Source organism: Macaca nemestrina, chromosome 5 (assembly GCF_043159975.1).
Source record: "Macaca nemestrina isolate mMacNem1 chromosome 5, mMacNem.hap1, whole genome shotgun sequence".
Classification (NCBI taxonomy): Eukaryota; Metazoa; Chordata; class Mammalia; order Primates; family Cercopithecidae; genus Macaca; species Macaca nemestrina.
In genome coordinates this window covers 41931507-42003595 of record NC_092129.1, presented here as the reverse complement: position 1 = coordinate 42003595, position 72089 = coordinate 41931507, and the positions used below count along the sequence as shown (strand labels likewise).

Sequence of the window (72089 nt, the reverse complement as noted above, 5' to 3'; positions counted from 1 at the left end):
TCTGCAGGATATCCTGGAACCAATCCCCCATGACTATTGAGGGACAACTGTGTGTGTGTGTATATGCATACACATATATGCACACATATGTATGTGTTTAATATGTTTAAAGAAATAATAGAAGAAATTAAAAATGACATAGAGAAATAAGAGGCCATTAAAATAGTCCAGTAGATTTGAAATACTGAAATAGAAAATGTAAAATTAATATTTGAAGTTAGAAACTCATTGGATGTATTGAACAGCAGATTAGACATATATATATATGTATACACACACACACACACACACATATATATGCCCTGGGAGAATATACTTTAAATCCAAACATCGAGGATTTCCCACAAAAAATGTTCCAATTTGAATGGAAAGTCATGACCTCAGGCCATCAAGGAATCAAGCTACCATAACTATGAGTCAACAAGAGTGAAAAACAGCAGAATGAAACCCATGATTCCCACTGATAATGAACTTAACAAATACAGGATGTTTCATAAGTGTGTTTAATATGTTTAAAGAAATAATAGAAGGAATTGAAAATGACATAGAGAAATAAGTGGCTATTAAAATGGTCAAGCAGATTTGAAATACCAAAATAGAAAATGTAAAATTAATATTTGAAGTTAGAAATTCACTGGATGTATTGAACAGCAGAAACAGCAGATTAGACACAACTGAAGAGATGATTACCCAAACATAGCCAGAAAGGTGATAAGATGAAAACTGGGAAAGAGAGATTGGAAGGCTTGGGGCATAGAATGAGAAACCATAAAATATATCTAACCAGTTTTTCAGAGTGAGCTAACAGAATGAAGGAGAAATGTTTTTGGAGAAATTGGATGAGAAATTTTCGCAACTTATAAAAGGTAATTCTCAGATTCACTGAGTCCAAGGAAATTTAACAAGATTTTAAAAAAATACCTATATCTCTAGACAATACATTAAAATAAACAAGCCAAAGAGACACACTGAAAAGAGAAAATCTAAAAGTAGTTAAAAGTAAAAGATATTCACCTCAAAGAATCAATGATTAACACTGCCTTCTTAAAAGCAAGAGTGGAAGTCAAAAGATTGTGATACATTGTCTTCAAAATACTAAGAAAAACTCAGTACAACTGTCTTTCAAGAACAAGAATAAAATACATTTGCAGACAAAGACAGATTTTGCTAGCAACAGACTTCACTAAAGAACCTCTGAAGAAAAAGGGAAATGATCCCAAAGAAATATCTCAGATGCAAAATGGAATGGTGAGTGAAGAAAACTGTAACACCGGGCTCCGTCTAAGGAATCACTGATGGCATGAAATAATAATATCAACAGTGACCACTTTTTGCAAGTTTAAAAATTAGGCAGAGCCAAAATATGGAATAAAAATAGCATTGCAGTTGGGTGAGAGGTAATCAGGGTTGAAGCATTCTAAGACCTTAATGTTTAAAGGGAAGGTAAAAGTTTAAGTTGAGACTTATTAAATTAAATGTAAACATTAAAGTTTCTAAAATAACTATTAAATACCTAGACATAGAATGTATAATTTCTTTTTTTTTTTTTTTTTTTTTTTTTTTTTTTTTTTTTTTTTTTTGAGACAGAGTCTCACTCTGTCACCCAGGCTGGAGCGCAGTAGCGTGATCTGGACTCACTGCAAGCTTTGCCTCCCAGGTTCACGCCATTCTCCTGCTTCAGCCTCCCGAGTAGCCGGGACTACAAGAGCCCGTCACTGTGCGCGGCTAATTTTTTGTATTTTTAGTAGAGACGGGGTTTCACCGTTTTAGGCAGGATGGTCTCGATCTCCTGACTTCGTGAGCCACACACCTTGGCCTCCAAAAGTGCTAGGATTACAGGTGTGAGCCACCGCGCCCAGCCAGAATGTGTAATTTCCAAATTAGCAAAGGGAAAAAAATGGAACACAAGTGAGGGAGACTTTAAATCAATCCATTTACGTAAGTCAAAAAAGACAAAACTAAACAATATACATTTTGACATACTTCTGTGATGACATTAGTTCTTTTTAAGCAAAGGAATGATTAACACAAAGTTTAAACTGGTATATACCTCTCTCCCAAGGATAAGGGAGAGCCTCCCCCGGCCCAGCCCAGGGGGGAGCTGGTTGGATCCTTAAAGGAAGTAAATAGAAACCTCAAGTTAATTTGAGGAGAGGTTAAGAAAGGGATTGTGTACAAAAGTAGGGGCAGTGTGTAGAAAAACAAGTTTAATGCAATACTCCATTGGCCAAAACTAACCAGAAGTTGAAAGGCAAAGGAGGGTGCAGATGGTGTCCATAGGCATCCTCTCCCTACAGCCCAGAACCGGTGAGGCAGTGAAGAGGGAGCCAGGTGAAGGGCAAACCCAAGATTACACTCAGTGAGGCTCATTTCATCCTCCTTTTTAAAACAGTGAATGTACGTTATTTATACCAGTTTGTATGCATGATATATTTTACTAGGGAAAAAATACAATAAAATAAATAATGTTTGGGCTTTTCTTTTCTCATTGAAAACTTTTTAAATGTTTCAAAAGTAGGAAGGGGAGCAAGGAAAGTAAAAAACAAAAATTCAAATGACTAGTAATCGCCATTGTTTTTCTTCTGTCGTTATCTATCTTTTTCTACATTTATGTATCCTCTGCTATGGTTTAAGGGTTTGTATGCCCCTGAAACTCACATGTTGAATTCCTAACCCCCAGGGTGATGATATTAAGAGATGGGGCTTCTGGGAGGTCATTAGATTATGAGGGTGGAGTGTTCATGGATGGGATTAGCTCCTTTATAAAACAGGCCCACAGAAAGAGTGAACCAGGAGGAGAGCCCTCACCAGGCACCGAGTCTGCTGGTGCCTTGGTCTTGGACTTCCCTCCAGAACTGAGAGAAATAAACTTCTAATGTTTATAAGCAACTCAGTTTATTGTGTTTTGTTATAGCAGCCTGAATAGACTAATACACTCTTATCTGCCACAAGGATGGCAAAATATTTTAAATGGTCTCAATCTTAAATTGTCTCAAGCACAGAGCACCTGACGCAGCTGAAGCCAGTAGCAAAGTAAGGGGCAAAGAAGCTTAAATCAAGTTTGGCCTACAGCTGTCTCCTTACGTATTTTAAGTTCGGCTTAAAGGCTTCTCTGTACCTACGGAACTATAACCACAATGGATTTGTAAACAGACTGTAACCTACTCTTGTGCCAATCACTGAGTTTTGACCAATCAAAGAGGGCCAACTACTTCAACTGTGTTCAAATAAAGCAGGCGCCACACTGTGACCAATCCGGCTGCTTCTGTACCTCACTTCCGTTTTCTGTGCTTCCTGTTCTCTTTCTGTATATAAATCTCCTTACACCACACAGCTGCACTGGTGTCTCTCTGAGCCTACTCTGGCTTGGGAGGCTACTTTCATTCGCAAATTGTTCTTTGTTCAATTAAATTATGTTAAATTTACTGTACCTAAAGTTTTCCTTTTAACACTCATTTATCAGATCTGTCAGCCAAGAAATAAAGGCAATTTCCAAGTTTCTCACTGGGAAGTCAGGGATGACACTGACCATTTATGAGGAGGTAGTTGGGTAGATCAAAAATGGCAGACTGGAAATGAATTAAATCCCATTTACGTGAAAATAACATATAACATAAATAAAAATTAAACAGAAAAAAAAATTTAAACATAAATAAGTCTAAAGATCATAGACAAAGTGGTTTTCCTTATTTTTTTGTTGTTGTTTCAGTGTTCTTGATTATAAAAAATATTGTATTTAAAAGCATAGTCAAGCAATAATAATGACTAACAACTCCTGGGTGCTTGTTTTCTGTCAGGCGGGGTTCTGAGTGTCATACATGCATTTAGTCCTTTTGTCATGACTGAAACCCACAAAATAGGACTATTAGTACCTTTTTATAGACGAGGACACTGGGGCATAAAGAAATCAAATCACTAGACAGCGGTGGAGCTGAGCTAATGTCCTTCACCCCTGTGGCCTTGAAGCTGCTCGGACTATGGGGCAGGATGCAATGGGGCACCCTAAAAGAGGGCCTGTGGAACTCAAAGAACTATGTGGAACACAGTTTGAAGTCTACTGACTTAGAGGGCAAGAAGAACTTAATAATATTTGGGAAAATATTGGAATTGAGTATTTCATTTGATACAGGGCTTCCCAGAAGCCAAGAAACACTGGGAACTAGCATGGTTTAGATAAGGATTTCTTAACCTATGGCTCATTGAAGGCCCTGAAGTCAAAGGTAAGCTCTTGTTCATGTGGTTACCTAAGTGTCATAGATATCCTTGCCCGTGGAACTAAGTTTCCCTTTAATGTCCAAGTCAGGAATAATCTGAGTCTCCAGCAGGGTTGGGTGACCACAGTCCAGTCTTTATCCAGCTTCTGATAAATGGAATCTGGGAATTTCTAGGCAAGCCCACATGTGCCAAAGATTGTCCTGATTGTAGCTTGCCATCCCAGTCAGACTTCTGGCTCTACAATGTAGTTCCTCCCTTCTGCAGGTAATTTCTTACCGTTTTATATGAGAAATTCTACACATAGAGCATAATTACAATATAAAACATTGGTTAAGGCCACAAACTTAGAGATCTAACAGACCTGGGTTTGAATCTTGTGTCAAGCACTTATTAGGTGTGAGCAAGTTGTTTAACATAGCTTCGGTTTCTTCATATGTAAAGTAAGGATTATAATATACACCTAGAAGACTATAGTGAGAGTTACATTTAGTAAACATGTGCCTGGGACATCCGATGTACTCTCTGAATGGTAGCTCTTGCGGAATTAATTAATTTTTGCAACAGAGACTTATAAAAAGATGCAGAAACTTTAATTCCATAGGACCATTTCTCATATCAACATTCAAGAATGCCAAAGACATTCAAATAAGGCAGATTAAGTTACATTAGTAAAGGCAACTTTACCAAGAGTTACACTAAATAATTCTGGTGATCTAATTTGATACATATGGTGATTTAGTTTGAAACAAGCTGGAACCTGAAATCGTACTAGGGGTGAATGGTTAATACTTTACTTAAACTATCATCAATATCAGTTACCTTTATTGCACTTTTCTCATGAATTAAGTCAACTCAAAACTGAGCTTTCTGGTGAATCGTAGAATACAAACATTATTTGTGGTAAACTGAGACTAGATGCACAGGTTCCAGATGTGTACATGGCAAACTTTACTCCTTATTTGGAAATTATAAAGTATGTTTTGCTTGCTAAATAAATGGGAATTTGTTCCAATCTTATAAGGAGGGGGAAAACAAGGGTAGTGAAATTCATCTCCCAGAGAGCACTTCTCCTTTTGCTTCCTAGAATATCACCAAGCAGGGCATGTAGATCTTCTTTAAAACAGGATGAGAGAGTTTTTGCCTCATAATCAAAACTTCTGCATTCAGTTTTACAAAGCTCACTCACAAACAATTAATAGTGTTTGGGTCAAAATTGAGAAGCTAAAATAGTTTTGAAATAACAAATCCAAAACAACAAGCAAATGTATTAAAGGATTTGTTCAAATCAACCTTTCGTAATCTGTTCTTCTCTTTAGGCTGCGCTTAACTGCTGCAGCACCGAGAAATAATGCTGTCACAGTGGTATGCAGCCTACTCCAACTGTTCATCCAAAGTCTTATTTATTTAGTGATCATTTACTTCGCAGTTATTATGCATTAAATTATACTAACTTAAGTATAGCACATTATATTTTTATATTTCTATTTTTCTAACATAGTTTTTCCTCACAAACAGACTTGTCCTTCATACTACACTTGGTGAGGTAGTCCAGTCAGTGTTCTAGGACAGACGCCCCCAGCCCCCAGGCCGTGGACCAGTGCAGTCCATGGCTTGTTAGAAATCAGGCTGCACAGCAGGAGGTGAGTGGCAGCGAACATTACCACTGAGTTCCACCTCCTGTTAGATCAGCGGGTGGCATTTAATTCTTACAGGTTCATGAACCCTATTGTGAACTGCTCATGTGAGGGATCTAGGTTGCATGCTCCTTAGGAAAATCTGAAGCCTGATGATCTGAGGTGGAACAGTTTCATCCTGAAGCCATTCCCTGCCCTCATCTATGGAAAAACTGTCTTCCACAAAACTTATCCCAGGTGCCAAAAAGGTTGGGAACTGCTGTTCTAAGACATATCTTAAGCATCTTAAGGAGGGGAATATAAAGATGCACAGAGGATTCTAGTTCCTCACCAGATGGTGAACTAAAGCTCAATGCCATCATTCCTCCCCGAACTAAGCCCAGAAATGTCATGGTGAAAAGAAAGTGGATGATGGATCAGGACATAAAGACTCTGAGAAACCCCAGACAAGATGAAAAAAAAAAGCCTGTATCCCAGGGTTGGAGCCAAAGAGACCACAGGTGCAGCAGGCGGGGACGAGCTGTGGAGAGCTTTCTGGTGGTGGCCATTTCTCCACCGCGTGTGCCCTGCTGGATCATCACCAGCCAGGGTCTATAGCACTTGTCAGAGGTTGTGGCATCACATCAGGACACCCCTGAAATCAGGTCACTGAGAAGAGTAACAGCAGGCAAGGCAGACCAAGTGCTTCCTGATCATTCCTCCCCCAGTCCCACCCAGGCCATCCCTTGGGACCAGGAGATGACAGCCCAGGAGGTAGCGTTGGGGAAGGCCTGTGCAAGGTGAGATTCAGAAAAGTCCCCTGAGAAACAGGATAAGGAGTGTTGGGGGCATAATAAACGAACCTCACCTCACATCAGAACCCTCCAAGCCAAGAAAGTACACACACACTCACTCCTAAAGCACACTTGGAAAAGCAAAAGCTAGGACGTGAGCCTCTATCCCTTCTCCCAGGCACACACAGCAGCCAACAGCAATGTGTTAGCTTCTTGGGCAAATAACAGGATGTTTGATGAGCCATGTGCAATTCTCTTGAACTTATCAGTTGTTTCACATAGCTTGACTCTAGATTGATTGGTGAATGAAATGGGTAGGGAAAAATAAAATCCCAATAGGTAACTGAAACACACCCCTATTACAAAACACAGATTAACAAGAGAAAAACAGACAGACATTTATTAACATGTATATTTCATGTATACATGGAAGACACCCAGACAATGGGTAACTCTCAAAGAGGTGTTTGGAATTTCTGCTTCTACAGTGAAGAAGTGAAGGAAACATCATCCCCAAATATAACAAATTGGTATATTTTGAGCTAAAAAACATTGGAAAAATTACAGTTTCAGAAAAAGTCTAGTCTCCCAGTCTTTTCCTGCATGTGGCAAGCCAAAACGATTCCTTTGGGAGGGCTGCCTTCTCCTTACCTGGGTAAAAGAATATTCCTTCTCACTGGAGACTGAGATTTGGTGCTGCAACAGGCCTAGGTAAATAAACTTCTGGAAGTAACCCTTATCTTCCACTAGTTTTACATACTCCAAATATCTCCTAGTGACTCCCCTAGAATTTACTGTCCCTAGCCAGATCCCCTTTCTCCTGTCATTTCTTCACAAATTTATTGTTGTTTATCTAAAAAGCATAAAAGCATCTTACTTTGGCCGCTTATTGAGACTTCCCTCTCTTGTGAACATCCCCGCGTGAATGTAAAATTAATAAAATTCACATGCTTTTCTCTTTTTATTCTTCCTGTCTCAATCTGTTTGGGGGCAGGGAATGTATGTCAAGACTTTTGTATTGAGTGATACATTTTGTAGAACAGAACAACACAACCGAAGTAGTCCCACCAAGGGCTCAGACACTTCAGGAATGAAGGTTTGAAAACAATCAAGGGCCGGGCGTGGTGACTCATGCCTGTAATCCTAGCACTTTAGGAGGCTGAGGCAGGTGTATTACTTGAGGTCAGGAGATCGAGACCAGCTTGGCCAACATGGCAAAACCTCATTTCTACTAAAAATACAAAAATTAGCAGGCATGGTGGTGCGCACCTGTAATCCCAGTTACTCAGGAGGCTGAGGCAAGAGAATCACTTGAACCCAGGAGGCAGAGGTTGCCTTGAGCCAAGATTGTGCCAATGCCCTCCAGCCTGGGTGACGGAGCAAGATTTTGTCTCAAAAAAAAAAAAGAAAGAAAAAGAAAAAAAACAAGAAAAACGATCAAGTAAAAAAATCATTCAATCATATAAAGAATCCCAAGTAGCTAAGGTGCTGGCTAAAGGTAAAGGGAACATGAATGGGTAGGAGGTGAAAGAAAGCATAAATATCAATTAGCTTTGAGATAATTTGCAACAAGAAGTACCAGACTACCCCACAGGTATTGTTGTATGGCTGGGGAGGAGATTACTTGTCATCTTTGTGCATCAGTTACCTGGCCTATAGGATGTAAGCTGAGAATCATCATGTCTACTGTGCGAGGTTATTTTCAGGATTACAATCAAGATATAAATATTTGGCACTTAGTAAGTGTTCAGGACATGATGATCATCCTGTAGATAAGAAGTAGAATGTAGTGTAGAGGGCTAAGAGCAGAGACTTTGAGGTTAGAGATTGGATCTCATAAGTTTACAGATCTGGTGCATATTGTTTAAGTTCTCAAAGTCCTAAATTCTCACTTCTTCAAAATTGACTTAGATATACTTATTTAATGGTGTTCTAAGTAACATACAATAGGTAGAATACAGCACTTGATAGTACTCAAAAACAGTAACCATTATTTTTTAATGAGGTAGAGTCCAAGTTTCTCAAATCAAATAGGGAAACACACATAGGCAGATGTGTTCAATATAATGCCATAAGTGGGGAGAAATTGATAGGTAACCAGGGTGCAGTGGGAATAGCAAGAGTGAAGATAGTGAGGAGCATCTAGCCCAACCTGATGATGCTGTTAACAGGACTGTATCCAGAAAGGTAAAAATAAATGTGCTTATGGACCCAGACATAATCAAGGAGAGAGCTGGGACTGGGATCCAGAACTTCCATCTCTTGTATCAATTTATTTTTTGTAACAAAATGTTATATTTGTATGAAATATAAAATAAATACAGATTATTTATTTTTCCTACTCAGAATTATTATACAGAAGATAAGATATAACCATCATATAATTATACATTTCAGGGAATAATAGCTAAAATATACAATTTTCTTGTTTGGAACCTCCTATCTCTCATTCAAACCCATCTTTTAAACACAATACCCGCATAGTAAGACCCTTAATAGTTACATGAGCTACAATGGAAGAAAAAGAGACTAATTAACTCATTAAACAAAGATTTCAGTGTCTTTTATATACCAAGTACTATTCTAGGTGCTAAGCATATAGAAATTAATAAAAACACACAAAATTATAGGGAGAGACAGTAATAAATAAATAAGTAAAATATATAGTACTGTCTCTGATTTTATGGTATTTATGGTAAAATGGGCCAGTATAGTGATAGCATATATTTCTGTATTTCCAAATCTTACTGCTTAAATCATAATTGCTTAAATATACATTTTAAAGTTAGAGTTTGCACAACTGTGTTTTCTGTAGATCCACCCTCCGAGAGAGGCAACTATGAAGGGACCCTTTAGTATACATCAGGGAAATAATAAAGCTGGAGCTATGGTTGAACAAAGAGAGAGGATTTTCTAATTAGTTAAACTACATATATATTAGCTTTAACGGGGAAACTGTAAAGCCTTTCATAGGCGGATACAATTGTCTCTTTCACTTCCCTGTGGAAGGAATAATAAAGAAATTCCAATTTTCAAATTTCAAAGGGAATGAGATCCTCCGGGAATTACCTTAGAACTAAGACTTGAGGAAGGCTTAGAAAAAGTGGCAAGAATTTTAATATTCAAGAATCTGAAAGTGGCAAGCAAAATATTAGGAATATTGGGTAGAATACTCATGAATTGGGTAGAATCCTCAAAGCCCTGAATCTGTGCATAACATGGGAGAATTTGGGGCAAGAAGCACTGAGATTTAGAGTAAAACTAAACAAATATTTTTTCTAAGGAAGAAATGAAGAATGAATGAAGCACCAGTATCTGTGAAATAGGGATGAGAATGCTAATTATATTTAAATTTTTGTATTTCTTTGATTCTTGTTCTAATTATATTTTTTGATCACAATCCCTGTGCTTAAAGCTTTATGATTTCCTTAGAAGCACATGACAAAAAAAAAAAAAAAGCAGAGCTGTCATCTGAATCTTAACTCTACTATGGCCAGTGGTGACTCCTCATCTGGACCATGAACCAAGGCAAAGTTGATGCTGGTACGCCCTCATTTCAACACACAAGTATTCCCAGCACAGAGCTGGTACATTCAATTTTGCTTTAATCTTTTTTTTTTTTTTTTTCTGTTTTACTCCCTTGTGGGATCCAACGAGCTGGTAAATTCTAGCAAACACAGAGCAATAGCAATTGTCACAGCCAGTCAGGATAATCTACAAGCAAAAAGAACTTCCAGGAAGCCAACCTAATTCTCTATATAAACCCTCATACATTTGACTAATGTACCACAGATACTGTACAAATAAGCACAATCCCGCATTGCCATCTCTGGCTAGATACAGAGCTCTTTCATTACCAGTTAGTAATGAAAACTAAAAGTTAATAACGCAACGTGTGTCCCACATCCTGATCAGCTATTTCTAATAGGCAGTACAGGAGTACTAAGAGAAAGACTAGGTTAATGAACATTCTTTTCTGGTTTTGATAAATCATAACCAGAAAAGTGACTCATGTCCTAGAGATAATGAGTCAATAGTAAAGACTTTTTCAGTGGCAGATAGAACATTTATTTGGGGCATCTTTCCAAAATCTAAAGTTCGTATCTTCTGGAATGTCAAAGTTAATGGAATTTGAATAAGAACCTTTGTCGCCTCTCTTTCTTGATAACTATGGCTGATGTTTTTGAAAAGTTATCCCTAAATATATCCTTGTATAAAATAATAGAGAATAAAGCCATTATCCAGCTTTTGATAAAGAAACATCCAGTATAATAATTAAAGGGTTCACTTTAGAGACAAAGTGAAGGAAATAAGTCATGTTGCATATTCTAGTCTCTATAATAAGAACAGGCTGACAATCTGAAGCATTTCTTGTTCTATTCGAAACAAAAAGTACAGCTGAACAATAATTCAGAAACATGCTAGTTTTTCTCAATACCCAGAAATTTCCATTTTAAACCATACTTTAGGTTATTCAAAAATGTTGTGCTGGCCGGGCGCAGTGGCTCACACCTGTAGTCCCAGCATTTTGGGAGGCCAAGGCAAGTGGATCACCTGGGGTCAGGAGTTAGAGACCCGCCTGGTCAACATGGTGAAACCCCGCCTCTACTCAAAATACAAAAATTAGCCGGGTATGGGGGAATGTGGCGGTAATTCCAGCTACTCAGGAGGCTGAAGCAGGAGAATGGCTTGAACCTGGGAGGCAGAGGTAGCAGTGAGCGAAGATCGCGCCGTTGCACTCCAGCCTGGGCGACAGAGCAAGACTCTGTCTCAATTTTTTAAAAAAAAGGTTGTGCTCCAGCTGGGCTCGGTGGCTCATCCCTGTAATCCCAACATTTTGGGAGGCCGAGGTGAGGGGATCATTTGAGGCTAGGGGTTCAAGACCAGCCTGGGCAACAAAGTGAGATCCACTCTTTACCAAAAAAAAATTTTTTTAACCAGGCATGGTGACACATGCCTGTAGAAGCAGTTACTCAAGAGGCTGAGGCAGGGGGATTGCTAGCCAGGCATGGTGATGCATGCCTGTAGTTACTCAAGAGGCTAAAGCAGGAGGACTGCTTGAGCCCAGAAACTTGAGCCTTCAGCAAGCTATGATTGCACCATGGCACTCCAGCCTGGGCAACAGAGGGCAACTCTGCCTCAAAAAAGAAAAAAATAGTGTTCCTTGGAATGATAGAGAAAATTTCTTGTAAGGTCAGCATAAAATAAAGCACATAGTGTAACTTCCCCTCAACCAAACCACAAACAGTTATAGCATAAACAACCATGTCTTTAGAAAGCAACAACTAAAAATGTTACATTCAAAGTTAGGACTATGGAAAAAAGGACAATTTTTTTTTTTTAATGCAGCTTGAGGTATTTTCTGGTATGGAATATCTCTTCCTGTAAGTTACCAAAATATGAAATACCACTGATTTATGTGCGAGCTGCTAACTGCATTACAGGGGTTAGCCCATTCATTCTTCCCAAAATCCTATGGAAAAGTTATTATTATTATCCACCTTTTACAGGTGAGGAAAATGAGGCATAGAGAATCAGTTTCATGGCTGATAAATGAATAAACCAAAATTCAAAACCATATCTGTCTGATTCCAGAATTAAAGCTCTATTTTTTTTCTTTTTTTTTTTTTTTTTTTTTTTAGCAAATTGTCTTCCCCTATAGCTATGGATATTTTGGAAAGAAGAGGCTTGAAGCTTTCGCTCTTTTCTCTGTATATTCTTTCATTTATTTTAACTATTGCTTTTAAAAACACTTCCCCAAAATGAGTATGTTAGAATTAGAACATTGCCTACCTGTAAGACTTTACGACTGGTGCTGTTTGACACATCCTACACTACTCCTCCATGTATGCATCATGTATCCTTAATTTCTTCTTCTCTCTCTTTTTTTTTTTTTTCCTTTTGAGGTCTCGCTCTGTCGTCCAGGCTAGAGTGCAGTGGCACGATCTCAGCTCACTGCTGCAGCCTCTGCCTCCTGAGCTCAAGTGATCCTCTCACCTCAGCCTCCCAAATAACTGGAACTACAGGCCCATGCCCAGCTATTTTTTGTAGAGATGGGGTTTCACCATGTTGCCCAGGCTGGTCTCGAACTCCTGAGCTCAAGTGATATGCCTGCCTGAGCCTCTTAAAGTGCTGTGATTACAGGCGTGAGCCATATATCCTTAACTTCTGAGAATTTCTATTTTGAATACCATGCTCTCAATTCATAACAGGTAGTATATAAGTTTAGGCAGGCATTTAATTTATTTTGTCTGCAGTTTTTTAATCCTAGAAATAAGTACATTTAAATGCTCTCTGGTCTACCCTGTACAATTCCATGAGTCTATAAGTAGGCCTAAATGCCATTATATTATCTATTATGCCCCAAACAGCTCCTTCCCAATGTCCCTGTTTATCAATGGATATTTAAGCAGACTCCTGATGGAAACGAGGAAATTAATTACACACATATCTAGGCAAAAGCAATTCAAGAACAGGAAACAGAATGTGAGGTTGGAGCCTGACTGGTATGTTCAAGAAATCTACAAAAGGCCTTACAACTGGAGCAGAGAAAGCAAAAGAAAAAATGGCATAAGACGAGGTGTGAGCAGGACTAACTGTGCAGATGTGCAGTCACAGAAAGCCATGGGCATAGAAGGGCACTGCACTTTGTTTAATGCTCTGTCATCAGCACCTTGAAATGTTTCATAATATTTTTAATAAGAAGCTCCGCATTTCATCTGGTACTGGGAAATGCAAATTATGTAGCCAGTCTTGGGTTAGAGCAGTAGCAAGAAGTCAATTGCTGTAGAATCTTTTAGCCATTAACTACTGTAAGGACTTTAATTCTGAATAAGATAAGAAACCATTGAAGGATTCTGAACAGCAAAATGACAAGCTCAGACTGTTTTTTTCTTTTAAATTACTCTGGCTCCTGCCATTAGAATGGATCTAAGAGGACAAGAACAAAAACAGAGAGTTTCAGCAAGAATCCAGTTAGGAGATAATGATGATTTGGTCCACCATGTTGCAGTAGAATCGAAAGAAATGGTCAGATTCCAGGCAAATTTTGGAGGTGAAGCCAGAAACATATGCTAATGGGGATAATGTGGGGTATAAAAGAAAGAGGGACATCAAAGGTGATCTCAAGGTTTTGCGCCTGAGCATTTGGAAGAAGAGAAGAAGACTGAAAAAAGCAGGCTTGGGGTTATGGAGATCGAGAGTTTGGTAGTGGATATGTTAAGTTTGAGATGTTTATTAGACACCCAAGGGGAAGTGTTGAGTAGTTAGGTAGATATGCAAGTCTGGGGTCTGAGAAAAAGGTTTGGGCTAGAGATGTAAATATCTGGAGGTGGGGAAGATGAGGAGGAACCACCAAAGGAGAATGAGAAGGAGCAGCCAGTGAAACAAAGGAATCAAGAGGAAGTATAACAGTACCCTAAGATTCAGAGGGGAAAGAAGAAGGGAGCTTCTTGTGCGTCAGTTAGCCTATGTCAATATGCTGGTAGGTCAAGTAAAATGCAGCTGAGGAAGTGCCTGACCATTGGATTTAGCAAGACAGGGACTTGTAAAATGTTGTTTCACTGTACTATTGGGATCCTTCTCCTTATTGTTTAAATGTGAAACTTCAAGCATGTCAACTCCTTATTTACCCTCATGTCAATATTCAGCTATTAATTCTGATAATCCTTTTATCATTTCCACCCTCTTTATACTTTTTTTTTTTATTTTATCACACCCAGCTTTTACCAATATTACAACATAGTTCAGGCCCCTGTTATTTCAGGACTGGATTCCTGAGTACCGCCCCAAGGTGTCTCCTAGTTTAAGATCACCAGCAACCCATCTTGCTTAGTCATCTGGGAACAAAACTTTCCTTGGGAATTTCCCAGGTTCTTTGGCTCTTAAAAGAAACATAGTAATGTAGGGCCTTCCTCGCCCACTTCCCCACCCCAGTGCACAAACATACCCTCCTGATATATAGCACACTCCTAATACTTGTCAACCCCAAAGGTCTGCCTGAACTCCAAAGAATCCACAGTTAGAATTGCCACTCACAGGAATTCCAAGAGGCCCCTTCTAATCATCAAAATTTAAGGGACTGATCCAGTCTCTGTTAATCTATAAGGAAGTGTGAGAGACTGAAACATATCAACACTGATTAAGTTGGGCAAAGGACAGATGCTTTCCAATAAAATATAAGCTCATATACCTATTAGAAAAAAGTAAAACTTTTAAAAACCTGATAATATTTTACTGCAAGGGCACAGAGCAAGTGGAACTCTCATTTACTGCTGGCAGGAATTCAAAATGGTTCAGCCGCTTTGGACAATAGTTTGGCGGTTTCTTATAAAGTAAAACAAATTCTTGGCACATGATCCAGCAGTCCCACTCTAGGTATCTGGCCCAAATAAACTATAATGTGTGTCCACACACAGAAAAGTCTAAAACTGAATGTTTACAGCAGCTTTATTCATAATCACCAACCCAAATGACCACCAACTGGTGAACAGATCAATCTTTTAAAAATGTTGTACATCCATAAAATGGAAGCCTGCTCTAGAATAAAAAAGAACTAAGTGTTGATGCATGCAACAACACGAATGCATCTCAAAAGCAGTATCCCAAGGGAAGGGGACGGAGACAAAAGGCTAAGTCTTGAATGACTTCATTTCTATGGCATTCAGGAAAAGGCTAACCTGTACAGATGGAAAATAGATCAGTGTTTACTAGAGGCTGGTGGTGGGTGGAGGTAGGTGACTCCAAAGGGACCTAAGGGAACTTCTTGTGAAATAACTTGATTGTGGTTGTAGTTTGATGACTGCATAGGCTGCCAATGTCATAAAATGTATGTTGAAAGTGATGCTCTTGACTGCATGCAAATATAAATAATACCTCAATAAATCTGATTTTAGAAAGAAGTGGCTGGGCGCGGTGGCTCATGCCTGTAATCCCAGCACTTTTGGAGGCCGACGTGGGTGGATCACGAGATCAGGAGATAGAGACCATCCTGGCTAACATGGTGAAACCCTGTCTCTACTAAAAATACAAAAAAAATTAGCCAGGCATGGTGGCGGGCACCTGCAGTCCCAGCTACTTGGGAGGCTGAGGCAGGAGAATGGCATGAACCCGGGAGGTGGAGCTTGCAGTGAGCTGAGATTGCGCCACTGCACTCCAGCCTGGGTGACTGAGCAAGACTACACCTCAAAAAAAAGGAAAAAAGAAAAGAAGAAGAAAGAAGTAAGTAAGAATCATGAAAGCAAACAAGGGCAAGTACTTTGGTTTACTCACTGCTTTCTCCCTAGTACCTACAACACTAACTGGCACATGATAAGTATTTACGGTAAGGAAGGAAGACAGAAAATAGAGAAAGAAAGAAGAAAAAGTGAAGGAAGGAAGTGAGGAGGGAAAAAGGGAAGCAAACAAAATATTTATGTGTTAAAATGTCAACCACTGCATGACTTGTTTGGCAACAATTTGGAAACCATCTAAATGTTCACCCTAAAGGGAATAGGTAAGTACATGATGGTTTATTTATAAAATGACAATATTCAGCCTTTTAAAATGTTTATAAAGTCTTTGATGAAAAATAAAATGCTGAGTTAAGCATGTGGCTCATGTCTGTAATCCCAACTACTCAGGAGGCTGAGGCAGGAGGATCATTTGAGCCCAGGACTTCAAGACCAGCCTGCACAAAAGAGGGAGACTTCATCTCTAAAAAGATTTCTAAAAGTTAGCTGGGCATGGGGGTACGTGTCTGTAGTCCCAGGTACTTGGGAGGTTGAGGCAGAGGATTGGTTGAGCACAGGAGTTCAAGGCTGCAGCGAGCCATGATTGTGCCACTGCACTCCAGTCTGGGTGACAGAGGCAGATCCGTCACTAAAAATAATAACAATAACAATAATTTTTTTGTGCTAAAATATAATATTAAGCCAAAATAAGACAGAATTCAAAGTTAAATACACAGCACACTTAGCTATGTAAATTTTTTAAACATTTCATATAAAAAGTATTCGAAAGAAATAGCCAAAAATTATAATAATAGGTCTCTATAGGTGATGAGATTATGCTTACTGGTTTTCACGTTTTTCTCACACTTCCCTGTATGTTCTAGACTTTCCACATGAGAATAAATTGAAAACAGTATTAAAAAATACTTTAAAAAAAATCAATGTTCAGCAAAAGAATCTAAACACCAGATTACATAAAGATTCCAGATTCCACTTATATAAGGTACACAACAGGAAAAACCAAGCTCTGCTATTAGAAGTGAGGACAAGAGTTCCCTGTAGGCTAAAGAGAAAAGAATAGCAGGGAGTATAAGGAGGACTGGGGGCTGCTGGTTACTTAGATATACTCAGTTTTTGAAAATGAATAATTATATTCACGTATGTGCACTTTTCTGTATGTATATTACAATTCACTCAAAGTGATTTTAAGAAAAAGTATTATAGTTCTTGTCCCAGAAAGAGGCAGAAGTGGATATTTTAAGGATCCTAGAAGTTTCCTAAAACTATGCCCACAACTAACATTGCCCAATTAATTAATCTATTTTCTTGCTTGAGAACTTAATTCATTCCAACAGAGCAAGCAACCAAGTTTCTTTTTAAAAGTCCAGGACTTAACATACTAACCAGTCCTCCAGATTCGTACAGATCATACTAAATACCCATTAAAAGCATTGAAAGGTTGGCAACGAAATGCCTACTAAACAGGTGTACACATTAAAGAATTAGGCTATAGAGAGTGTGCCACTGCACTCCAGCCTGGGCAAAAAAAAAAAAAAAAGCTATAAATATGACTCATCTACATGTTTCTACTGGTGAAAAAACTCAAAAAACTCACTGCCACTTCCTTCCTGTCAAGGAAGTAAGGACACCTTTTATAGCCCTTTCTCACAGGTGGATGGATGGCTGGAGGAGAAAGAGGACCGTCAAGCAGAAAAGGAAAAGAAGAGTGATGAACCTCGGTGGGGTTTGTCCAGTTAAAGCCACATCTGAATATAAGTAAGAAAGGATTCCTAAAAAAATACATGCGTACCAGCTACTTATACAGAGGTAGTCAATTGAGGACATGGTATAGAAAACAAACTGCAATGTTAAGAAATAAAAAATAAATTTTAACCAATAGGTATTTTTAACAAAAAGTTGTTAAAATGAGTAAGAGATGTGGCAAATGGAAAATATAATAGGAAGAATGTGTATTCAAAGAGAGAAGAGAAAATAAATAATTGGGTGTGCTTTCTTCCCTTCCTCCACTTCCTTGTTTTTACCATCAAGAAACACTGATTCCCCTCCTGAAAAGTCCCCAAGATATAAATGCTCTCTTCCTCAATCTTGAAGCAATGACTCATCTTTTTAGCACAGCTCTCCCCTTTCCTCTTCCCACGATTCAAAGTACCTTCAATTGAAAGCAGACCAGATTATCTGGCAACTTTAGAAGATAAGCTTTCTTTCAGGAGTCAGAGCCAAAAGGATTTCCCTGAGGAAAATACTAACAGGAAATGTGCACCAGTAGAAGGAGACTCAGAGACCCAGCCGAGTCCTGACTGCAGGACAGACCAACTCAGTCACCTGGCTTGGGACTTTGGGAAGATAAGTTCGTTGGTCTGCCCCTCTGTGACCACATCTACAAAATGATAATAAACAACACTGGTGTGCTGCCTACTGCTTACAGTTGTGGGAATCCAATAATGCAATGGTTGTTTAAAAGTACTCTCTACATTGTACAGCACACAATGATGAGTTCCTGTTACTATTGTTACATCAGAAGTCAGCATTGAGAGGTAGCCCATAGGCTCAGGTCAGCTGCAGGGTGAAAGATTAACAGAAAAATTAGATACAGTTCCGAGACCAGGGTCCCCCAGCTGGACACCTCTGATTTAAAACCAGGCTGTCTCCAAACCTTTTGCCGGGCATGGTGGCTCACGCCTGTAATCCCAGCACTTTGGGAGGCGGAGGCAGGCAGATGGCTTGATCTCAGGGTTTGAGGCCAGCCTAGGCAGTATGATGAAACCCCAGCTCTACAAAAAATAGAAAAATTAGCCGGGTGTGGTGGCGCATGCCTGTAGTTCCAGCTACTAGGGAAGCAGTGTGGAAGATTGCTTGAAGTCAGGAAATGGAGGTTGAAGTGAGCCGAGATTGCACCACTGCACGCCAGTCTGGGCAAGAGTGAGATCACAAAAAATAACATAAAATAAAATAAAATAAAATAAAACACAACCAGGCTGTGACAAGTGTCACTCTCTACATGTAGCAGAAACTGATTCATGGGTAAAAATCAGAAGCTATACAGTCTTTAACCATGGACATGGCAACAGAAAAACAATAAAACAATCGCTCCGTAGCCCATAGTGCTCTAGTTCCTGCTTCCTTTCCCAAGGCCCAACCTTTGGAGTCCCTGATATAAATTGAAATGCGAATGAATTAAAAACAATATCAAAAATACTTTTTAAAAGCATGGATGTTTAGCAAAAGAATCTAGATACAAAAAAGGGCATACGGTAAGATTCCGCTTATTTCTGCCCCCACAGCCTTCCAACAAATTTCAATTTTGGACTAAAACAATTTATAATTTCAAAGCCTCATAGTGGTGCAAAGGAGGGCCAGACAGAGGATCCGGAACCTAACACTTCCCGCTGCAGTCACTCCCGGTGTGAGGCACTGCAATGACCTGCCTACTGAGGAAGACTAGGCCAAAAAGAACAGACAGTGGAGCTGAGCTGAGAATGCTTTTAGGTTCAAATCCATGTGAGTGGACTCTTCTCTAAGTGGAAGATTTTGGAACTGAAATGGACTGGACATACCATCCATTTTTAAGAGTCAAAGATTTTGATTTAAAAATCAGTAAATCTGGTCCAGTTTGTAGGTTATGAAATGAGATAGACTAAAACTTTTAAAGGTGTTTTAAGAGTCTAGGCTTTCCTTGTCCACAATGATGACCACTAGCTACATGTGTCTTCTGAGCAGTCGAAATATGGCTAGCCTTCACGGTGTTGAACTGTAAGTGTTAAATACATACTGGATCTGGAAGACTTAGTACAAAAGATGAAAGTAAAACATTTCATTAATGTTTTAAAAATATCGATTATACATTGAATGATCATAATTTGAATATATTGAGTTAAATAAAATCTATGACCAAAATTATTTTCACCTACTTCTTTATACCTTTTATACTTATTTAATGTGGCTAATAGAAAGTGTAAAATGATATATGTGACTTGCATTAAAATCTGCTGGACTAGCACATGATGTCCTTCATGTTTGTCATTTTGTCCTCATACCTGTGGTCACTGTGTTGGCCTTGGGCTCCTCTGCTTGGTCACTGCAACAGCCTGCCGTCTGACTCACCAGACAGCTGACCACCAGCTGAGTCTCAGCTTTAGCCCCATGAAATAACCAAAGTTAAAGTCAGGAATGTCAAAGTGGAGTGGGCTTGTGTGTGAAGTGTGCTGGGATTCAGGGCCAGACGAAAGAGAATGAAAATGTGAGCAGATAATGCTGAGCAAAGAGAAATACTAGCCATGATTTATCCAGCACGTTTTCTGTCCCAGGCACTGAACAACTCATATGCCTTCACTGAACCCTCATATCTACTCTATTGAGGTATTACTGTGAATCCCAATTTACAGATGAGGAAAGTGCGGCAAACAGAGATATAATAACTTACCCAATGTTCTAAAGCTATTAAATAATGGGGCTGGGATTTGAACCCAGTGAGTCTGGTTTCCCATACTTTTTTTTTTTTTTCTTTTTAGAGATAGGGTCTCACTTTGTTGCCCAGGCTGGAGTGCAGTGGTGCTGTCATGGCTCACTGTAACCTTGAACTCCTGGCCTCAAAAAATCACCCCACCTCAACCTCCACAGTAGCTAGGACTACAGTTGCATGCCACCATATCTGGCTATTTTTTATTTTTTGTAGAGACGTTGTCTCTCTATGTTGCTCAGGCTGGTCTTAAACTCCTAGCCTGAAGTAAGCCTCCTGCCTTGGCCTCCCAAAGTGCTGGGAGTCACTGCACCCAGCCAGGCTTCTCATACTCTTAATTAACCCCTGCATTCCCTGACAAAGGGACTAGACATGTGCATTATCAGGAAAAGATATCCTTTCTCTTGGATGCTGCTGGGAACACACTAAACAATTTTGTTTCCCTGAACTCCACATTTTTGTCATGTTTCCATCCTAACTATTCCTTTTTGGTGTAGTTTTCTAAAACATACGCTTATGTCCTCAGATGGGTCCCAGTTAAATTGTTCCTCCCTGCTTTGGCCTAAGGAATAGTGTTGCCCTCATTCTATCTTGATCTTAATAAGTAAGCTCTTACAGTCTTCTATCAGACTGCTGATACACTTAACCACAAATGACTAAGGAATAGGATGGAGGTACAATAACTGTGGCTGGCCAGTGCAGGAGCTAATAAAAGGCAAAGCCAGGAGAAGCACAAGCTGACCATGCTTAGATTTGTCACATGCAATTATTGGAATTGAAAGCTGTAAACACGCTTTTCAAAAATACAGTCATTGCTTATTAGTCGATAGGAAAATACACACTTTCTAAAAATGTCTGTTTTATTTTCTCTACCACTATTTGGTGGTTTCTAGGAGCCCAAAGTGAGAGTAGAAAGTGGTTTCAAGATTCAGTTCAAAGGTCTCCTCCTACTCTAAAAAATTTTCTAACCACTCCCCACCACTTTGAGTAGAACTCTCTGCTCCCTGTGGCATTCTTGCCAGAGCTGGTCCAAACTTCCATTACAAGTCAAAGAAATAAAACTGTGATGCCCTTTTTAGTTTACAAATCTCTCCCTCTCTCTTTCTACCATTTGCTATTAGAGAATAAGCTCTCTTTAAATCACAGAGGAGCAGGGAGGTGATGTAGCAAATAATAACACAGCTAACACTTATCTAATAACACAGCTAACATTCATCTAATAACACAGCTAATGTTACTTGTCAGGCAGAGGACTACAGATTTTTCATAACTATCTCATTTCACCTTCACGAAGATCCTATGCGCTATACATTATTCTATCTCCACTTTACAAGTACGGAAACTGAGGCAGAGAGAAGACAAGTCCCTTGTCCTAGATCACATGATGAAGCATTGGTGGTGGGAGCCCTGAACGCAGGCAGTCCAGCCTCAGGGGCTTCAGGCTTGATCACAGTGCTGCACAGTCTCACTCACAAAATGCCTGACTGACCAAAGACTGTCTTGCTCACTCCTAACCAGCAACTAGGATTTCTGTGACAAAATGAACCCATTTCTCAGATGACACATTTCCATGCAGATACAATTATCCTCTATATAATTTGGAGTAGTAAGAAATTACATTTTCATTTTTGAATGATTTCCTGTCTGAAAAGACATATTATAAATTTTTCATTCACACAAACGGAGTGTATTTCAATTCTCTTTTTAAAGGTCTAGATGTTAGCAAGTATACGTTCTTTGACCAAAGTATTGGTTGTTATAACTTGATGATATAGGGGAGAAGAGATTCTTTCCTCACCCATTGTTAGGTTCATGGCCAAGGCACCTATAACAAAAGACAGATTAACAAGAGAAGTGCATATAAATGTATTTAATGTAAGTGTTTTTTTATACTGAGTTTTGATAAAGAGTGGGCAGCCATGCAGAAGTGTGCTTGGAAGACAAAAGGCTGTGATCCCATGGTCATAAAATGAAGGGAATTTAGCAAGCATGCTTCTGAGCTACTTCTCTGTGTCCCTGTGTCATCAGAGATAAAAAAAAAAAATTCCTTCCTTCCTGATATAGAAAGTGCACTCTGTAATGTTGCCTTGTGACCTCCTTCAGACAAAGGCCCATGAATTTCTTTTTTTTTGAGATGGAGTCTAGCTCCCATCGCACAGGCTGAAATGTGGTGGTGGGATCTCGTCTCACTGCAACCTCTGCCTCCCAGGTTCAAGAGATGCTCCTTCCTCAGCCTCCTGAGTAGCTGGGATTACAGGTGTGCACCACTACACCTGGCTAATTTTTGTATTTTTAGTAGAGACGGGGTTTCACCATGTTGGCCAGGTTGGTCTTGAACTCCTGACCTCGGGTGATCCACTCACCTCGGCCTCCTAAAGTGCTAGGATTACAGGCATGAGCCACTGCACCCGGCCCCGAGGTTTCTTTTATAACCTGCTTCAGGGGAGAAGTGTGGGAAAAAGTCAGAGAGTCACCTTCTCAGTTCTGCTGTTTCTCCAAATGCCGGAGTACCATATTTTCAGGTAGCGTGTTCTAAATCCCATCATTGACAAATGCCTACATGTTAGAACCAAAAAGGTAACAAAAATCAAGCTGCAGAATGTAAGACAGTTGAGATGTAAGTGTGTGGTTCAACTGTGGAACTGTGGGCCATAGAGATAATATTTTTACATTTCTGAACAGTTAGGGTTTTCTGAGCCCATTTTACTGAATCTTGGAATCTGAGCTAAAAGGACAAGCCTGGCATTAACTTTGAAGTGATTAGTGAGAATGCCAGAGAAATTTACCTCCCCAAAGACACATGTATTTTCATTTCAAGGAAGAATTAAACATCCAGGACCATGGAGACATCTCCTGGGATGTAAAGCCAGAGACCCTAGTCTCATCTTTCCAGTGGGGAAATTTATTTACATTCCAAAAGCTAAGCGCCCAGAATCTTTCTTTCTGTTCCCAAGGAGAATGTGTTTACACCAGGGAACAAAGGATTTCTCGTCATTTCTCAGAGAGGGAGGGGAAAGTTGGCCCTTTCTTCTATATAAATGCCCAGATTCATTTTGTAGGGTGTCCTCACTTACAGTAGACACCATTACATATAGGATGACATGTGCAGCCTACATGTACATCTGGGTCTCATTGCATAGCTCCAGAGATAAGAGCTGGCTAAATAATTTGCTGTAAGTAAAAAAACAAAAACAAACAACAAAAAAAAACTGTTCCGCTCTAGAAATCTAGTATTGGCATTCAAGATAATCACATTAAATACAGATACTTAAAACTTAAGACTACATGCCCTGCCTAGAACCAATAAAAATGGAATTCTCTCTGCTGGCTGAACAAAACATATCTGTTGGCTGCTAGTTTGTGGTAACTATATAAGGTATGTCCTGCCTTTTGAAAAATGAGCCATCATACCATGATTTGAAAGGCACCCAAAAGACCTTTTTGCCCAGGGCAAAGTATCTTATTGTATCCTTTCTTGTCAAGACCTCCAGTGTCACCATTGGACACATTGGTTCTGCTAGTTAAGAACTGTTTGAATGCCAAAATATCTAGGAGTGTCCGCCCCAAAATGGTTATCAAATACTGATGTCAATAAATTAATTCGTTCAATTTGTTCATCTATCATTACCCAGAGTCATCTAAGAGCATCTGCTACGGAATACAGAACCATTGACCTAGATGTTGAGGAAAGATAAGGATGGAGAGACGCCTTCAGCTGAAGCCTTGTGAGCTAGGGAAGTTTTTGGTATTCTCCAAGTAGGAGGACTCTGGGCTTCTGAGAAGCAGCAAGAAGTCACTGGACTTTGGTGTGTGGTGGAGGAAGTACGGAGACTGGAGGGGAAGATGCACTGAAAGAGGAAGTGTGAGGCTCTGAGGACAAACTGCATGCTTCTTTAGATTACTCAGTTCTTTTTAGCAACAGTTTTTTCAGCCTGGTATTTAGTGTGATATTGGGAAATGTTTTCTAAAAGAATAGGGTAACTGCCCTTTATGATACTGAAATGGCTAAAAATTTCATGGCTAGAAATACATTGTGCTTTTTTTTTTTTTTTTTTTTTTTTTAAGATGGAGTCTTGCTCTGTCACCCAGGCTGGAGTGCAATGGCACAATCTCAGCTCACTGTAATCTCCACCTCCAAAGTTCAAGCCATTCTCCTGCCTCAGTCTCCCAAGTAGCTGGGACCACAGGCGTGCACCACCACACCAAGCTAATTTTTGTATTTTTGGTAGCGACAGGGTTTCACCATGTTAGCCAGGCTGGTCTCGAACTCCTGACCTCGTGATCCACCCACTTCAGCCTCCCAAAGTGCTGGGATTACAGGCGTGAGCCACCACACCTGTTCCATTGCGCTCTTTTAGTTGCAAGGAACAGAGACATTTAGGTTACCTTTAGTGACAAGGGATGTTTGTAAAGATGTGTGGGAATGTCAGAAGAGGAAAGCCTCACCAGTGAGCTAGTGCCCAGGCAGCACAGTGAGAGAGCACTGTTCGGGGCACATGGCGGTTCTGCTAAGTCTCTGGCTGCTGGGCCTCTTGTTCTCCCCTCAACAAGTGATCTTCTTTGCTTACTATTCTAGTCTTCTACATCCTGTACTTGAGTTTGTTGTTTCTTCTTTTCTCCTTTCTCCCTTCCACTCCGTCATCCTCTTCTCCATCATGGTTTACATTCCATGGTTTACATTCGCTGAAAGCGAATCTATTTAGGTTGGCCTGACACTGAGTTAAAAAAAAAAAAAAAACAAAAAAAAACTGCACGATTAACAGCAAATCGAACTGATGGTGACTTAAAGCAATAGGGGTTTATTTTTTTCTCCCATAATAAGCCAAAGGCAGGTGGTCACAGACATTAGTTCAGAAGCTCAATGCTGACGATGATTCAGGCTTTCCATCTTCCTGTTCTTCACTGGTAGCTGTTGACTTTTCATCTTCAATCTTGTTGCCTCATGGTTGCAAAATGCCAAGATTCAGCATTACTGGATCTACATTCAAGGCAAGAAGATTGGAAAAGGGCCAAAGCCAGCAAACTCTCCCATTGCATCTGCCCCTTCTATGAGAAAGGAAAAGTTCTCACAGAATGCTTTGCAATCCTCTCCCCCATTATACCCCCAACGCCCACCACACATACACATACCTCACAGACTTCTGCTTGTGTTTTGCTGACCAAAACTATGTCACATCCCTACACTTAGCTGCCACAAAGGTTGGGAAAGGGAGTAATAAGCCTGTCCAGCCTCTACAGTAGGGAGGCAGCAAGGTAGAAGGGGACTGAGAAGAGCTGTTAGCAGTCAGCTAATGAGTAGTATCTGCCAGTCACCACATAGCATGTGGCATCTACCCTAGGCAGTGCTCTAAGACAAGCCATCTACTAGAATTCTTGATTGTCTATGGATAACCATCTTCAAGCCAGGGGTTGGTCTGATACAATCGGATGTCAGCATGAGAGCTAAGAAGAGGGTTGAGCGCAAGGCAAGAGGATAGTGCTTTGTTGAGTATCAATATGATATCCAAATATCTCTCTAAATTCTTATCAGTGACCCAATTATAGCTTAGCCAGCCATAAATTCAACTATCCCTGCTTCAGTCCCACACCTCTTTACAAGCTTGTTTTGTTCATCACATATTTATTTAATAAGTAGCCACAGACATTGGTTCGGCTGCTCAATGCTGACATTGATGATTCGGGATTATAATCATAATCATACTACTGATGATTCAGGATCATCAATACTCCACAAATATTAATGGAGTAATAGGCACTTGGCTAGGTGCTCGGGATCTGACAGTGAAGAAAACAAATTTATTTTTTAGAGAAAGAGACTACTGAAACAAAATTTTCTATGTGTGTATATACATATATTTATGTATGCACACACACACGCACACGGAGGCATTTCCTTAAATCTCAGATTAAGTCCCTGTTTATGCACCTATAATCCTGTTACTCTCCTTGGTAACAATTACTACAATTTCAGTAATTATTTGTGAAATATATATATGCATACATTTAACATATATAATGTATTCATATTTAATTCAAATTTAATAGATATATTAAATTTCCAGTAGAATCTCCAGATAATAATAAGTACTATGGAATAAACAAAGTTAACTAAGGGACAGTGTAAAGGCATGGGTAGAATGTGAGAGGGCAAGAGTATTGTCTATAATTTACAGACGAATCAGGGGAATTTAGAACTACACGCTACAACTACAAACTTTCATGCTGTCTCCTTTAAAAGGAAGCTGGCAGACATTTCTGCTTTGGAGAAAAGAGGAAGGAAATGCACTGTGCTCAGAACCAAAATGCACAGTTTGTGCTGCACACACAGGCTCTGTTCTCATTAGATCATATTTCTAGCTTCTTAAATTGTTTTATTTGGCCTGTGAACTTGAAAGGCATGTGAGTGTGGTCTTCAAAATGTAGCCTTGCTTCTGAGCAGCACTTCAGTATACCCTTGGCTTTAGAATGATCTAAGCTCCTCCCCAGTTTATTTTCTTCATTTTAAAAACTAATCTGAGGCTCTAGCGGGGACCAACGTATACTTGGATATTCCCCAGCCATTAGGCACTGGAAATTTATCAAGGAAAGCTGGCGCCGCTCATCTGTTTCTGTGTTAGCTGTATGAGATTTTTATATTGGATTCAAAAATACAGTTTATTGCTCTTCTTCCTACCTCTCTTATTAGTCTGTGGTCATCTCCATCTTTTAACTTTATTCAGGCTAATTTTACCTTATCCTTCAGGTCATAACAAAATGAAAACTTCCTTAAAAAACAATTTCCCTAAATCCAGACACAGTGGCTCACACCTGTAATCCCAGCATTTTGGGAGCCTGAGGCAGGAGAATCATTTGAGCCCAGGAGTTTGAGACCAGCCTGAGCAACACAGCAAGACCCCAGCTCTATAAAAAATTTAAAAACTAGCCAGAATAAGGTCAGGCAAGGTGGCTCATGCCTGTAATCCCAGCACTTTGGGAGGTCAAGGTGCGTGGATTGCTTGAGCTCAGGAGTTTGAGATCAGCCTGGGCAACATGGTGAAACCCCATCTCTACAAAATACCCAAAAAAAACCCCTGTGGTCCCAGCTATTTGGGAGGCTGAGGTAGAAGGATGGCTTGAGCCAGAGAGGTGGAGGTTGCAGTCAGCTTAGATTGTGCCACTGTACCCCAGCCTAGGCGATACAGCCAGACTCTGTCTCAAAAAAAAAAAAAAAAAAAAAATTAGCCAGGTGTGGTGGTGTACACCTATAGTCTCAGCTATTTGGGAGGCTGAGGCAAGAGGATCATTTGACCCCAGGAGTTTGAGGCTGCAGTAAGCTATGATCATGCCTCTGCACTGCAGCCTAGGTGACCGAGTGAGACCCTGTCTCAAAAGAAAGAAAAAGAATTTCCTTAAAATGTAGACTAAGTTAAATTCTTGGTTATGCTCCTTTAATCTCTTCCCATTGCTCTCCTTGGGAATGATGATCATGATTTCAGTACTTATGTAATTCCTTGTTTAACAGCTATCTCCCTCAGTAGGCAGTAAGCTCCATGAGGGCAGGGGCCATGTCTGTCTTGCTCAGGTCTTTATCTCAGTGTTTCACCATGTCGGTCACACACAGTATCACTTGATAATATTCACCCAATTAATAAATATATTTAGTCTCCAAATGACTAACTAGCACAGTCTTCAGAAGGATAGGTAGGGTGGTGGGTGCTGTGATTGTGAAACTTGCCCAGATCCCTCTCAGGAACAGACGACTCGGTTCTGTCCCCTTCCTGATGCTAGGGGTGCTGCTAGTAGACACACTCAGCCATCAGCCTTCCTCTGGGGAATGCCTCCATGAAAGAAATGGACAGAGCCCAAATCATGTGCCATTTCAGGGACAGTTGGTATTCAATGACTAATTAGTGTTGGGCTTTAAGGCCCAGCCCCTCATACCAACTCAACACACCTTTACAAGGCCATCCCAACTCCAGAGAGCCCCTTGGGAGTCTTTATTGGGATGGCATCACAGATCAACTGCTTCCTAGGCTCTGCTTCCTCCACCTCCCCTTCACAGAGGTTTATTCCAAGAGTACTCCCTAATCAATGTCTTATACCTTAATCTCGACCTCAGAGTTTACTGCCAGGGTAACCCAGTGTGTGACAAGTACTACAAAAATGTTTACAAGCTGGATACCATATTTTGTTCTACTCCATAAACGCCTAAACAGTAAAGATCAGTTATTTATCCTTGCATCCTTACAACGACTAGAAGTCGTCTTTCATATAGTGGACATCAGAAACACATCAAAGAAAATATTCTCCCTAAACTTAGTCTAGATTGAGCTAAATTCTTCTGATTCAAAATGTGGTCCTATCGAAAGGGGCAGTGGCATCCCCGGTGTATTTTGTCCGAAATACAAAATCTCTTGAGAGATTTGGAACCTGAATTGGAACTACTGAATCCAAATCTGCATTTTATCAAGATCCGCAGAAGGTTCACATGTACGTTGAAGTTTGAGAAGTACTGAGCTAAGGGATTTATTAATACAAGTAAAATGATCAGGCTGATAATCCCTTAAGGATTTTCCGTCTTTAAAAATGTTCCTTAACACTAGTAATCATGCACTCTTTCACTCAACAAATATTGAGTGCCAAGTAAAGATGTCAGCTCTACGGAGCTTACATTTCAGGAGAAAACAAATATCAAGGTGTACATTATAGTGTACAGCAAGGTGAAAAGTGCCATGAAGAAACAGTAGAGGGGAAGTAAGGAGGAGAGGGTGTGTCGCAATTTAAAATTTTTACGAAAGGTCATGATACTCAGAATTGAAGCCCGTGAGATCATTAGACATATGCATGTTTGAGCACAAGCGCTGAATGATTTAGCAACGTGACTGCAGTGGAATGGGAGAGATGCAAAATAACAGACAAACCCAGAGAGGTAAGAGAGCAGACCTCTTCATGAGAGGCTGTCTAATAAACTGATTTGACACTGAATTGCTGAGAAGGTAATGCAAATAGTTTTTTTCTCCAAGAACAAAGTTGTTCTTGGCCAAGCCGATTTGATTTGGGCTGTAGGAACCTGCACAAACCACTTCACTAGCTAAGTCTTAGGTTCCCCAAATGAAAAAGCAGGGACTGGAAATGGCTTTTGAAGTCTCTTTTTTTTTTTTTTTTTTTTTTTTTTTTGAGACGGAGTCTCGCTCTGTCACCCAGGCTGGAGTGCAGTGGCCGGATCTCAGCTCACTGCAAGCTCCGCCTCCCGGGTTCACGCCATTCTCCTGCCTCAGCCTCCCGAGTAGCTGGGACTACAGGCGCCCGCCACCTCGCCCGGCTAGTTTTTTGTATTTTTTAGTAGAGACGGGGTTTCACCGTGTTAACCAGGATGGTCTCGATCTCCCGACCTCGTGATCCGCCCGTCTCGGCCTCCCAAAGTGCTGGGATTACAGGCTTGAGCCACCGCGCCCGGCCTGAAGTCTCTTTCTTTTCTAAAAATGTCAGGCTCCAAGACACCCAGGTGAAGTCTAAGAGTTAGTAAAACAAGGATTGTGGCTCGGCTGTGGCCTAATGCAAACTTTCGCAACCCCAGGATACTGAAAAAAACTGGAAGAAGAATTGCAGAATGAGGTGCCAGGCTGAAAGACCTTAACCTTTGCACTCAAGTTCCTCCCACACCGAGAAACCCAGGTCCCGACCGCAGGGCGCCCTGCTCACGGCGGGGTGTGGCGCCTGAGTCCGCCTCCTGAGTCCGCCTCCTGCGGCTTCCCGGACTTGGCTCCGCCCACGCCCTGGTCCAGCCTCCTGCCGCAGCCGACACAGACCTCGGTGACGGAAGTGACGCAAGGCGGAGGCTGTAGGTTCGCGCCGGGCCCGGTCCGCAGTAGCTGTGGGTTGGAGCCGGCGTCCGTCGGTAGCAGCATGGCTCTCCTCTTTCTTCTGCCCCTTGTCATGCAGAGTGTGAGCAGGGCTGAGATGGGCACCGCGGATCTGGGGTCGTCCTCAGGTACCGTCGCTCGCGGCAGGGCTGCGGCCGGGTGGGGACGAGAGGGAGGGCGGGATCCGCCCCAGCCGAGAAGCCCCGCCCCGCTTCTCCGCGGTCGCCCTTTCTCGGGACCCCTGCGTCGGGCCCTGAGCGGGCGACGGGGAGGCGAGGTTGGGTCGCGACACTGGGGCCCAGTGGTTTGCACTCGTCAGTTCCCTGGTTGCCGCCACAACAAATCACGCCGCTTGTTTTTCTGACTCTTGTAATCCACTTTTAAATATGCTTGTGCGCTGCAGAAGGACGTTGCCGGTCAATGTGGACCAGCGTGGTTTCATAAAATTATAATATCGTTTTCTTACTGTACTTTTTTTATGGTTAGATACGCAGATACTCACTAGTGTGCTACGGTTGCCTGCAGTGTTCGGTGCAGTGACAGGCTGTACAGGTTCATGCCCTAGAGCAGTAGGCTGTGTCATCTGGGGTTGTGTCAGTGCGCTACTGCCCGAAGAAATTGCCTAAGGGGACATTTCTCCATTTCTCAGAACAGATCTCCATCGTTAAGTGACGCATGACTGTGAATGTCCTGATCAGCATGTGACATCGTGGTCTCAGTTCGTGGCTTAAATACTTCTTACGGGGGAGACTCAAAGTGCTTAGAGTAGGAGAGTATGCATTCTGTCGCCAGCTGAGGAGTGAGTGGCAGCTGAGAAGTGGCCACTCTCAGTCTGGAAGTGGTGGATTGCCGGCACTCACTTGCAGATTTGGCAATAGGTCTCTTCGTCTGGGTTTGTTCTTCGGAGCATTTTATTTCCACCTGCTTATTGACATTTCCTAGGAAACAAATGTTGAGGATGGCTTTTCTGAGTGCAGAGTAATTGTGATTACGAGCTCCAGAGAAATCAGTAAACCTTTTCAATTCAGTTTTCTTTTTTATTATATTATGATTTATGATTCATACGGACTTTGAAAGGTCCACGTTTTGGTTCTGTGTTCACAACAATCTTCTAGAGTAGGCGTTATTTATCTCTCTATGAATGAGAAATTGAGTTGCGGAGAGGCCTGCCCAACTGGCAGAGAAGTCATAGCCACTCAGTGGGGAGCTGCTCAGTTTGGCTCCAGAGTCCAAGTTCTTAACTGCTCTGCCGGGCTCAAGTCAGTCATCCACAAGGGCAGTTGCAGTACTTTGCCGGAAGAGCTTGCACTTAGGCACAGACTAAAGGAAAGCAAGCTGGGGTGCTTGTCTCTCTTAGGGAAGTCAGCAAAGACTTAACAAAGGTGACCCCAGTGTTGGAACCAGAGGTGCAGAGACTGAGGTGCAGAGGTGTGATGGCATGTTGAATTCGTGGAATATTAAGCGTTTTATTATAAACTGTGTGTGAGAGCTTACAAGGGGAGATAGGTTAGGTGGAGAAGTACGAACCAAATAATGAATTGCCATATTGTGTACCAGCAAGAAACCCAGCTTTATTAACTTAAGCAAAAAGAGGAATTTATTGTCTCAGAAAAACCAGAGTTAAACAGAAAATTAGAGATGCCAGGTGGGTCTCAAGAAGCTAGAACCAGGAACCCAAACTGCTAGGACTCTCCATTTCTTATTTCAGACTGTTGGCATTGACAGCTTTCCACACTTGGCAGGAATCATGGATTCTGACAGCTTCTGGGTTTTGACATCTTGCAGCCTCCGCCATCCTAACAAAATCCCAGGGAAAGGCTCTGATTTGCCCAGCTAGGTTCAGGTGCCAGCTTGCATGGGAAGAACATTCTCGTAGAGGGTGGGGTTGGGTTACCAGAAGAAGCGGAATGGCGTGCCTGAAAGAAGTACAGGTGTTGAGCCAACAAAATAATACACCCACTATGCCTTGCTGAAGTCAGTCATTATTTACTAATGCTGACATCATTGGATTATCAATTACAAAGGGAAATGATTTAATGCAGAATCAGACATGCCATTTAGAAAGACCAGTCATCTTACAAAGTAGTTTGAGGGTAAACACAAGGCCCATTAGGAGGCTGCTGCTTAAGTTGGAGTCAATGAGAAGTAGTTTTAAGTGGAGAAGAGGACAGTTAGAAGAACATTTAGAAGGAAGAGTTAGTAGCCCTCTGACTGGATGGCAGCAGAGAAAGAGGATAATGCTAGCTCAGGCATAGCATAAAAGCAAGTGCCAGGCCCTTCCTTCTGAGTACGGAGCGCTCCTAAGCATGTAACCCTTATGAGTGCACAATTGCACGTCCTTGTAGCCTGCCCTGGGAGGAGGATTTTCTGTCTGCCTCCCGTGGGAACATCAACTTCAGCCTTCCATATTCTGCAGAAACTTTAGAATTTGTCTCTGTACCTCTGGTTCTAAAACTGGGGTCACCTTTGTGAAGCCTTTCCTGACTCTTCTAGCAGAGACAGGCACCCCGGCCCTGCTTTTCATTAGTTTTAGTGAGCCTTCCTTTTAAAGTGCATTTCTAACACATTTCTCTAGATTTTTCAGTGCATTTTTTCTAGATTTTGTTGTGTTCCCTGTTCTTTTAAAGTTAATTTAAAACACAAAATCTCCAAAGTAGGAAGAAACCCACAATGCTCTGGCTCTTGCTTAGCTTCCCAGCCTTATTCTTACTGTTGCTGGGCTTGACTCTATAAAAGTTCATCTTAGATGAGAGGGCCTGGTAAGAACAGGGAAGCAGACAAGAGAATATAGTGATATAGTCAGTCTCCAGGAAATCCAAGTGTTTAGGAATGTATTGTGTTACATTCATGGGCTTTTCATTAATACTTCTTAAGTGAAAATGAAATCGGTATGTGCCACTTAATCAGTAGTATTTCACTCTTCATACACTTTTACACATAAAAGTAGTATATATATTTTTAAGTGAATCAGGGTGGGCCACTGGCTTTCTTCATCCAGATGGGTGTCCCACTCTGAGTAATAGCTGAAGAGCTAGGCTGGACTTTACACCAACCTCAAGGCTCTTCACTGACCTTGCACAGTTTATCAGCTATGCTTCCTACTAATTATCTGGCTTTAGGATAAAGCCTTGAGTACTGTTTAAATTTTTCACTATTTCTTTGGATTCTATAGTTATTTCCGAGATTCAAAATACACAGGATAATACATTTTAATTATATTTATTGAATAGGGTATTAAATTTTCTTTTTCACTTTATTCTGATTCATGATTCATACAGACTTTGAAAGGACCACATTTTGGTTCTATATAAAAGAAAACCTAGGCTGGGAGCAGTGCCTCATGCCTGTAATCCCAGCACATTGGCAGAAGGATCACTTGAGCCCCAAAATTCAAGACCAGCCTGGGCAACATGACAAAACCCCATCTATACAAAAAAATACAAAAATTAACCCTGTGTGGTGGCATGTGCCTGTAGTCCTAGCTACTGGGGAGGCTGAGGTAGGAGGATCACTTGAGCCCAGGAGGTCGAGGCTGCGGTGAGCCATGATTGCACCACTGCACTCCAGCTTGGGCAACAGAGCAAGACTCTGTCTCATCTGTGTGTGTGTGTGTGTGTGTGTGTGTGTGTGTATGAAAACCTAAAGAAAAGTAATAGTTTTAAACAGCTGTCTTACAAAATTTGGCAGCATACCAATAGTGCAGTTGTTTTACAAACTAGATGAGTAATTAATGGTTCAATTTTGAGTGAACAAAGAATCAGAATGAGGTTTGAACCAGAATGAAGTGAATTCCTAACAGAAAGGAATTTACTTGTAATTTTCTTACTAAAGGGGTATCTTTATTTTAGATTATCCTAATGCATAGTAATCAGAATACTAGGTATCTGTTTAAGTCTCGGGCATTTTTAAGAAATTATTCATTTTAATACATTGTTCGACTTTTGCAGTGGCCATAATTGTGATAATGTAATAAAATCAGGAAACATTACTTGAAACAGATGCTTGTGAAGTCACCAGAAAATAGTCTTCTCCAATTCCAGTTTAAATATGGAGGTTATTTACCCCTTATTTTATTAAACGATCACAAAGATGTTGGAAGCATTTTTCTTAATTAAAACCAACAAAACTTTGCATATTGTCAAGTCATTACGTAACTTCTCTAAGGCTTTGTTTTCTCGTTGGTAAAATATGTATGATAACATTGTCTCCCTCACAGGATGGATGTGATGAATATCTGAGGTAATGCATTAAAAAGGTGAGCACATTTTGTGTCTTGTAGTAAATACTTAATATTTTAGGGATTATTCAATAATGTGCATTATTATTTTAACAACTATATCTTTAAACATTAAATTCCCTTAGTCTTATGTGAGAAATTGCGTTGGCTTTTAAAAAGACAAACTTGACCAGATCAGTATGAGAAACTTAAAATAGGCTCAGCATCTAACTCATTCTTCCATCTCTTCCAGCAGACAAAAATAGTTTTTTTTTTTAGTAGACTGGAAAAGCCTGCATTGTTTTTTCATTTCTTAAACTATTTCTCAATTCAGAATGAGTTAGTCCAAAAGACAATTAGTATTGAGAAATGACTTCTCTCAGGGACTAGATGGGTCTGGTCCAGTCATAACTAATGCTAGGCCAAACCCAACTAGATTAAATTGGATAAATAGGAGTAAGAATAAAGTCCTGGATTTCAAGTCAGAAAAGTGGCTGAGCAGATATTTATTGGATAAGCCCCAACTTGGTGGTGGTGTGAGGGAAAAATATAGGGGAGGTTAGTTACTTACAAGTTCACTGCAGGCCACTATGTGTTATGCCTGGCTCTTTAAAAAGAAAAATTTCAATTAGAAGATTTCAGTGAACACCTGAGACATCACATGCAAGAATTCTCAAAATGTCCTACTCAGCTTAAACCTGGGGGATGCGGCTCCTTGCTAAGGTGAAAGTTGGAAAGCATTCAGAAAAATAGTCATTTTATCAGCACCGGAAGCCATTCAGGAGGTAGATTGTAATCAAATATATTCTGACAAAAATACAAAGGCCTTGATTTGGTACTTTTCATTTATTCGGTGTGGATTTCTTATGCTGGTTCTGTTTGCCATGCAGATGAAACCTTTGTGACAGTCCCCATTCCTGTCCCTGTATCTTTAACATGGAGAAGGTGTTAGATCTTTTCTGAGGGTTGTTCTTTCAGAAAAGATCCAGATGCTTTAATTTGAAACATTTGTTTTTGAGTTGTAGTGTCAGATGACTTAACATCCAGAACAACAGTTTACTTCATCCTCACTTCCTTATGCTTCTCAGTGTGCTCTTCCATGAAAGAGGTTGGTGAGCAGGTTGTCGGATGATTTCTGTAGAGTCCATAGCCCCGTTCCACCATAGGTGTACATAACTTTTATACAGTCTTTTGACACTAGTGTGTTAAGATGGGTGATGAACTCCTCGGGCTGTCGTGTTTTGAAGAGACACAGATGCTTTTGGTGGTTACAGGACGGAGCACAGGTAGCAGCCCTGGTTCCTGTCACCCATGTATGCGGAGGAAATGGCCAGTGTCCTCAGACTATACTGCGGGTATCTGGAGTTTGCCATCCACCCTACATTCACCAACATTTATTGCAGAGCTATCACGACTGCTGTGTTTTGGTCCTTTGTGACATTCTTATTGTCCCGTCGGTAGCACTGCTCTATATCACCTGCTGATCTTCACTGCTCCTTTATTTTGTCTCTCTTTTTTCATATCCTGTCTCTTCTGGCTTATCAGCTGTCTGAGGAAACAGTTGGCTTTAACCAGGGCCCTCCTTTTTTTCTGCATTGTAATTAAAGTGTTAGGAAAAACAAATTCTTCTCTCCTGTGTTTGGTTTTCTTAAATTCTTAGCTGTGAGTTGTACAGGAGTTCTGGGAATTAGATCTTAAAATACCTAAAGTTTACTCCAGATAGTATGCAGATGTAATACATTAAATAATTCTGAGCCCGTTTCCAAAAGCAACATGAGCTACACAAAACTATCTATCTTGGCATTTTCAAGAGATGAGAAAATCTGTAAGATGATCTTATTTCATGAAATCACTCTGGTAAGATCTTTTCTTAAGCCCCAGAGATAATAATACTCTTTTGCTATTTCTGCATATATTTTTATTTACATAGTATAAATATATTAGAAGTTTATTGTAAGCCTTAATTAATTTAATCTGAATATATAACAATTTAAACCTCACATTACAAAATTCTGAAGCTTAAGAAAACTGCTTATGTCTGTCATCTTATTTTGGCAAATAATATTTGACAAAAAGTAATATTTGGCAAAACAAAGGCAGATGTCTCATAACCACGTAGTTTCTCCTCTGGTAGCATTAAAAACCACAGGTTACATCTTTTGGGTGTACGTTTTTCTTTTAACCTAGTAGTAATTTCTTTTTCTATAAATCATTAAAATCTTTTCTTCCTACCACCTGTCTGTCTTGCTTTGAAAGCTATGATTTAAGTCCTTGTCCTAGTCTAACCATATCAGGCTTTTACTTAAATTATAGGAAACATACTTTGGTTCCCATTAAAAACTAATCTAATGCTGCACAAGCCTCCTCCTGTTTGTAGTTTTCCATTGTGTGATTCAATAGCCCCTTCCTAAGTACAAATGCACTTTTTTTGATATTCTGGTATGCAGATTGACACATACAGGAATTTCAGGTTGAGTAGATACCGTTATAAAGCCATTCCTATTGGGAATAATTAAAAAGAAGGCCTTAGGCGGGGCCCAGTGACTCACACCTGTAATATCAGCACTTTGGGAGTCCCAGGTGGGCAGTTCACCAGGTCAGGAGTTTGAGACCAGCCTGACCAACATGGTGAAACCCCATCTCTACTAAAAATACAAAAATTAGCCGGGTGTGGTGGTGCACACCTGTAATCTCAGCTACTCAGGAGGCTGAGGCAGGAGAATCACTTGAACCCAGAAGGTGGAGGTTGTAGTGAGCAGAGATTGCACTCCAACCTGGACAACAGAGTGAGACTCCATCTCAAAAAAAGAAAAAAAAGTGGAGGCATGGGGCTTAAAAGGAAGGGAAGGATTTCCAGTCTTGGAAACCAGAGGAATGGCGATCCTTGCTATGTAGTGGCAGAAAGCTGAGTGACACTGTAGCTTTCAGTGACACCAAAAGTAGAGAATGTCTGAGGAGTTGTGTGATCTAGCTCAGGAGGTTTCTAAGCAAAGTGCTGAAAGTGCCACCTGGTTTTTTTCTTGGGTCTTATGGTAACAGGTGAGCCTGCTCAATCATGGGAAGAACTGTTAAAAAGAAACCAGGACCACCTGGTCTGAAAATTCTCAGCCTCTCAAGAGGCAAAAAATGCCAAAATGAAGAAATGGCCTCTGAAGGAAGGCTCAGATTTAGTATGAGTTTTCTTAGCATCAAGTACCTCTCTTTTCTGGTTGAAAAAGTGTGTTTATATGTGTGATTATTATTTGATATTAATGTTGATTGAACCCAGGTGAAGAGGAGTGACTTATTACTACCTAAAATATGGATTATGAAGTATTTGAGTTGTTTCAGGAGGTTGAGATGCAAGCATGTGATAGAAAAAAGATGCTCTTAAGGAAGCCTCAGTATGCCCTGCTATGAATAGCCATGGGAACTCTACAAAAAACAAAGAGCCAAGGCTACTCTGGCGAGAGCAGTGCTGTTGGAATCACCTACAAGGAAGTTGCTTAGAGAACCAGAGATGGCAGGTACCAACAGCCTTCAGCAGCGCTTCTGGAAGCAGAAGGAGAAAAACTAGGTGTCTGGTCACTGGCCACAAAAAGGTCAAGTTAGTAGTATGAAGTATTTGAATCTTCAGACCCTCCCAGCTTTATCATCTCAACCTTTTGGCCCAAATTATTACACCATTTTGGTAAATAATATAGAAGTTAGATATTTTGGCAATAACCAAATCTATTCATTTGTTTGAGGGGAGCCATGAAATATACTGGTTTACTGTAAAGCATTCTGTTTTTAAGTTAGTTTTTCCTCATAATTTTTTTTTTTTAAAGAAGAACACTTAAATTGTAAACATAAAGCAGGGTTTCTCAACCTTGGCACTACTGGCATTTTGGGCTATATTATTTTTTGTTGTGGAGGCTGTTCAGTGCATTTTAGGATATTTAGCAGCACCCTTGGTCTCTGCCCTCTAGATGCCAGCAGTACCTACCCCCCGCATTTCTTCTCCAGGTTGTGAGAGCCAAAAATGTCTACCGACATTGATTGCCTGTCTCCTGGGCAACAAAATCACTTCCCACAGAGAACCACTGCAATAAAGGAAAAAATAATCAGAAAAAGAAAATAATAATGGTGATAGCATTTAATGGTTCATTAGTGCCAATTATTTACCTAAATAACTCTTGATCCATGTTCTGCTTTGAAAATATAATATGTATGTTAAATAACTGTAAATTAAGGCAATATACCAGTTTGGTCTTGAATATTAGAATTTTTGTTTTGGGGAAAATATAGATTTTCCCTTCATCAGTAAGCAAATATCTTAGGGATATGAAAGTAACACCTCACTTGAAAGATCAGGAAATCTGAAGTATTTAGCAGTGTGGCCAAGAAAGAACCCAAGTTTATTAATGTTTGACCCAGGGAGTATTTTTCTTATTTAAGCAGTCTGCTTGATATAAATAATCATCATTATCATCCAAGGCACTTTGAAAAAATAGAAACTTCTGTCCCTCTCTCAATTTTTGAGGATGATTATAAGTTATGTTTGGAAGCCACTGTTCCTGTCCACGTTGCCATTCATTTATTTGTTTTAATTATATAAGTAAATCATGTTTAAAAGAATGTTGCAGCTAGGTGAGATTGAATAACCATAAATTTGGGGTCACATCGCTAACTGTATACATTCATGTTTATAAAGAAGTGAAGGGAGAAAGGAGAAGTGTATGTGTTCAGTTTTCCAAGGGGTGTTGGATAACAACCTTTTACACTGAACAGTGGGGAAAAATGACTACCTTTTTTTTTTTTTTTTTGGTCTTTTTTAAGAGAACTGAATGCAGTGGCACAGTCACAGCTCACTGCAACCTTGACCTCCTGGGCTCAAGCGATCTTCCTCAGCCTCCCAAGTAGCTGAAACTACAGGCACAGGCCTCTTTACCTGGCTTATTTTTTAATTGTTTGTGGAGATGGGGTCTCCAACTCCTGAGCTCAACAGATCCTCCCACCTCAGACTCCCAAACTGCTGGGATTATAGGCGTGGGCCACCGCACCTGGCCTGTGACTATTTTTAATGACTAGATTTTGGTAGTGTCTGACTAGATGTTAGAATGACTTCTGTCTGTCCTCTTGCATGACTCTTTCAAGTCTTATCAACAGATGTTTTCTGAAAGGTTTAAAAGAGTGAAGGCAAGAAGAAATGTTGGGTATGTTTTGTAAAAAGCCCTGCACACCCCAGAGAGCAGAATGTTTATGAAATGAATGTGTGGCTCCATTATTCAATCTTTAGGTATCTATTCCTGTACTACAGAAAAAGTGTTGAAGGCATAATAGTATTATGTGTAGAGTTGAGAGGTTGGTGGTATTTTAGAGGCCATCCTTAGTGTAGCCAGTTCCTCTGTAGACATTTGTATTAGTTTGTTTTCATGCTGCTGATAAAGACATACCCAAGGCTGGGAAGAAAAAGATGTTTAATTGGACTTACAGTTCCACATGGCTGGGGGGCCTCAGAATCATGGCAAGGGCGAAAGGCACTTCTTACATGGTGGCAGCAAGAGAAAAATGAAGAAGAAGCAAAAGCAGAAACCCCTGATAAACCCATCAGATCTCTTGAGACTTATTCACTATCAAGAGACTAGCATGGGAAAGACCAGCCCCTGTGATTCAATTACCTCCCCCTGGGTCCCTCCCACAACATATGGGAATTCCGAGAGATACAGTTCAAGTTCAGATTTGGATGGGGACACAGCCAAACCATATCAATGTTGAATACAATCTGCAGTATCAAATATTGAAAAGTCTAGTGATGAAATGAGGATGATTATTACAGTAGTCAGTGCATTTGATTATAAAACTTCTATCATATTATGAGAATTTATTGCTTCATGATGTATTTGTGTTTCCTTTATATTGCAATGTTTCCATAATTTAAAATGAATCAGAATTCTTTATAGATTTTTCAATAAAATTAACTTCTAGATATCTACTCTTAATTTAAATAATTTTGGTATCCTGGTGAATTCTGCTTTTCTTCAAATATACGTATCTGACTAATGTGGCATCTTACAATAAGGTTTTCCAATATTAATGTTAGTTTCTTACAACTGTCCATTTTACTTTTTTATTCTCTTACAGTGCCTATACCAACTAATGTTACAATTGAGTCCTATAACATGAACACCATCGTATATTGGGAGTACCAGAACATGCCACAGGACCCTGTTTTTACCGTAGAGGTAAAGAACTATGGGTGAGTGTCACTCTTTGATTTATCCATTTTTGTTTAGGTCCTTGCAAATTCCGCAACTGTGTTCTGCTTTCATCATCCTTCCCACGTGGCAAAACATCCTGAACTGCTTGTAGATGTCCAAAAGTGCTAAAGATGTAAATTCTTTGCCAGATATTCTTGCCTCTTATTTCCTCTTCCTTATCAGTATTGAAGTAGAGAAGTATCACTAAACTGAGATTAGCATGACAAATAAAGCTAATAGTTACAGTGAAACCCCGTCTCTACTGAAAAATACAAAAAATTAGCCGGGCATGGTGGCGGGCACCTGTAGTCCCAGCTACTCGAGAGGCTGAGGCAGGAGAATGGCGTAAACCCGGGAGGCGGAGCTTGCAGGGAGCCGAGATCACACCACTGCACTCCAGCCTGGGCGACAGAGCGAGACTCCGTCTCGTAGTTAGTATGTTGTCTTCCTATAGTGTATGTATTTTTTAGTAGAACAATATAAATTTCAAAAAACTTTTTTGACAACTGTTAGTTTTTGTAATGTGCTTAGTCCTATAATTAACATGTATATTAATGGAATTTAGAGTTGTTTAAAAAAGCAGAGTTTTAAAAAATTGAATGTGGAGTGTGGCTTGCATACGTCTTACATTTTGAATTGAGCCTCTTTACTGTAACGGAGTTTGTAGTTCTTCTAACTAAAGAGTAAGGGCTTCCTACTTTCTTTAGCGTCTCCATCCTATTCTTACTCTGCTCTTTCTACTGCTTTGTGCTGTGAATAAAAAGCAAAGCACAGACAGAAATGGTTTGAGTTTATTTAATAACAGTAAAAGTTATCTTCACATTTCTTAATTCTTTTTAGTGTTAAGAATGCAGAATGGATTGATGCCTGCATCAGTATTTCTCATCATTATTGTAATATTTCTGATCACGTTGGTGATCCATCAAATTCTCTTTGGGTCAGAGTTAAAGCCAGGGTTGGACAAAAAGAATCTGCCTATGCAAAGTCAAAAGAATTTGCTGTGTGCCGAGATGGTGAGTAGAATGTGTACACATGTAAATTTTAAATTGGAAAATATACATGTCTTCTATATATTTGCTTTTATTAGCAGTTGCTGAAAATTATCACAGTGCTTAAGAAGCACTTGGAGGTATTTAGAGAGTACAGGTTGAGCATCCCAAGTCTGGAAACCAGAATGCTCCAAAATCTGAAATTTTTTGAGCACCAGCATGGCACTCAAAGGAAATACTCATTGGAGCATTTTGGATGTTCAGATTTGGAATGTTTACCTGGTAAGTATAATGCAAATATTCCAGAATCCAGAAAACAAAAACTCAGAAACCGAAAACATTACTGGTCTCAAGCATTTCGGATAAGGGATACTCAACCTGTATCCTCCTCCCCTTCTTTCAAGCCCCACAAAATAGGGCTAACAGGTGGCCATCACTTTGCTGCTTCTATGCTATGACATTTCCACTTCATACAATTATGGGTCTGTGCTGCCCAGCGGTCCCCTGCACCACCCTTGCCCTTCCCATCTTTTGTCATTCATTTGTAAGTTATATTCACTAAGGACTTTGGCAGCTAACTCTTATTCTTAATGCCCGGGGAGCTTGAATACCACCTTAATACATTTAAAATTTGCAGAGTTCCTTATTCTCTTCAGCCACGGTGATTTTCAGGTCTTCACTCTTCCAGCATCCCACTCCCATAGTGTACCTGATGTTTGCTGTCACCTCAAACTCCTGAATCTTTAGTGCCAGTTCCTATTTTCGAACTATGACATCCTGCCTTAGCTCTCAGACCCTCACTCCTGGGTGAAAGACACCTTTAGTCACTTGACTCCTCCCTGGTCTTCTAGCCCCTGGGCCCCTTTCCTTCTAGCCTCACTTCCTTGCTCTGCTCCTGCCTTTCAGATTGTGCCTCTTTGGTCTCTTCTACAGGCTGTTCCTCTCCTTGCCCTTTAAATACTTTTCTTCCCCAGAGTCCACACTTTTGTCATCTGATTACCACACCATCTGCATGTTAGATTTTTTTCCATATAGATTTATCAAGGGCCTACTATGTGCCGGAAAGTATACCGGGCCCTGAGGATACAGTAATGCGTTAAAAACAGACCTGCCTGGCACACAGTGGTACACAGTAATATGTGAAGACTAGATAAATGGTTCACCAACAAAGTCTCAAACATCAAAGACCTAATAAACATTTATGGAGTAAGTTCTCATCTTTCACAGTAAAAAGTTTTGGTGAGAGAAGGTAACTAATGCCATTTCTGAAGCGTTTCTTAGAAACCAGGCTTCTTAATCCACAGAAGCAAAGATAAAGGAAAAATTACTTAATAGAGTTTATATTATGTGAAGTCTTTTTTAAACCAAAGTTTATAACTATTTTTGTTTATAACTAGAAATGAAATTAAACTGCTAAAGAGGCATTTAGATTAGATAAGAGTACTTATTTCCTAAGATTTATGAAACATTTGTTTATAAAGGACACTGAGACTATCTTCTAGATATTTGTGGAGTGGTTTAAATGTGGTCCTGCTTTAGAACAACCAGAACAAAAAAAGAATAGGCTGATTGACAGATTCTGGTAATTTTATGAAAGTACCATGAAGTTCCAAGTACTTATTATACTTTCTCCTCCTCCTTCCCCAGGAAAAATTGGACCACCTAAACTGGATATCAGAAAGGAGGAGAAGCAAATCATTATTGACGTATTTCACCCTTCAGTTTTTGTAAATGGAGAAGAGCAGGAAGTCGATTATGATCCAGAAACTACCTGTTACATTAAGGTGTACAATGTGTATGTGAGAATGAACGGAAGTGAGGTATGTGTTTCTATTTCACATTTTTCATAATGGAAATTCTTGTGTAGCTAGCAAAAGTTGTTTCTTTCTGTAATGTAATGAAAATACAGTGCTTATAAATATTCAAGCAAGACTCACAGATCATAGATTTTGATAAGAAAAAAATATGTGAATGCTATTAAAGCAAAAATGATACGGAGTTAGTCACTAACACTGACTACATGAATACATTTACGTTTTTATTTGCTTCACTTAGCAGAACAGCTCTAATCTAGGATTTTTCCCAGTACACCTCCATTGTTCCACTGGTAAAATGAGGATTTTCTTCCTCATTGGCAGTGATGTAAAGTAATATTAATACTTCTGTTTCTCACCAGCTAAGTTTCTGGACAAATGAGTAGGACAAATGAACATTTGTTAGTTTAACAACTAACAATAAACATTCCTGCAATTTGAGTTTTTAAATTAACCGTCTTTATAAGGAATATAACAGATGCATAGTATCGTGCTATGTTGAAGTAACAAATTGACTTATTGATATCAAAGCTATTTTTAGACAGGTTCAAATCAGTCACATATGTTTTCTTCAGTTGTTTGACCAGGACTAGTATGGTGATTTTTTTTTTAATGCAGATTAAAAGAAGCTGTGCATTTTCACTGTTTTCTTTTTCCATCTAGATCCAGTATAAAATACTGACGCAGAAGGAAGATGATTGTGACGAGATTCAGTGCCAGTTAGTGATTCCAGTGTCCTCACTGAATTCTCAGTACTGTGTTTCAGCAGAAGGAGTCTTACATGTATGGGGTGTTACAACTGAAAAGTCAAAAGAAGTTTGTATTACCATTTTCAATAGCAGCATAAAAGGTAAATTCTTGCCATTTTTTTTCTAAATATAGAGGGAGCAGTAACTAAAACAGGATCATGTGAGGAAAGCAAACTCATTTGCAGTTTCAAAAGATCTGTTTTAACAATATTCAGTTCCATTAGTTCCATTCCTTAGAAAAGTTCAAAATTAAAAATAAAGCAGTTTCTCACACATTAAAAGATACAGAACAACCAATTTGGAAAGCCATGTGATGGCCCCTTGACCCAGGAAAGAAAAAAAATATAATAAGTACATAAAACTGCACAGATGTTTGCATTTCAGGATTATGAATTATAAGTCAGTTTGTTACTTCACCATAGCAAGATGTTATGAATCCACTAAAATGTTCTCTATGGGGATTGTAATTTAAAGACTGAAGAGCAGGAACGCTCATTGATTACAACTGTATGATGTGGACTGGACAAAGACTTGTGGTTAATATCCAGAAAACTTTATAGATGGGTTTAAATAATAAATAATGGATCATTTTTATGGCATTTTACAATAATTAATTTTATTTCATCTTTTAATATGGGGGATTGGGAGGTAGAGATATATATGTTAGAACTTGAACTTTAGAACTGTTACTCTCAGGTGTCAGGTATCTTAAAGAAGTTTGGACTTTTCTTTGTAGTTATGAAATGTAAGTGTTCATTATAGATAATTTATAAAATATGAAAAGCCAGAAGAAAATAAAATGATCTGTAGTTTTACCATGCAAAAGTACCCCATTACTCACAGTTTGATATTTTCTTTAGTTTTTCTACATAGACATGATCATATTGTATAGTATATATGATTTTGTTTATTGCTTTAAGCATATATTATAAATATTTTTCCATTTTATTTCAGATACTTCATTAATGTCTGTAGAATATTTCACTATATAAATTATGTATTTAATGTTTTATTGTTTTTGGACTTTTAAGAGTATAGGAGTTTTCACTATGACAACTCATGCTTTGATGATTATCTTTGTGTGTATGGGTGTATATATACATTTTTTCTTAGGATTTTTTTAGAATATATTTCATAGGTTTAAAAATTTACTAAAATTTTATGATAAAAGTATATTTTCGAAGAATGGAAATATAGGCTGAAGAGTCAGAACAAACACCTAAAATTCAATAATAATAACTTCCAGCCATTATATGAAGGTTTCAAATAGGTGACTTAAAGCAGTGCAGTACATTTTATGCTAATTTTCATTATGCTATTTGAAAAATAAAACCCTTCTTAATGCTCAAAATTTGAAATACTGCAAATGCCCCAGATTTGTTTTTAGCCTGAATTATAAACTGCACTGATAATATGGCCACACGGTAGCATCGCTGTGGCTCCTGAGCAGCAGCCCCTGCCTGCTTGCCTCAATGCCTTGCAGCCAGCACTTGCTCAGCCCATGGGACTTCTAACAACACTAAAGGGAGTGGTTTTGTAGTTATTTTTTACTTTTGTAATGATTTAACTTTTTTCACATCCTGTGATAAGCGTAATAGAAGCATTCATTAACTAGTAACTTCCATAGTTAGAAAATTCTAGGTAACAAAATGCCCTAAAGGAAGCCAGACATTGCCACAGTATGTTATAGTGCTGTTAATTGGAAGAGAGAACTATGAAAAAAAAAATACTGAAGACTGTGCTGCAGAAATAAAAAGCAGCATTAGAGCAAAATACACAATGGTGATTCTAGATGTCTGTGCTTGGACACAGATCTTTCCTATTTTATATTATTTATGTCTGGTTTGTAATTAAGGGGACTTTATTCCTGTGCAACATTCCTGTGTGCATGTACATCTGTGAAGCTTTATAAGTATTTGCAGTCATGAAATAAATAAATGTAACAGAAAATTCTGAGGAGTGGGGGCTAAATCATTTTAAGAGCTATAAACACTGCCAGAATTTCTTTCTTTCTTTTTTTTTTTTTTTGTTTTATTTTTGTTTTTGTTTTTCTTGAAATGGAGTCTCGCTCTGTCACCAGGCTGGAGTCCAGTGGCACAATCTCAGCTCACTGTTACCTCCACCTCCTGGGTTCAAGTGATTCTCCTGCCTCAGCCTCCCGCATAGCTGGGAGTACAGGCACACGCCACCACACCCAGCTAATTTTTGTATTTTTAGTAGAGATGGGGTTTCACCATGTTGGCCAGGATGGTCTCAATCTCTTGATCTCATGATCTCATGATCCGCCTGCCTCAGCCTCCCAAAGTGCTGGGATTACAGGCATGAGCCACCGTGCCCAGCTGCCAGAATTTATTTCTAAGGAGAGATATTTTTTAAATTCTTCTTTTGCATTTTTAACTGAAAGAAGTGCATAACCCTGGAAACATACTGTATGTAGGGCTGTAAGGAAATTATTGTGGAAAAGCTATTTTAACTATATTATGTCATAGCAGAATAGTCCCAGAAAGTTCTAGAATTGCAGAGCTGGGAGGAATCATATTGCTATCCAAGACAGATACCTAATTTTTCACTCAGAGTTCCTAACTTCTGCTTCCTTCAGTGTTCTTTAAAACTCTGGCCATATTCACTAATGTGTAAATCTATTCAAGAATGGCACTAAGACTTTTTGATAGACAATAGCAGTATTCCATCTTAATTGTAATTTGCAATTTCTGCCTTTTTTAAGGTTCTCTTTGGATTCCAGTTGTTGCTGCTTTACTACTCTTTCTAGTACTTAGCCTGGTATTGATCTGTTTTTATATTAAGAAGATTAATCCATTGAAGGAAAAAAGCATAATATTACCCAAGTCCTTGGTAATGTATTTAATTTTTTTTGTACACACTAAAAGGTTAACTTGAACCATTTTTGATAGTTTCTTAAATTATGTTTTTAAAGTGGAATGATATTCAACAGCATGTCACCTGCCATCAGTCAGTCTACCACACATCCAAAATGACATACTGTGTCTTTTGCTATGCAGCACGTTTTGTTTTGTTTTGTTTTGTTTTAATTCTCAGGGCAAAAACACAGACAATTCTGTTAAAGATCTTAAAGTCTAGTGGAAAGAAAAGATAAGTATACATTGGATATATACAGTGTGATAGGTTCAAAGGTTTATACCTGAGCCTGTGAGGACTTTGTCCAGCTTTGGGATGGGGTTAGTCATGGCTTTTCCAGAGGCAATGCCTGAGCAGTCTTGAGAGACACACAGGAGTTTAGGCACTAGGGGACAGAATGTGCCGAGGTGCAGAGCCAAGAAAGCATGACTTTGAAAGATCTGCTAATATGGAAACACTTCATTATTGTTGGAGTATAAAAGGAAAGTTGGCCAAAAATGAGACTAACATAGGAGTTTGACGATTTCAGTGTCCAACATTTCAAAGCCTTTGATGAAAAGAACATTTAAAGGTAACAGAATAGTATCTATTTGAATCAAATATGACAGGAATAATATCTGTGATGCTCAAAGGGCACATTAAAATTTGCTATTAAAAAAACTACCTTTAAGTACAGTAGATAAGAACTCTCAATTAGTAGTCAACTCACAAATGAATTGTAATATTTTATTTTTTACTAGTAATTAAGCACAAAGCAACCTTGCAGTATGCCATTTTACACTAGAGAAGGAAAAAGAAACCGGGATATCCAGTAGTAGTAGGATAATGGGTAAATGCTGGTTAAAAGTAATCTAGCCCTGGTAAGAAGAAAAGCACACAGTGGGTATTCGGTGTAATAGTGCCATAAACATGCCATTTCTTCAATATAGTCACTCCACTCTTAAAAAATGTATTATAAGGAAATAATTTCATAAATAAAAAGATGTGTGGGATATTTAACATGTATAGCTAGTAAAAATTGGAAACATTTCCACATCTATTAGAGAAATTATTTATCAGTATAAAGAAATAATATGAGCCACTAAAAATTACAATGATGAAGGCAAGTAATGAGAATATTAAGTAGATGTGCTCACTTTGCAGACATAATATGCATACATGTGGAAGATAATTGTATCTGGATTCTCTAGAGGGACAGAATTAATGGAATATATATATAAGTATCGAGATATATATATAAAGGGGAGTTTATTTAGTATTAACTCACACGATCAAAGGTCCCACAATAGGCCGTCTGCAGGCTGAGAAGCAAGGAGAGCCAGTCCAAGCTCCAAACCTGAAGAACTGAGAGTCCAATGTTCAAGGGCAGGAAGCATCCAACACGGGAGAAAAATGTGGGCTGGGAGGCTAAACCAATCTCTCTTTTCACATTTTTCTGCCTGCTTATATTCTAACCATGCTGGCAACTGATTAGATTGCACCCACTCGGATTAACAGAGGGTCTGCTTTTCCCAGCCCACTGACTCAAATGTTAATCTCCTTTGGCAACACCCTCACAGACACACCCAGGATCAATACTTTGTATCCTTCAGTCCAATCAAGTTGACACTCACTATTAACCATCACAGTAACGTTTCAAAAAGCAACGTATATTAGTAAGATATCCTTGTGCACATGTACCCTAGAACTTACAGTATAATAATAATAAAAAAAGATATCTGATGGCTTTTTAAAAATGCTAAAACTTTGTTTTTAATCTTACTATGGTACCTTTCATTAAAAAGAAAAGGCAGCCATCTGATTCACCCGTTATCCTAAATGTGCCATTTGGTGGTCCATTACTTTAGACATTTGTTTTTTTGAGGGTAGGCACTTAAGCTTAACAATATTTTATCTTTAATCAATTTTTCTCCCCATAGATCTCTGTGGTAAGAAGTGCTACTTTAGAGACAAAACCTGAATCAAAATATGTATCACTCATCACATCATACCAGCCATGTTCCTTAGAAAAGGAGGTGGTCTGTGAAGAACCGTTGTCTCCAGCAACAGTTCCAGGCATGCATACCGAAGACAATCCAGGAAAAGTAGAGCATACAGAAGAACTTTCTAGTATAACAGAAGTGGTGACTACTGAAGAAAACATTCCTGACGTGGCCCCGGGCAGCCATCTGACTCCAATAGAGAGAGAGAGTTCTTCACCTTTAAGTAGTAACCAGTCTGAACCCTGCAGCGTCGCTTTAAACTCCTATCACTCCAGAAATTGTTCTGATAGTGATCACTCCAGAAATGGTTTTGATACTGATTCCAGCTGTCTGGAATCACATAACTCATCTGATTCAGAATTTCCCCCAAATAATAAAGGTGAAATAAAAACAGAAGGACAAGAGCTCATAACAGTAATAAAAGCCCCCACCTCCTTTGGTTATGATAAACCGCATGTGCTGGTGGATCTACTTGTGGATGATGGCCGTAAAGAGTCCTTGATTGGTTACAGACCAACAGAAGGTTCCAAAGAATTTTCATGAGATCAGCTAAGATGTACCAACTCTGAAGTCTCATTTTCCTGGACAGTTTTCTGCTTTAATTTCATGAAAAGATTATGATCTCAGAAATTGTATCTTAGCTGCTATCAACCAAAGGGAGTGACTTAGTTTAGATAAAAGTGTAAAGAGGATGTGTGGCATTTTCAATTTTGGCCTGAAAACTACAAAGACTGTTTTTTTTTTTTAAACAAAAAAAAGTAATTTATGACCCTTTACATCCAGATAGGTTAGCAGTAACAAGGAACAGTATCCAGTACTCCTTATTCCTAGGTGAGCAGGTGATGCCCCAGGGACCTTTGTAGCCACTTCACTTTTTTTCTTTTCTCTGCCTTGATATAGCATATGTTTTTGTAAGTTTTATGCATACAGTAATTTTAAGTGGTTAACTTCAGAAGAAATTCTGCAAGCTTTTCAAAATTGGACTTAAAATCTAATTCAAACTAATAGAATTAATGGAATATGTAAATAGAAACATGTATATATTTTTTATGAAACATTACAGTTAGAGATTTTTAAATAAAGAATTTGAAAACTCGTTTTTATATTCATTTATTTAAGCACTTCGGCAGTCTTTCATAGTTAAGCAGAATATTTTTATATCCACTGCTTATTTCCATGCATTAATGCTATAGAATTATTTGCTAATCGTTCATATTTAATATTTAAAACAACCCTAAAATTAATATTTTTAGATGGTCCTTATAGGTCTATATTTCAGTGTTTAACACCCAGTGTGCATTACACTGTTCTAAGTGGTTTGAGAAGAAAAGACTTCGCTGTAGGGCACGTGAATTGAAGAGTCTAGCATAAAGGTGGTGGGCAGAGCCATGGAAATGGATGAAGGAACCTTGAGAATTACATGGGGTGGAAAGAATCCCCAGTGAGAGGCAAGCCAAGAGTTAATATCTATGTTACACAAGGATTTATTGGAATTACTAAGAGGATAGAAATATTCAGAAATTAATATGAGTCTGTGAATTAATCCACCAAAAAAATGGAAATACCATTTACATGAGTAGCAAATCATATTTCTTTGGTTTCTGGAAAGATATTTCTCTTCACTTAAAAATGCAAATTACAAATGAGATACTATTAGTGAAAAAAGTAGTGGTGTGGTTTGCAGTGAAACTGATACAGTCACTTATTTTGGGGTAATGTCTTGTAAATTGCTTTTCAAACTGATATCCCCGTACATATCACATTCCACGAAAGTAAATATCCTTCAACGGACTTTGATCTCTTTTCTGGGAAAATTACCAAAAAAAAAAAAAGACTTTATATAAACAATGCATACATTAGAATGGGAAAAGCAAAAATATGAAAATAATTGAAATAGCCAAGGAAGAGGTAATATTTACTGCCCTCCAAAATAATTATACCAATGTGTACTCCCATCAAATGTGAATGAAGTACCTGTTTTTACACCCTAGCTAATTGACTGAAATAAGTCTTTAATCTCGGTAAAACACTTTATGCATTAAATGCATTTGCATTTCTTTAGTAAATTTGAGCATGTTTTTATATCTTATTTATATTTTCATGCCAACTCATCTTGTTCTTTGTCCGTTTTTTTATGGGCTGTTTATATCTTTCTTCCTACCCTTTATCTGCCCTGAGTTACAGATTTATTTTATAATTTCTTGCCTTTTGACTTACCACACAGATGTTTAAGATGTTTATAAAGTCAAATTTATTTCCTTGTGTTTTTAAAAAGCCCTTCCCCTTTGATGCAAGTTTTCACTCATGTTTTCTTCTGGTCTTTGGTGGTGATTGTTTTACATTTAATTCTTTTATCCATCTAGATTTTTTTTTTTTCATATGAGGACAGAGATAGAGATCCAGCTTTATTATTTTGTTTTCGTTTCCTATGGCTGCCGTAATATATTACCACAAACTTGGGTGGCTTAAAACAACAGAAATTTGTTATCTCACAGTTCGGAGACTAGAGGTCTGAAATCAAGGTTTCAATAGGGCCAGATTCTATCTGAAAGCTCTAGGGGAGGAGGGGCCCTTCCTAGTTTCTAGTGATTGTCAATCCTTGATACTCCCTGACTTATAGCTGCATTATTCCAATTTCTGCCTCTTGTCACTTGGCATTCTTCCCTGTATGTCTCTGTGTCCAGATCTTTATAAGGACACCAGTCAATTGGATTAATTAGTCCCACTCTAATCCAGTATGACCTCCTCTTAACTTGATTACATCTGTAAAGACACTGTTTCCAGTTGAGATCACATTCATAGGTACCAGAGGTTAGGACCTCAACACATCTTTTTGAGGACACAACTCATATATTTCCCCTAACAAATTAGTTATCCCAAATACTGTTTATTAAATTATGTAACTTTTCTATGCTGATTTCAAATGTCACATTTATCACATGCCAAATTCTCAGCACTCCTGGAACAGTTTTGTTGTTCAGTCTTTTCCCGTCTATGTATCACACTATTTTAATACACCTGATACTGGGGTATATTTTATGTGGTTTTTGTTTGTGTGTTTTGGGGGTTTTTTTGAGAGAGTCTAGCTTTGTCACCCAGACTGGAGTACAGTGGCACAAACATGGCTCACTGCAGCCTCAACCTCCTGTGCTCAAGCAATACTCCTGCCTCAGCCACCCAAGTAGCTAGTACTACAGGTGCCCATGACCATACCTGGCTAATGTTCTGTATTTTTTTGTAGAGACAGGGTTTTGCCATGTTGCTCAGGCTGGCTTCAAATGCCTGTGCTCAAGCAATCTGCCTACCTCAACCTCCCAAAGTGCTGCAATTACAGGCTGTTTTGACTTTTGAGGCTTTCCTGAATACTTTCAGCCAATGTTCATTGCTCATATTTCTTAGCAATAATCATTTATTTATTTATTGTATTTTTAGTAGAGACGGGGTTTCACTGTGTTAGCCAGGATGGTCTCGATCTCCTGACCTCATGATCTGCATGCCTCAGCCTCCCAAAGTGCTGGGATTACAGACATGAGCCATCGCACCCGGCCAGCAATAATTATTTTTCAGGTGAACTATAACCTAAATGTTTTGGCCAAGTTTTCCCCCAAATTTTAAACTCCTTTGGGATTTATGTTGGCATTGTATTGACTTTATAAAATGTTTAGAAATAACTAATACTTTCAAGGGTTGAATGTTCTGCAAGAATAGAGACTATTTCTGTCTTCAAGTCTTACATCCCTCATTAGAGGTTTACTTCATACAGGTGTAGAGCATTTCTTACTAAGTTCATTCCTTGATATTTTATGTATTGTGTTGCTTATGGGAATGTCATCTTGCATTGTGGCTCCTGAATGGCTGGCTGTATGTAAACACACAAAAACTATTGTTACAGATTGTTTTTGTATCTAGCCAACATCTAAACTTCTTTTCCTCTATGGTTTTTAGTTGATTGGTTTTCCCAGTATACAAACGTCTATAAATAAGAGTAATCCTGCCTTCTCATTGCCAATATTATATTTTGTTTTTTATTCCCTTGTCCTCAAACTTTGATGAATTGGTATAGGCTACTTTCCAAGAATGATTGACCAAATCTGGTGGCTGTGGGCAAATCGCTTAGCCTCATGAGAGAGTTGGATTACATTCTCTCTCACTTTTGGCTCTTAAGAGGCATTGCTTCCGTTTGTGTTAACTGGTAAGAGCATCATCTTTCCAACACAGTTTTGTGTCTAAACTCAATTTTTTTCCCCTACATTATTTCTGGTCACCAGAAATTCATGTTACTGAACCATTATTCATGCCAAGAAAAATTGTCTTCAGATTACTGCCTGGGTTCGATTTAAGGTACAACTTCTTATGCCTGATAAGAATATAAGTAGATGACTTAGATAATAAGTGCCAGCTTTGTTTGTATCGTCGTTAGTTAGCTTCATTTATGAGATGCAATACTTACTCTACCTTCCACCGCCCTACAAATAATAACTGGTCTCTCCACTGGCACTGTTACAGGGCTTTAAGGCTTAATCACGTACCGCGAGCTCTCTTTGCTCCAGTAGCTCCTCTGTTCAGGAGATAAGTGTCAGATATTTAATTGAGAGGAAAGAGTAGCAGAGATGTGTTCTGACTAGCATGTTCCCAGAGTATCCTTACTAGAGCTAATTATAAAATACTATAACACGCACAATGTATCTCCAAAATTAAATATTAAGCAGATAGCAATAAAAGGTGAATAGTAGAGAGCACTCACAGATTGGCTTTGCAGACAGCCTTTTTAAGGAAAACTCATGGAACTGAACAACACAGGTATATAGTCAGACTGGATGTCAGACCCCAGCCTTTGGGCTATGGGAGATTTTTGCTACATAACCAGAGATGTGCCAGTCCCTTTCCTGGTATAAAAAGAGGTGAGGACCAAAGGGGTCAGTAGGTACTTCACTCAATTCGAGGGGCCACTGATTCATCTGAGGTGAGGCCCCTTTAATTTCACTTCTTTTTTTTTTTTTTTTTTTTTTTTTTTTTGAGACGGAGTCTCGCTCTACCGCCCAGGCTGGAGTGCAGTGGCCGGATCTCAGCTCACTGCAAGCTCCGCCTCCCAGGTTTACGCCATTCTCCTGCCTCAGCCTCCCGAGTAGTTGGGACTACAGGCGCCTGCCACCGCGCCCGGCTAGTTTTTTGTATTTTTTTTTAGTAGAGACGGGGTTTCACCGTGTTAGCCAGGATGGTCTCGATCTCCTGACCTCGTGATCCGCCCGTCTCGGCCTCCCAAAGTGCTGGGATTACAGGCTTGAGCCACCGCGCCCGGCTTATTTCACTTCTGACACCATTTTGTGAACCTAAATAACAGCAAGAGTCTCTCTAAAAGAAAATAATATTTGAGAATGGGTCTTGCAATAAGACAATAGTATACTGTGTGTGTGTATTCAGGGAGATAAAGGAAGACAAAATTTTTAAAAGAAAAATGAAGATGACCTAATTGTACTGAGATAATTAACCTTTACTATGTAAAATAAAATTGTAAGCCCTCCCCGCCTCAAACCATCTGAATGGACGCTCCCTCTTGACCAAGCACATTCTAAAGTTAACCTGAAAAACTAGTTAAGGCCATGATGGGATGGGAGAGTTGTACATAACTCATTACACCCTCCTCCCTTTTGGAATTCAGGAAAAGCTGACCAGCATTAAACTTAAGTCTGATAAGAAACATTTGCAATCTGTTCTCTCTGAAATCTGCTACCTGTGAGAGGTGACAATGTGCTAGCAGCCCTCAGTCTCAGCGCCTCCTCGGCCTTGGCGTCCACTCTGGTGGCGCTTGAGGGGCCCTTCAGCCCGCCATGGCACCGTGGGAGCCCCTCACTGGGCTGGCTGAGGCCGGAGCTGCCTCCCTCTGCTTGCCCGGAGGTGTGGAGGGAGAGGTGCGAGCGGGAACCCGGGCTGCACATGGCGCTCGCGGGCCAGTGCAAGTTCAGGCAGGCACGGGCACTGGCTAGGCAGGCCCCGCACACCGAGCGGCCTGCCAGCGCCACTGGCCCAGGGCAGTGAGGGGCTTAGCACTCAGGCCAGCAGCTGCGGGAGGTTGCAGCGGGTCCCCCAGCAGTGCCGGCCCCCCAGTGCTGCACTCAAATTCTCGCCAGGTTTAGCTGCCTCCCCTCGGGGCAGGGCTCGGGACCCCGCAGCCCGCCATGTCTGAGCTACCCCCCTGCAGTGGGCTCCAGCACGGCGCGAGCCTCCCCAGCCTCCCCGACCGGCTCCGTCCCCTGCTTCGTGGCGCCGGGTCCCATGGACAGCCCAAGGGCTGAGTAGTGCAGGCGCTGCTCTGGACTGGTGGGCAGCTCCTCCTGCAGCCCCTATGCGGGATCCAATGGGTGAAGCCTGCTGGGCTCCTGAGCCGAATGGGGACTTGGAGAACTTTTATATCTAGCAGGAGGATTGTATGTGCACCAAGCAGCACTCTGTATCTAGCTAATCTGGTGGGGACTTGGAGAACTTTTATGTCTAGCTAGAGGATCTTAAATACACCAATCAGCACTCTGTGTCTAGCTCAGGGTTTGTAAATACACCAATCAGTACTCTGTGTCTAGCCCAAGGTTTGTAAATACACCAATTGGTACTCTGTGTCTAGCTAACTCTGTATCTAGCTAACCTAGTGGGGACTTGGAGAACTTTTCTGTCTAGCACTCTGTCTAGCTCAAGGATTGTAAATACACCAATCAGCACTCTGTCAAAACGGACCAATCAGCTCTCTGTAAAATGGACCAATCAGCAGGATGTGGGTGGGGTCAGATAAGGGAATAAAAGCAGGCTGCCTGAGCCAGCCAGCGGCAACCAGCTGGGGTCCCCTTCCACAGGGTGGAAGTTTTTTTTTTTTTCACTCTTTACAATAAATTGTGCTGCTGCTCATTCTTTGGGTCCACACTGCCTTTATGAGCTGTAACACCACAAAGGTCTGCAGCTTCACTCCTGAAGCCAGCAAGACTACAAACCCACCGGGAAGAATTAACAACTCCAGATGTGCTGCCTTTAAGAGCTGTAACACTCACCATGAAGGTCTGCAGGTTCACCCCTGACAGCAAGACCGCGAACCCACCAGAAGGAATAAGCTCCAGACACATCTGAACGTCTGAAGGAACAAACTCCAGACACACCATCTTTAAGAACTGTAACAGCACGAGGGTCCGCAGTTTCATTCTTGAAGTCAGTGAGACCAAGAACCCACCAATTCTGGACACACGTGGAGGCTTCATCTGCCTGATAAACTTTGATCTCTACAACCCCTTATCATCATAACCCAGGCATTTCTATTGATTCTGGGTCTTTGGATAATACTTAACTCTTTCAACAAGTTGCCAATCAGAAAATTCTTAAATCTACCTATAACTTGGAAGCCCCACTTCAAGTTGTCCTGCTTTTCCAGATTGAACCAGTGTACATCTTACAGGAATTGACTGATGTATTATGCCTCCTTAAAAATATATAGAAACATGACCACCTTGGGCACATTTCATCAGGACCTCCTGAAGCTGTGTCATGGGCACATCCTTAACCTTGGCAAAATAAACTTACTTTTTTTTTTTTTTTTTGAGACAGCATCTCGCTCTGTCACCCAGGCTGGAGTGCAGTGGCGCGATATCGGCTCACTGCAAGCTCCACCTCCCAGGTTTTAACACCATTATCCCACCTCAGCCTCCCGAGTAGCTGGGACTACAGGCGCCTGCCACCACGCCCAGCTAGTTTTTTTGTATTTTTTTTTTTTAGTAGAGACGGGGTTTCACCGTGTTAGCCAGGATGATCTTGATCTCCTGACCTCGTGATCTGCCCGTCTTGGCCTCCCAAAGTGCTGGGCAAAATAAACTTTCTAAATTTATTGAGACCTATCTCAGATACTTTTGAGTTCACAAATTGGTGATGAAGGGATTCTGAGTGGAGGTGCCCCTGACCTTTGATAAATACAGCTTGGTACCAGCTTGAGTTATCCTTATGGCTCAAACCAGAAGGATAATTTGCAGAGGCCTGGGAGCTCAGAGAATCCCTGATCTCTCAAAATTTGGTCGAGATCTAAAGCTTATTTTGCTGTGCAACTCCTTTTTTGGAGTTTTACTTGATTCCAACAAGGAAAGCAAGTTTTTCTGCTTCCATGATGAAGGATAGCAGGTAACTCCTTTCTGGAGTTTCAGCTAGTTTCCGACAGGGAAGGCAAAAACGTTGTGTTCTGTGCCCATTTCCAGGTTTTTTTCCTGCTTCTAAGATGGTAAAGAGCAATCTTGTGCCATGGCTCTAATCCTAGGTAAGTAGCTGAATTGGAATTTTTTTGTCTTGGAAATTCTCCTTAATGACTACAAGTTGAAATTGACAAGCAGCTGGTTTTAATTTCTCCTTACCATTAGAGCACTCAGTAATCATATTGTTGGGGGTTTTGTTGTTCTGATCTTTTTCCCGTAGGATTTGATCAACTATAACAGACTTGGTCAAATTTCAATGAGAATTCCAAATTAGGGGAAATAAGGCCTCTGAATTGGCCAAAATTCCTGGCAGCTGCAAAAACGAAAACAAAAACAAAAACATGTGCTTGGTTTCTGTGTTCACTTTCTTCTGTGTTCACTTCCTTCCTAAAAAAAAAAAAAAAAAAGTGTTTTTGTTTACTTTTGTTCCACTCTATTCTTCCTTCTCCCTTCACCATCTCCGGTACCAAAAAAAATCTAGAAGAGGGTTCTAATGACTCAGACCCCTTAAAGAACTCAGAACAAAGGCACCATTCCCACCCCCTTTTGGGGTGTTCTGTTTTCTTTGTGGAGTTTCAAGGGTCATGGGCAGATTTTTCTAAGATTTAAAGCTCTGCTTTCCTGTATTGCATTCCCTGACCTTTTTGGCTTTTGGGGGCACCAGATTACCTTGTACTGTGAGAAGATTTGTCCTTGTAGTGTGTAATGGCGGACAAGAGCTACAAAGTTAGGAGTGACTGAGGACAGTTTACAGCTGGTCTTAGCTTCCCCTCTCCCCGCCCGCTCTCCTACAAAGTAGTAGTTTAGGATCCTAATTGTAGTTCAGAGGTGCATTCTAAAGAGTTTTCTCATTGCCTTTTCTCCCAAAATTAATCTCAATTGGCTTGTCTGTGTATTTGTGAGAGCAACTAAATTGTTGCTTTTGTAGATAAACGTCAGACTGAGTTTCCTAAGCTCTGAAAAGATAGGGCATTTTGCTCCTTCCAGCCAAAAGACATCCCTGGGTGACTGGGGTGGAGCCTAGGAGGTTGACTACCAACCCCATGAAATGCAGCCACCCTACAGGGAACCCCCAACAAAATTAGTTTAAAAAGCTTCATCCAGGAAGCTCATTTAGGAACTCTGTGTTTTGAGCGCTCGGAGGTCTAAACCTCCAGAGAGAGAAACTGAGATACATAAAAGGGCGGCAATGACTTAGTGGTAACACACTGTGGAGCCCCACCCAGAATCAGCACATTTTGACCCACTGAACTAAAACCTAGGCCACAGCTCAGTTCCTCCTTTTAAGAAAAAATGTGGGGAACAAATTATCTAAGGATATGGAAAAACAAGGAGAACAAGTTCTCTCAGGTACCTCATTTGGTTTTATGGTGCCTCACTTGCAAGTAGTTGTGTAAATGGAAGGGCATGCCAGGTTTTCTAATACTCCAGCTGGTTACAGTTTAGGTCTGTTCTTGTGCACATTTTAAACTGATGGGCAAATTACATCAAGGAAAATTCAGAACCTAAAGTTCAACCTGCAACTCTAAATTTCCTAAGTTCTCTCTCTGTTTTCTTTTCCTCCTGCTTTGTCTGCTATTATTAACACATTTCTACTGAGATAAAATCCACTGTGTGCATCCAACCATTTCTTTTTGTTATCGTTTTTGCAAACTGGTAAGTTTATATTAATATAGTTTATATAAGTTTATATTAATATATGTTTATATTAATATTAAAATTTTGAAGTGAAAGCTACAGGATCTTTGTATGAGTATATATGTGTGTGTTTATGTGTACAAACATGTATTTTATTATGTGTTTTTTGGCCACAAGGTACTAAGGTGATTTAAAGTTGTAAGGGTACTCATACATTAAACAATAAGCCCCAATGCTTTTCAAGTTCATGTGACAAGTAAAATCTTTTATCCAACATGGTGAAACCCTGTCTCTACTAAAAATAAAAAAATTAGCTGGGTGTGGTGGCAGGTGCCTGTAATCCCAGCTACTCGGGAGGCTGAGGCAGGAGAATCATTTGAACCTGGGAAGCAGAGGTTGCAGTGAGGCAAGATGGCACCATTGCACTCCAGCCTGGGCAACAAGAGCAAGACTCTGTCTCAAAAAAAAAAAAAAAAAAAAAAACACACACTAATACAAAACTAAAGAATTGGTTAGAACAAGATTTTATTTAAAATATTGAGTTACTCATAATGCACAAAGTTTTTAACTTTTAAATTCTGTGATGTTTATTTTTGAAATTATTCAGATTGATATATCAATCCTTTTCTTTCTTTTGAGAAGGCCTAGAATAGTAACTCTCTCCTTCAACTTCTGTTTGGTCTTACGACTTTTTAAAATTAATAATCTAAAGTAGGGGAGAGAATTTTTGAAAAGAAGCAAATGAAAAATTTTTTTGGACTTGCCATTGTCTATATGTCTGTTATATCTATATGTTTACATGTGTCATTTGGAAGTGATATTTCACTAACAAGCTGTATGAAAGAGCTCTAATCAATTGGCTTAGAGAATGTTAATGCTTATCAGACTGATGGAAGCTGGCTCAGATGCCTTTTAGCTCACATGACTGGTAATCTTTGGTAAGATTAATTTGGTAAATTTTAATCTCAAGTCTTTCCAGTAATTTAAAATCTTAAAGTCATGTTATGTTTAAATTAAGTAAAACTAGGTTATTTTTTCCCCCACTGGGGATTTGGGTTAATAAGTCATGTAATGTTTAAATTAAGTAAACCTATGGGGTTTTTTCCCACTGGGAATTTGGGTTAATAAGACTTAAACTAGTAGGTGAATAAAAGGTGTTTTTGGCGAGGTTTCTGAAAACACAAGGATGTAGTTTTTGCTAAAGAAAATGTAATTTTTTTTCTAGAGACTATTTACGAGTCACTCTAAAATAAAGGAAAAACTTATATAGATAAAACTAAATGGATAAAGAAAACAATAAAAGGGTGTGAAATGAGAAACCCTGACTCTTGAGTGGCCATGTGGTCACCCATCTTAAGGAGCTGCAGCTGAGCTATAGTCAGTTACTAAAAATAAAAGTTACCAGTGGAATTAGAGAGGGATCCTACTCATACTCCCAGGGAGTTATTTCACTGAATGCCTAAGGGAATGCAAGCTAATAAGGAAAAAAGAAAAATGTTTCATCCTTTGGTTATTATCTGTAATAGCTGAAATGAGAGTAAAAGAGTGCTGGGTTGGTCCTTAAGAGTGGACGAAGCCCAGAAGTAGGTCTGTCCCAGCTCAAGCCTCTAGCTTCCAAGCTACTCACCAAAATAAAAATTAAACCAGGGCAACAAAAGTTACCTCTCAGACCTGTGGTTACCAAGAAGACAGTAAATGTAGGGGAAGGGCAAAACAAGAACTGTTAAAACCAGAGGGTATAATGTAAAGGAATTGTTCCATTTTGTAGATTGGTATCGTCAGCTTCCTGAGATACTTTTACTATAATGGATTTAAAAATAACTACTTTAAGGACAGAATCCTTAATTTTAAATGCTACAGAGTGAAAGAGCTTTAGTTTGATCCAGGACCCACAGCTCACTATTAAATCTCTGATAAGTGATCCAAATGCACAGGAGGTTATTCCTGAGAGAACATCCAACCCTAGTGAACTGGATAAATGCCACTGTAAAGTCTGTTTACCCCAAGAAAGGGACTGCCCAACTCTCCCTATAAAATGCCAAGTTGAGTAACCCAGATGAAGCAGTTGATATGATTCATAAGCAAGCCACATGGTACTGGCTTTATGATGACCAGGATATTCTCCCACTAAATATGCCTATTACCCAGGTCATGGTAAATTTGGGGGTTAAAGAGGTCCCTTTTATGTAGGCATCCCAGGTGACATTCCTCCAACAGAACCATACAATTATTTCACAAGTCTTATCAAATTTGCTGTCCCTTGTGGGTCTTACAGATGCTTAATAAAACATTGGAGTAATTTAAAAAAAAAATGAGAAAGGTAAAAGAGAGTCAAAGGAGTTGCCCCAGAAGGGTAATAGAAATCTTTGGATGGTTGTTAAGAAATGAAATAAATAGAATGGAAATTGAGGGGGTTAAAGCAAAGGTCTTTAAAACACTATTTGTCCAGATTGGAAAATTAAAAAAAAAAAAAATCAAAAGCCAAAAGTTATAATGAGAAAGCTGACATTGCCTGGATGAGTAAAATGTGGACCCAGAAAATTTCTTTCCCTTTTGTTTCTGAGCTTTCTTGTCCTCAGGTGTTTTCTGAGGGGGAAATTGCACCCCACTCTCCCACCCCACATTGCTCTCAGGGGTCAGGAACGTCGGCCTCAGTCCAACCCAATCTTTTCTATGGCATTTTCCTTCTTTTTGGGGGAACTGTAATGGCACCTATCTTTTCTTTTACAATGTTGGGGGTGTTCCACTCCCACCCCAATGGCCACAGGCACATGTGTAGGATGGATAGGAAGATAGCAGCTCCCCATTCCCCCTTCCCTCCTGTCTGGGGCACATGACTGTGTCCGCTGCACATGCATGTGGTGTCCAACAGTCATGCAGAGCAGGACTGAGCCACAGCTGTTGCCCCAGCCCCAGGGTGATCTCAGGGGCCCAGGCCCCATGCAGCCAACTGGCCAGTGTCCCCTGCCATGTATCCACAGAGTCTTCCCCACCCCCAGCCAAGGGGTCCAGCTCAGTCCAACAGCAATTAAAACTTTCTCTCCCTGTTGGAAAAATCCATTTGCATAAGAATAAGAGGTTTCTTCCCCAGGTGTCTTTTTCTTTTCTCCACCTTGTCAGCAGTTAACATAGCCCTACATTTAAGCTGCTGGTGGTGGTGGTGGTGGTGGTGGTGGTGGTGGTGGTGGTGGTGGTGGTGGTGTTACTGGTTTCTTTTGTCCGCCAAGTCAGGAGTGAGTAGGCTGGTGTGAAAGTAGTTGTGGTTTTTGCCATTACTTAGAATGATGGGCACCACAATTACTTTTGCACCAACCTAATAAGGCAGCCCTGCGAGTAGAGGAGCCTTCTCTATGCCAGAAGTTTTCTTCCTTTTGGAAGGCATCTTATTAAACCAGGACCCTAATTCACAGGACACCCTTTCTCTCTCCCTTGTTTGAGAAGGACCCAATTTCACAGCTGCACCTTAGCCTTAGCTTATGATTAGGAGGCAGCAGTCAGGCTGGTGAGGGATACCTGGGGATTGGTGAGTCCATGCACACCCCTACTGACACAGTTCTTTTGTCCCAAACTCAATTCCAAGCTTCGTGTTGAAGCCATGGGAAAGAAAACTGCATCTGAGGGATCCAGAGGCAGACAACAAAAATGAAAAAGCACAGTACAGGTAAGCATGACTAATTCCTGCCAATCAAGCCAGGCCTCTTGTTTCATAGATAAAGGTCATACTAGTATCAATGGCATAAATGAGGTCTAGGGCACTTGAAGCCTACTGACAGCAGGGGGAAAGGCAGTTTGTGGGTAACAGTGGATAATCCCACCCCCTAGGTCCTCTGTTAGCATGGGTGAGAGCCACATTGGCACCCGTGGGTGGCACCCTGTCGAGGTTGTCAGGACTTGGGGACATAAGAATGGAAGAAGGAAAAAGGATGCTTGTTCCTTCTTTCCCTCACATACCCTATTTCCTAGAAAGAGAAAGGAACCAGGGATGCCTCGCTCTCCTTTCTAGATGAGTAGCCATTCATCTTCAATCTGTCCCCCTTTCAAATGCATCCTGAACCCCTGGGGAGCCTTTGGAAAAAAACCTCTTTTTTACTTTTTCCTCCTTTGTCCTCTCTTCACAGATAGGTAATTGTGTACCTGTACTAAAGGACCTTCCCCTAGGATGCATCCTCCAACCTGAGAAAACTTAATTTCCCAAACCTTAAACTGGTTGGCTTAGAATTGAGCTCAGGGGAAGGGAATCCAGAAGCCTGACATTGATGTCAGCAAAAGGATAAAAGGTTTTTAACCAGTCAGACTTTTGGCCTCTCTCCCTGTACAAACTGGTGAAAAGAATGATAAGGATCACTGTTTATATTCCCTTTCAAGTTTTCATTAGTGAAAAAGGGTTTATGAGGCGGGTCTTAAGGTGTAGCCAATCTGGTGTGCTTTGCATGTCTTAATTGAGGCTTATTGGTTTCACCTGTGAGGTTACTTTGGCTAAACTTCCAAAGCCAGAAATATTGGCTGCTTGGCATGGCTAAAGTCAGGTAATGTGCGATTTAAAGGGACTTTCTTAAAGAGCACTCAGCTTAATTAAAGTGGATATCCCAGTTATAGGTATAGTTGAAAGGCCTTTATGTTTTTCTCTTCTTGGATCCTATTTTGCTGGAAAATGGTTTTTTTCTCAGTTGACGGAATTACTTTTCTCCACCTTGTCTTGCCACTCTCATGTACACATGAGAGGCCCTAAGATAATTTCTGATGGCCTAGGGCTCCTTGGGAAAAACAGAAAAGGTACCACGGATTCCATTTTGGGAGAAACCTCTCTTTTCCTCATGGAACCCCAGGAATTAGAGGCAAATAGATGGCTCTCAAAATCCGTTTTTGTCTTCCAGCTATGCCTGTTTATTAGGCCCTAGAAACTGCATGCAGCTACTTGGGAGGCTAAAGTAGGAGAATCACTTGAACCTGGGAGGCAGAAGTTGCAGTGAGCTGAGATCACGCCATTGCACTCCAGCCTGGGCAACAAGAGCAAAACTTCATCTCAAAAAACAAAAAAAAAAAAAGAAAAGAAAAAGAAACTGCATACTTTCTTAGCCCTTTTCTTAAAGGACCCCACCCAGAGACCAAGAATCCAATTAGAAGATTGGCAAATGAAAAATCTTATAACTACTCTATCTTCTTGTCCATCTGTGTAGTTATAAAAAAGAGCTCTGATTAATTGGCTTAAAGAAAAATAAGCACTTAGATCAAATATTTTTGGAGGAGGAAAGGTAAAAGCTATAATGCCTTTTAGTTCTTGTGACTTTAATCTTTGAGAAATAAAAATAGTCTTAAAGATAATTGATAAAATGCAAATGTTCTTAAAATGTAAATAGGTGGTCTAAATTATGCAAGTCAGGTATTAGGTTTGCTAAATGTTTTAAGGTTGTAAACTGCTTTTTGGCCTTTGAGGACTGTTCAATCTGCCTGCTTTACAACTTGGTAAGGCATGGGGACATACGGAATTAACCACACCCTTAACTATGCTGGAAGGAATCAAACTTTATCAGCACCTAGTGCATAATTAAAATGACTTACCAGGTTTTAAACTAAAAAAGTGCTAAGAGGACCATTATAACATGTAATTGAGACCACTGAAAATAGATTTACATGCCAGGTATGTAAGAACAGTAAAATGTGTTATTAGTCAAAGATTATAAAAATGCATGGAAATGTAAATTTTTGCCTAAGTTATAAATTAGATAGGATAAAGCTAAAGGTTTAAACAAGTTGTGGAAGGTTTCTAAAAATTAATCTTGCAAAAGAAATTCTGTGTGTGAACATTGATTAAATCCAAAACTGTATTATATGGTTTTCTACAGACTGAGCATTGAAATGGAAGCACAAAAAGGTTTTCTTAAGGCCCTAATCTGCTCTTTAGCAGATTAGTAAATTAGTAATTTGTAAAGGGTTATAAAAAGTTTATAAGAATCTTACCTCATGATCAAACTGTTTAAGATTGGATAGAATTGTCTGTAAGCTTCTATTAAAAAATTGGGGTTAACATTAACAGTAAACTAATGTGAGGGTAAAATTTGCTTTCTCTCCCTTGTATAAGATTTTCATGTAATAGTAAAGGATAATTAAATATTTCAGTTTATCTTCCAGTTATACTGCCAAGGAAATGAAAGTGAAGACAGGAGACGAATTGTTTGGAAATCTAAGTCTTCCCTCTTAACGAGTAAAAGTTTTTGGCTTGTTTTAAAATTTTTGAGTCATCATTTTGGCAAAATAAATAACTTATGGTAATCTGAAATTCTGCCTGATAATATTGTTTTAAACCTCTAACATATTTAATGGGCTTCTCAAAATCAAAGGTCAGCTTTAAGGTTGTCTTCCCTGGAACATCCAGAAGAGAGGTAAATAGGATTACCTGACATGTTTATGGACATGGGATTGTCAAAATGATGTTTAATCTTCCTTGGGTTATATTTTAATGAAAAATAGTAATATATGTTCCAAAACTGTATGGGATTTCTAAAATTCTAATATCTGAGTCTATGCTATCAATCACAATTAAAGATGTTATGTCAGGTGATTATACACCACAGAGATAACCAAATTTCTTTGTCAGTTGTGTTTTTGACTGTAACTACCATGGACATTTTGTTATTCACAGATAATTGTTGTTTTGTTTTTATCTTCTTCAAAAGAGGATTTATAATCAGTTATAGAAATTTAACAGGTGCTCTCAAATGCAGGTTTCTGATAACTTTGGAGATTGTGACATTGGAATAAAGGAAAAATGACAGGACTCATGAAAAGCTGAAATGTACATGAATATCAAGCAGAACAAGAGTTAACTGAACAGACTGAACTGATAGAAAATTGAAGTGATATTTTTTAAACTTTTGCTTAAAACATTGCTGATCAATTTTTTTTGAGCTATTCACAATCTTTAATAATTGAGTAACGTAGACTCCTGTGAACAAAATTTGGCATGTTTTTTTCCTCTCTGCCTGCTTCCTCTAGAATTTGGAAACTATCTGTGAGTATTCTTAGCTTAGGGCAATATGTTTATTTGCATCAGTGCAGTAAGAATCCACTTTCTTTTGCAGCAGAATGCAATTGAAGAAACTGGTTGTTTTACCAAGGCTTTGACTGGAAGGGTATGCTTCCCTTTAAGGAATCGAGCTCAACTTGCAAAGCCAATAAAAGCCCCTTGGGTAAACCAGCCTCATACCTTGTCTACACAGACCCCATACAGGGTTCCTAAACCTGTGGTGAGTAAAGAATATCACTTTCTAACAGGCCAAGGAACCCCATATTCTTGGGACCTCAAGAAGAGAGGAATTCACCCAATTCATAGGTATTTGAAGGTACAAACCCATGGGTGGGCTCATCTTTATGAAGTCCTATCTGAAATTCCTTGTGGAATAGAGTTCCATCAAAGCCAATTTAAAAAGCCTATGTAAAAATAATTGTTCTTGTTGCACTTTGTGCAAATAAGCAGACCAAGTGTAAGACCAAAGTTTATTTTGCAAACAACTCATTCCTATTATGATTTGTTTTTAACAAAAATGAGGACTGGGGAGAAAGAAACTATGTTTCAAAACATCATACATTTGTCATTAAATTCTAGACTAATTAGTTGTTTTTAAGTATTTTGCCTACATTTTAAATTAACCCTGCTTATTCCTGTGAACCAACCGGTGATCGCTGGCTGCAGCTCAGAAGAAACAAAAGGCATGGGTAATGTAAAAATCTGGAACAATATTCTAGTTCTGAACAATTATCCTACGAATCCTGCCAAGTAATAGGAGTAAATAGGGTGCTCATAACCCAGAGGTTTCTTTTTTAGGAAAATAAACTACGGGAGCTAACCAAAGCCAAGTCCCATGCACCCAAATCTTAGCAGGCATAACTATAGCCACCAGTTATCTGGGCATGTCGGCAGCCTCAGGATTTTTGAACTGTCCTTACCCTTCCCCATTTCATTTTGGTACATGTCTTCTAATAACCTGGTTTGTGTCTTCTCACCTTCAGGCCATCAAACTCTAGTCAGTTATGCAACCACAGCCTCGAATGTTGGTCCCCTTTACCAGATACCCTTAGATAGGCCTCTGAGGCAGACCCAACTGCTGTCTTTCCAAAACAGTGCCCCTTTTCAGGAGGAAGCCGTTAAGATTGGTCTTTGTCTTTATCCTTACCCTTATTCTAATGGCAGTTAGATGTACTTCTTTAGAGGGGGGAATGATAGAGGCAGAAGACAGTCAAATGCCATCCAGGACATTGTGTGCAGGGGGCTTGCCTAAACATGCCCATGGTGAAAAATTCCATCCTTTAACACATGCTCAGTAAGGGAAATAAATCAATGTAGAGTGGGCTCAGACTAAGGGCCTGCATGTGCATTGGGAGAATGGAGTGGAGCCACAAGGAACATGCAAAAAATCCTGTGTTGCAAGCGTCCTCCCTCTAGGCCAGGGACTGTTGCAGAAGAGGTGGGCACATGAGATTGTAAGGGCTGATTTGGAAGGATAGAATTAACTCAAACCCTTCAAATCAAGGATGAGTACATGGATGCCTAAACAGCTGGTAAAACAAGGGACTTTGCCTTCTGAGCTATTACATGGCACCTCTTCATCCACTCCAACCATAAAGAATTTACTGCTTCTTGTAGAATTAAAAGAAAATAGTAAGTAAAAGGATAAAGATACCAAGTGACAAAGCCTCCTGGTATAATATTTCCAGTTATGAGTCGTGCAGGTATGTATTTTTTAATTTTTTCAGAACAATTCTTGTGTTTTGTATAAATAATTGCTATAAGTCAATAACTAAACCCAAGATTACAGTAGCATAGAAGTTAAAGAAAAGTCATTTTTGTAACCTCACCTTTGACTTTTTTGCTTTGTTGACTTTTCACTTAAAAAATAATTTAAAGGGTAACGAATGTCTGTCTATGCCCATTTAATTGGGAATCTGGACTAGAACATTAACTGGCTATAAATCATTTGATTCTGAGTCCCTCAGTCGTAGGAGTCCCACTTAGGAAAAGGATGAACCCAGGGCAGGTAGCCACGCCACCCCAGCAATGCTATGGGAAAAAATAAAATTTTGGTGGTCATTAATGTTGCCTCTTATCATCATTATTATTATTATTATTATTTTTTTTTTTTTTTTTTTTTTGCAGGGTCCGAGGGGGAACAGAGTCTTACTCTGTTGGCTGGAGTGCAGTGGTGCAATCATGACTCATTGCAACCAGCACCTCCCAGGTTCAAGCAATTCTCCTGCTTCAGCCTCCCAGGTACCTGGGATTACAGGCATGTGCCATTACACCTGGCTACTTTTTTTGTATTTTTAGTAGAAATGAAGTTTCACCATGTTGGCCAGGCTGGTCTCAAACTCCTGACCTCAGGTGATCCGCCCGCCTCGGCCTCCCAAAGTGCTGGGGTTACAGGCATGAGCCACTGAGTAGACAGCATTGATTATTGCTGGAGAAATCCTTTTATGGGACTCTTACATGATTATTCATAAAAGGCTGAGAAAAGGTGTTCCTAGTAAGCATGTTCTTAGTGGTCCTCTGGGGAGCATACATGCGATAGCTGTACATGCTTGTTCATACATCACATAACTCATTAGCATCTTAAATCTCCACCTAGGGGTGTGTTTTTCACTACTATCATGAGAACAGGGTCAGTTTGAGAAGAGGTAAAATCAAAGTGCAAATGCTGTCTACGGGAAATATTCCCTGCAGGAGATAGCTGTGCTTGCATGAGCTGGATTACAATGTGAATGCTGGGGCTTATTGTGTTAACTGTACTTTCTTCCTTGACTACCTGTCCTGCCTCATCGTCACTCCATTGTGACTCTAACAACTTTCACATATAATTACTCTCACTTCCATTCTTTTCTACTTAATGCCTTCCAGTGGCTGCCTCATCCTCACTCCATTGTGACTCCAACAACTTTCACATATAATTACTCTCACTTCCATTCTTTTCTACTTAATGCCTTCCAGTGGCTTCCCCTTCCTCAGAATGCACCCAACATCCTTCCATCATGTTCAAGTTCCCTGGATCAGGCTGCTGGGTCCCTGACCTCACCACCAACACTCTGCCCTTTGCTCCCTCTTCTCCAGCCACATCGCCTCCTACTCCTTCATTTGGCCTCAGCCTTCGGGTTTTGCTGTGCCCTCTGCTCAGATTTTCTTCCCCCGATGTCTGTGTGGCATCCTGCCTAACCCAACTCAGACCTCTGTTCATATGTCCCTGTCCAGCGAGGCTATTCCTCACCCCCTACCTGCAATGGTATCTTCCCATTATTCTCCCTCCCTGCACCTAGTGTGTCTCCATGGCACTTAGCGCCACCTGACAAAATAGTGATGTGTCATTTTATCTGCCTCCCCACCACAGGCACTAGGATATCAGCTCTATGAGAACAAGAACTTGTCTAATCCCTCCATATTCCCAGAACTTCAGACAGTGCCTGGCACAGGACAAGTGCTCAATAAATATTTGTCAACCAAACATATTGTCTCCACAACCCCCTCTATTTCACTTATATTAGTGTCAGTTTTACTCCTTTATTATGGTTTTATAGTTTCCAAATAAATATGTACTTATAAAAATAAAAAATATATTCTCTCTATATATATAATTTATTATATTTATTTATATATGTTATTATATATAACCTATAATATTAATATAATTTATTTTATGTATTACAGAGAGAGAAACACGTCTGTTTTATGTGATTCCAGAAATTTTGAAAACTTTTACAGAAGAATTGCAGGAATTCTTGCAAGTCAGAACTGATCAAAAGTCAATAAAATATGTAGATAAAAGTATAGGATTATAGTCAGATTGCAAAAAGCTAGATAAAATCAAAAACAAAAAACCAGCTATAACAGCTTGCCAAATTCAGTGAATTTACTTTACCTCAACGATTCTACCTATGTTACTGCATCTGTAGAACTGCTCATTTCCCATTATTTTAACTTCCCCTATGTAGGACTGAGAATCAGGTATGACTCCCTCCTGGGACCTATGGAGACTCCTCTCTTTCTCTCTCCACACACCTTGATTCCTGCTTGCAAGTTTGGGAAACATCAAAGCAGCTATGGGTAGCCTGGGGGCATGCTCCAGCAGGAAGGGGAAAGAAATGGGAGGGAGAACTAAAGTGCATGAGCCTCTACTATAGGCAGATGGTTGGCAAAGTTTCCCTTATTAACCCTCCTAGCTATCTGGTAAGGTTTTTATAGTTAGGAATTTTTTCAAGTGAGGAAACTGAGGCACAGTGCATTAGTCCTTTCTCACACTTCTAATAAAGACATACCCAAGACTGGGTAAATAATAAATAAAAAGAGGTTTAATGTATTCACAGTTCCACATGACTGGGTAGGCCTCACAATCATGGCAGAAGGAGGAACAAAAGCACATCTTACATGGTGGCAGGCAAGAGAATGTGTGCAGGGGAACTGCCCTTTATAAAATCATCAGATCTTGTAAGACTTATTCACTATGATGAGAACAGCATGGGAAAAAAACACCCCCATCATTCAGTTACCTCCTGCCAGGTCCCTCCCACAATATATGGGGATTATGGAAGCTACAATGCAAGACAAGATTTGGGTGGGGACACGGCCAAAACATATCACACTTGAAATTTAGAAGTTGTTTTACTGTAATTTAGAAATTTAGAAGATATATGTCTTGAGAATACAATATAGTAGGAACTCAGAATGCAAATAAAACATTGAGGAGGCAGGGCTGCGGTCTTGTGGATGAAGGGTGGGAGGGAGGGATGCCTCAGGCTGGAACAAGTGCAGCTCAGAGTACAAGAAGCCAGCTAAGGGCCGACAGGGGAGCCCAAGGCCCAGCATGGCCCTTGGGCAGAAGCTTCTGCCAGGGTCTTGTTGGGCTAAGTGGGGAACGTGGATGTGGAAAAAGGTTGGAATCCTTCCCATGACTGAGGTGGAGCCCCTATTTTAAGGCATATGGGATGTTTAAGTGGGTTCAGTTAAAGAGTCCAGAGACCCCAGAAATCAAATGAAGTTAGTGAGTACTCTGGGTTTGTGTGGGAGCATTTGGGGGGAAAGAGAAATGGCATCCTACATGCCTTTAAGTACCAGGATGGGGACCCCATTGCAAACGGATGAAGCTCAAAGTACGTTTCGAGAGAATTGAACTCAGGTTTCACCTTTCTCCAAAGTGCATGCTTTTCCACTGTTGCCTGATGTCTCCAGTTTCCTATATTTCAAAAAGAAACATTAGATCTTCCACTTGCCTTTGAACAATATGTGTCACACTTTAACTTTGACAAGCCAGCAGCCACATCCAGAAATAGCCTTAGGTGAAGCTAGAAATACAAAATAAGTTAGTCATGGTGGCTGCTCATATGCTACAGTAAAAAAAAAGTAATTTAGGTCACTATTTTAAAATGTAAAAGGTATTTTTCTTATTCTAAGGTTCATGAAGATTTTTAAATTTTGTTTAGAAGCTCAATGTACATCTTGTTGGACTGATACACCCCTAAGCAGTTGTCTGGCTACACGTTATCTTTGTTCTTAAAGAGTAAATTAACTAGTGAATCTAATAGTAAATGTTAATCCACCTCCCAGAAATCAAAGCAATAAGAAAGGGTATTTCCAAATTGAGCATGGTTACATAAGTCAGGCATCTTTTTCTTCTTCTCTGGAAATCATGAAAAAGCAACAATGAGAATTAAAATTAAACAGCCCTTCCATTTGGAACTTTTGCTTTTCATTCTTAACAACCCTTGGGTGAGAAAAAAATCTAAATTGCAGAATTGCTAAACAAAAATTAAAAAAGGAAAGAAAAGAAAAAAGAAAACATCACATTTTAGAGCCAACGAGGGAGCTTATACATCTCAGAGAAATTCCTAGTGTAAAAATTTGTATTGGTATAAAATAAAGAATAAAACAAATGAAACAAATATCTGACTCAGGAGTTTTTATTTTTTGAAAAATCCAACAAATTAAATCAAAGAAAAACAAAAGGAAGGAATTTTTAAAGGTAAAGGAGATAAAAATGAGACATGACTTTTTAAAAGTAGAATACATAAATACAAAATTTTGTTCCTTGAAAAGAAATTTAAAGATAAATAACCAATTTACTAAGAAAAAAAAAATAAGAAAACAAGGGGAAAATCATTACTCAAAACAGGAAATTATAAAAGGGAAGTCACAGAAACAGAATTAAATAAATCATAAAGGAATAACTTACACCACTCTGTACCAATAAATTTAAAGGCATGA

General features: G+C 39.7%; 1 protein-coding gene and 1 long non-coding RNA gene across 4 annotated transcripts; one reads left to right on the top strand and one right to left on the bottom strand.

Moving 5' to 3' along the window:
• Nucleotides 1-25091: 25091 nt before the first annotated feature.
• Nucleotides 25092-30204, bottom strand: LOC105465686 (uncharacterized). The gene is made up of 2 exons (XR_977728.2): nucleotides 30097-30204; nucleotides 25092-25286 (listed from the first exon to the last, which is right to left on the bottom strand). It is a non-coding gene; the product is annotated as an uncharacterized lncRNA (long non-coding RNA).
• On the top strand, nucleotides 30104-49741 carry LOC105465687 (interferon gamma receptor 1). Of its 3 annotated transcripts, none has more exons than XM_011714267.2 (7): nucleotides 30104-30278; nucleotides 40472-40586; nucleotides 41428-41600; nucleotides 43224-43396; nucleotides 44054-44240; nucleotides 46865-46992; nucleotides 48936-49741. In XM_011714267.2, the coding sequence occupies exons 1-7, from the start codon at nucleotides 30194-30196 to the stop codon at nucleotides 49539-49541; spliced, it is 1467 nt and encodes a 488-aa protein (XP_011712569.2). In that variant the 5' UTR covers nucleotides 30104-30193; the 3' UTR covers nucleotides 49542-49741. The 3 variants fall into 3 exon arrangements, with proteins under 3 accessions (XP_011712569.2, XP_070952616.1, XP_011712570.2); XM_071096515.1 differs by lacking the exon at nucleotides 30104-30278 and adding an exon at nucleotides 33828-34203; XM_011714268.3 differs by lacking the exon at nucleotides 30104-30278 and adding an exon at nucleotides 34336-34405.
• Nucleotides 49742-72089: the final 22348 nt, after the last annotated feature.

What these genes read in the sequence shown, in the direction of transcription:
- LOC105465687 (XM_011714267.2), top strand. Translation starts at nt 30,194, where the DNA reads ATGGCTCTCCTCTTTCTTCTGCCCCTTGTCATGCAGAGTGTGAGCAGG. An exon ending in GGATCTGGGGTCGTCCTCAG is followed by an intron (nt 30,279 to 40,471) that starts GTACCGTCGCTC and finishes ATTCTCTTACAG; the next exon opens with TGCCTATACCAACTAATGTT. An exon ending in TGAGAATGAACGGAAGTGAG is followed by an intron (nt 43,397 to 44,053) that starts GTATGTGTTTCT and finishes TTTTCCATCTAG; the next exon opens with ATCCAGTATAAAATACTGAC.